The sequence below is a fragment of the Micromesistius poutassou genome (genome assembly GCF_964030765.1).
Source record: "Micromesistius poutassou genome assembly, chromosome: 12".
Classification (NCBI taxonomy): domain Eukaryota; kingdom Metazoa; phylum Chordata; class Actinopteri; order Gadiformes; family Gadidae; genus Micromesistius; species Micromesistius poutassou.
Window position 1 is genome coordinate 6,419,421 of NC_140282.1, and position 72,089 is coordinate 6,491,509.

The following is a 72,089-nucleotide window of genomic DNA, read 5'->3' on the forward strand; positions in this document are numbered from 1 at the left end:
TCTCTCTCTCTATATATATATATATATGTTTGTATATGTATATATATATATATATATATATATATATATATATATATACTGCCTATCTTTCATTCCATTCCACATCAGAGAAATCGCAATATGATATATATATCATATTGTTAGTTCTAAGGTTCAGTTATAGGGTTAAGGTTTATTCTGAGGATAAGGTTTTAGGGTTTTATTTTTTGTCATGAGGTTTGGCATTAGGGCTAGGGTTAACCCTAGTGCTAAACTTTTTCCAAACCCTTACCATATTAGGAAACCCTAACGCGGGTACCAAACCTCATCCTCATCCTCATCGTCGTCCGCTTATCCGGGGTCGGGTCGCGGGGGCAGCAGCTCAAGCAGGGGGCCCCAGACTTCCCTTTCCCGGGCCACATTGACCAGCTCTGACGGGGGGATCCCCAGGCGTTCCCAGGCCAGTGTTGAGATATAATCCCTCCACCTAGTCCTGGGTCTTCCCCGGGGTCTCCTCCCCACTGGTCGTGCCTGGAACACCTCCCAAGGGAGGCGTCCAGTGGGCATCCTTACCAGATGCCCGAACCACCTCAACTGACTCCTTTCAAAGCAAAGGAGCAGCGGCTCTAATCCGAGTTCCTCCCGGATGACTGAACTTCTCACCCTATCCCTAAGGGAGAAGCCAGCCACCCTCCTGAGAAAACTCATCTCGGCCGCTTGTATCCGCAATCTCGTCCTTTCGGTCATCACCCACCCCTCATGACCATAGGTGAGGGTAGGAACGAAGATCGACCGGTAGATCGAGAGCTTTGCCTTGCGGCTCAGCTCTCTTTTCGTCACAACAGTGCGGTAAAGCGAACGCAATACCGCCCCCGCTGCTCCGATTCTCCGGCCAATCTCACGCTCCATCGTACCCTCACTCGCGAACAAGACCCCGAGGTACTTAAACTCCTTCACTTGGGCTAAGGACTCTAAACCTTAACCAAACCTTAACCCTAATACCAAACCTAATATTCCAAAACAAGACTCTAAAATCTCTAAAAGACTCTAAAAGGAAAGCCAAACTCTTGTACTAAACCCTAGAACCAGAAACCACATACATACATATATACATGAATTAATACATACATGTCATGTCAATACAGTCATGAATTAATACATACATACATGCATACATACACATATACATACTTTAGATGCATACAAACATACATATATACATACATGCAAACATTGATATATACATACAACATTCATACACATTGATATATACATACAAGGCATACATTAATACATACATACATACATACAAACATTAATGAATACTTAAATATATACATACATACACATACATATATATATATATATATATATATATATATATATATAAAGTTCTACATACATACATACATACATACATACATACATACATACATACATACATACATACAAACATATAAACATAAAGTTTAATAGTGTATGTGTATGAGTATAGTGGTGTATATACGAGATTATAATAGTGTGTATAAGACCAAGTATGAATTATGTCCCAGGCGGCCCCTCATACATCCATACATACATACATACGTACATACATAAATAAATATATGCATACATACATACATAAATACATTAATATATACATACAGGCATACATGAATACATATATTCATGTATCATATATACATAAATACACATACATGCATGCATACATACATTTATGCTTACGTACATGCAGTAATGCATAAATACATACAATAATAATAATTATAGTAATAATAATACACATATACGGCATACAATCACACCCATACTCACACAAAGGTACCCACAAATGCATGTATGATCACTAAGGAGAGGAGGGGGGTTTAAACAAAAAACTTGAATGCAAATTCAAGGTTGCTGGCCTAAAATTTGCATAGCTAACAGATGACAGATGGTAACGTTCTTGATTCACACACAAACTGCCAGTAAATACCATAATATATAACTGTGGGTGATATAGTTGCAGAACACAACGGATTGCAAATGTATGATAAACAGCTCCGCCGACTGCGAGAGAGCTCACCAATAAACATTGGCTCAAACCTCTTAGTGTACGTCCATTAATAAGCCCTGCTTCCCTCTACAGCTGTGCCTCAGCCACAGCCTGCTATATTCATCACAATAGTGCTCACTATTGCATATAAACCAAACACATCCCAATTATAGGAGATGAGATTAGGGCTGTATAGGCTGGATTTCAACTGGATCTAGACTAATGGATTGGTGATAATGAATGGGAACATGCAGCCGTGGACATTTTGGCTAGGTTAAGTGCAAGCATGAGTGGGTTGGAAGGGTTAAATAAATGGACTACACTACAGTACACTTATCATTTTTAGCCAGAGAAAAAAAGTTTAGAGCTTTTCATAATTTCTAATTTCCTACCATATATCATTCCTTTCCTTTGGTTCAAGGTTGAACAGAGAGATCTGAGTTTGCATCTGACTAGGTTAAGTCAAGTTAAAATGTGTTCATAAACCACCTTTCATAATAGCATATAACAAGGTGCTTCTCAATAGTAATTATAATAATTCAAAGAATATATAAATACAACAAAATACAAGTTAAACACTTTAAGGAATACAATAATTACAACAAAACCAACAGTATATGTGGAATATATGAGGATTGCATCACAAAGGAATGTGTTTTGCAGTAATTAGATATATTTCCGGTATGTCAAGTAAGAACAAGTGATTTACATCAATGAACAGTGTGCTTGACAGACCAATCTAGCAATCTGTACTGTTGCAGGAGCCATCCAACAGGAAATGGCCAGGACAATAGCTTAGCAGCAAGCCAAACATAATCTTTTTGATCCTCGTCTCGGAGATCCTACATACTTGCAGAGCATCCCCCAGACCCCAGTTCCTCATCAGAGGGTCCATTACGAGGCACAGAGAGCCTAACATACAGATTATCTTCTGTCTTCAGTCCCTTGCAGACAAGGCAAGGCATGGCTTCTCTTCTAGTTTGAGCCCCCTGTCGTTGAGTCTGTGGTCTCATCCCAGATTGGAGAGTTACAATCTAGGATAAGATGCCAGTGACTCTAAATACACACTTGTTGTTGTTGTATATGGCAGCGGTGGCCGTCTCCTCCAGTGAAAGAGGAGGAGACGGGTTGCTTTGTCGTTCTTGATGTGTTTGGGATCATGTGTCTGTGATCTCAACCCTTAAGAAAACAGTAGAAAGCAGTAGAAAGTGCAATATGATCTGTATTAATTTAGCAAAGAAGGATACAGATTCAACATTTGAAAGTGAAAATACCTGACTACATTTTGTCTTCCAAATAAAAACATATCACAGTTCAGAATCAGACTCAAAGCACTCCCAACTAAACCTAATAATTTATTGTGCAACCAAGTGTGTAGATGCCCAGGCATGACTTATGCTTACCCTGCTGTCCATGGGTCCTGTTTAATCACTAAGAATAGCAGGTGGTGTCCGCAAAAGTGCCTAATTTGAACTCAGCATTGGCTTGGATGCCAAGAGTCCGGCAGGAGGATTTGGCCCTGACAATCACTATTTCATCCCTAAGTCTTTGTTTACGTCAAAACAAAACAAACTCCCTTCAAACCTAGATTACTCCCTACAGAGAGGATAAAGACAGAGAGAGACACACACACACACACACACACACACACACACACACACACACACACACACATACTAGGAATGGGCCTGGGATAAAGAAATTGAGTTTGAGCAAGACAAGAGGCCTGACTACAAACCATCCATCCTTTGCCACATAGTTTGCTATCAGTTCAATATGTGTGGAGACCGATTGCGCTTATTACAACACCTTGATTTGAATGGAAACTGTTCCATTCAAAGGGATGCAAGAGTTTAGTTTAGTAGAGTTTAGTAAATACAGCCGCATACAACTTGCTACGGTATTAATGCATTTGGCAAGTGCATTTGTTTTTGGGTCCACCCAAGCCCCAAGATGTCAGCAGAAACAAACCGACATAATGTAAGTTGAACTTCTTCATGACATTGAAAGAAGGGAAATAAATGTTTGATACAATCAGTGGACCAGACACCATTCCAAAAGCATGAGCCACTAAATACATTGCCACTAAATAAATGCAAGTTCAAAGTTACCTTGGTTTAGGTATGAAGTTAGTTTAGGTATGAATTTACTCATCAGCTTCGTCCCCATCAAGGAGTGACACACTTGATGGCTGCGGCTTCTCCAGATCCATCTCCCCTGACCTTCTACAATTTGCCCTCTTTCACTTCTTATTAAGCAGAGTAAAGCCAATCTAAGGTGGCCTCCAGTCTAACCCATAATCTGCCTATATAATTACAAATACCTTTCTCTCTCTCTTCAGTTGCCTGGGCAATCTCCTTGAAATGCAGAGCGGGATGGCATGTCGCTGGATTTGATTCAGATTAGAAGGGCTCTTGGATTTGTCAAGTGTTCCCTTAGGGGTTTAAGACAGTTCCATCGTGTGAACGTACATATGCTCAGTGGCATGTAAACCATCCATGCGCAAAAGGAATAGCTAATAGAATATAGCGGAAATTGTTGTCTTATTTTCATCAAAAACTGTGTATATTTGGGTAGGGGCAAGCCATAAACCTCATACTTCAAATCAAGCAAAACTTCCAGTCGAATCAGCCAAATTTCACCCAAGCCTTTCTGCCTTTTTTCTTTCCTACGAAGAGATAAGAGAAGAGGAAGCTTGGATAGTTAAGAAATGACACAGCCCAACGGCGTCCCGATGGCTCTAGATGATTGCGTGCAGCGCTGATTGGGAGATAAGCGTCTGCACATCAGAAACCTTTTGAGGCCTACCTTTTATAGGACGATTTATCCATCCCAACGGGGAGTGGAGGGACCCAATCACTCACCCACCGATGCCTGAAATCTCTGGGGACCAAAAAATAGGGCAGGAGGGACGCCTAAGTAATCTGAAGAGGACAAATAAGCTCAGATGGTTCGACAAACGTCCTCCCTCCATGGCTTGTCTGAATGCCTGCCCCTTTGTTGTAGCCTGAATAGGGGGCTAAGTATCCCTCAACAATCATAGCCACAGCCTCCTCTCTGGCTGCAGCAGCTCTTCCCTCGTGATGCTTGGGCTTTTCATATGCAAATGCAGGCGGGCTTAGCACTGCTGGTGCTACCTCAGAGGTTGCAGTGCCATAATGGACGTCACATCCCGGGTCAAGGGAAGAATAATGGAGCAATATTTGGGCTTCTCTTCTTCAGCTCCAGCTTATTTGTGTGTGATTATCCTGCAGGGGTTGTGTTTTCTTGGGTAAGAAGTCTGTGTTTGAGAGGAGAGTGACCAGATGGTACTGGTCAAAAACTGGTGTTTGGCCTTGCAGGAGGAAGAGCTTGTAGGGCTTTATTGGCTTCCCTGTGTGTGTGTGTGTGTGTGTGTGTGTGTGTGTGTGTGTGTGTGTGTGTGTGTGTGTGTGTGTGGTTGCATGTGTGTATACAAGTATACACAACCTTTAAGAATAACCAATACACTTCATGTTCCCAAAATGGTGCCAAAAAAAAAGAATAGAGAACATCTCAAGGAAAATGCTGCAGAGTGTTTTATAAAAAGATGCAGGTAAGTGCAGAAACCTTTTCTGAATGCCGCAATAAATGATGGGAGGAGCAATTTGCCAATGTTAGGGCACACTTAATGTGGCAAAACTCATAATATCCTCATGTAAGTGGCTGCCGCAGAAAAAAAATACTGTCTGCCATACAATTTGCTGCAGCCTTGAAGAATCCTTTGAGTGCCACTCCACAGTTTAGCCTGAATATTGGCTTTTGTCTGTGGCAGACATGAGTGCAATTACATTTGGCTTTTATGTGACTCACTCCCCACACTTATCTTGCTGGGGAGAAGATGAGGACAAAACATCAATGGTTGCTAAGGTCACTGTTTGAGGCAAGCTTTCTGAATAATTTAATATAACCAGCCGTTATGACTGTCAGTTCTAAGGCCACGTCGATCTTTTGGTTTTTCGCAATTATTTTTCTATCACCGTTATTATGAGCAGGTTTTGACAAAAGAAATTGCTACTGATTTAAGTGTCTGCCATTTTGAAATAATGTGATTGCAAATGGTACTTAAATTAGTCATCTGCCAGGTGCAAGGTTAACTTCTAAACTCCTTTCATCACAAGCTGTTGTCATTTATGTTATTGCCAACATACAGACATCAGGAAGCATTAAAGTATGTGGCAATCAAAATCCTAGCATGAGGTATTGTCCTTTATACATAGTGTATTTAGGTTTAAATTTTAATGGGTCCATAAATGCAAATTTAACTAGTTGTTATCCAATGATAATCCCCTGATTGGATTGCATTTTTTACTTGCTTGCAATCTAGCCTGCTCGTTCTTTACTATGAAATAATATGCCATTTTCATTCCTGTTATTATATTACCACTTTACAGTTTTTCTCTTTCTCTTGCTCTGACTCTATCGTCATACAATAAAGCTCTGATCGGTCCATATAATTTAGCTTGGATCATAGTAAATGTTAATTTACCACACATATGTTTGAGTACATAAGAAGTATATACGGATATACCATATTCTTTTGAACATGGGTGAAAGAAGTCTGGGTGAAAGAAGTTTATGGGTCAATACTGATTTGTAATGATCAGTGCTTACTATTTAAACAGGTTGGTTAGTTGGCTACTGTGCCATGACTCCAGTCTATGCACTCTGGAATGAAGCTATTCTCTACCTTTCTCCCTGGATCCGAGACTGGCCATGTGTAGCATGCTAGGCCATGCTACACATTGTTATCCCCTCTCTCGCTGGAATGGCTGTGTAAACACATATATATATATCGAGCAGCTGTGGACTGTGTATTGTCAATACGTATGTCTGGGCCTTCGCCTCAGTCTACTGCACAATGCACACGGGCATGCTGGTCTTTCAGCTGTAGTCACTTTCTATCAATTAACACAATGCATGCATTTTTCTAAAGGGACTACTGGGGTAGATTGTATCATTCATGTGTTAGGGCACTTCTGCCCCATAGCATCTCAACGCTGTCTCAGCTATCGGCTATTGATTCTCAATTTGCAATTACCCTTCATCTGTAAGTTTGCTGGTTGCAGGTGCATTTTGACTAAACAACTGAGATGTTGTCTGAGATTGTGCAAAAGGCTTCCATTCCTTATTGTTTATGAGATGTTTCCATATTCAGCAGTCTCACTTTTTGGCTCCCCTTGTTCCTAGGGGCTCTCGTCTCAATTTTGGACCCCAAGTGATTGGTTACCAAACAAACAATACAAGAGGGCACAGTTCAACCAGGAACTAAATCAAGTGAGCAGATTTTTGCCTCGGTCCAGGTTTTTGTAATTCAAAGGTGGAAACCCTACATACATGGTCAATCCTTTAAATAATCATTACAAACTCTCAGATGGAAATAAGCTCAAAGTAGACTGTGAAATTATTCCTCAAGTTTCAGTTTTCCTACGTTACCATACAACACTACTTTCAAAGCTATGAGCATCTGCATGCTTAATGCCTCAGCGTTTATTTTCACTATAGGTAAATATAATATCTCTATTGGCAGTCAAAGCAATGGCAAGGAAGATAGCGAGCCATGTTTGTGATGGGTGTTTGCATGATATCGTGATTCAGTGAGTTTTGGATTACTTCATGAAATTCACATAACTTGGCCTGAGGATTATGCTCCATCATGCGGTGCATTTTGGGATTTGGAGTCATTGGAAAGTTAAGTTACCCTTTATTGTCCCTTTTTGGGGGAAATTCTTTCTCTGCTTTTGACCCATCCGGGAGCCGGTGAATACCCGGAGCAGTGGGCAGCCGCAGTGGACAGCCGCAGTGCAGCGCCCGGGGAGCAGGTGGGGGTTTCAGGTGCCTTGCTCAAGGGCACCTCATCCATGGATGAGGACATAGGAGAGTGCTGCACAACCACTCCGCCGTCCATATGGTTGCCTACCGGTCGGGATTCGAACTGGCCACCCTCCGGTTACTGGTCAACTCTTTAACCAGTAGGCCACAGATATCTAGAAGCCTGAATGAGGGTTTACAAAATCTTTAATGATGATGACTAAATGTCACAGAATATTTTAAACTCTTAACTGAACAGTACGTAGGCCTACAATGAAGTTATTGTTGAATATTATATTGAATTATTCCTTTCAATTAAAATAATTAAGATCTGCTACAATGTTCTTCTTTGAGAGAAGTCTCCCTACCATTAATGAACTTCAATGTCCAACAACAACAATAGACTGAAGCTTCCTGCGTGTAGCTTTTGAATTATTTTTTAATTTGTGTGCACCTTTCTTATATTTTCCTAATTTTCTTACTCAGCATTGTTTAGATATAACCTTCCCATGCCAATGGGACACAGTCAGTACATTTACATGCACAGCTTAATCCAATTAAAGCCATAGTTCGACTATGCTCCGCAATTGGATAACTGCAATTGTCCGAGTATACATGGCAGTGAGTAAATCGATTCATTGGCCGAAGCATGTCATTCCCCAGTACGGTTAGGTGGCGCTATACCCATTTGAAATAGTGGTAATAGAGCCACCGGTTTACCTCTTTATGTCACCAGCAACAACAAACTCAGGTGCCTGCATCCGAGATGTTTTCAGTAGACAGCTGTCAGTTCACTTCGGGTCCATATCATTTCTCCGACGCTCCATTGTTCCGACCTCTCGTATGCCGACTCCAGCCGGAGGAGCTGGCTCTATGCGAAGTCAGAACACTGGAGCGTCGGAGAAATTATATGGACCCGAAGTGAACTGACAGCTGTCTACTGAAAACATCGCTTTCTCCTCCATGTCGCGTTTCAAACTGTAGTGTCTGTGTGCTTCCACCTTTAATGAATGCATGCCATTAGTGATGACTCGTTTGCGAATCAGTTCGAACGAACGACTCTTTAACATGAACAAACCGACCTGATTCCCCGTTGCAGTTTGTTTTGTTCGTATCGTTCGTTCTCTGAGACTCAACTCCCAGCTCCACCCACTAGTCGCTGAGTTGCGCTGACTCGCGAGTCGTCGTTCGTTCACTGACTGTGTTTAGCGGTGAAGACTCGAGGACTGAGAAGTCACGAGAGCCAGACGGGCAACAACATCCCAATTCCGAACATGAAGCGCTCCTCAGCTAAAAGGAACTTAGTTAATGTTGTGTTGATTGAGGACCGTTTGCACCATTGCACAATCGTGATTCGTTTGAGAATGAGAACGAGGGAGGAGCTGAGTCTGACTGACTCAGCTGAGAACTGTGCATTCATGATTCGTTTAAATGAGAAAAAGGGAGGAGCTGAGTCTGACCGACTCAGTGACTGAGAACCATGATTCATCACTACCAGAAACGCGAATGAACGAACGATTCGAACGACTATTATTGGCGAACTGACCGACGCAAACTGATTCATTCAAACAAATCATGAAATCCACCATTACTATCGTCTCCTTCTACTTCCGGCTCACGGCCGCGGGAAGCAAATCTTTTTTTCGTAGGATGGTAGGGGCACGTACCGCCTTTTTCGCCTCTGATTGGTTAGAAGGGCTCTCCTCCGGTTATGGCAAAGGACAGGCTGTCGGCTAGTCTACCACTAACAGAAGTAAAACTCAATCCAACAGTGATAAGTGCGTCCTATTAAAGAGTACATAAGCCGACTTATGCATTGAATAAAACGGCACTATTTTGCCCAGCTGTGTGCAGTGTAGGTCACACAATTACACAGAGGGAACAAGGTATGGAAAGCAGCGAGAAATGTAACACGACTATTGTACACTGCAGTGGAGTAACATTGACAAAAACCTCTAACAATTAGGCTCCAAGTTTTCCGAACCAGCAAATAGGCTTATAACAGCAGTACAATTAACAGAACCGTCAACACCATTAAGGCTCCCTGAGGTGACGAGGGATGTGTTGGTCCTAACTTGCATCCTGCCTGCTTAACATAAACTATTTAATGAAACTATTATGTCCAAATTATTACCAAAGTAAAGGCATGATGGTAATTTTTAGTAGGCTACCACAGATGAATGAAGTCGCAGTCAGTCTGGAAGCTGTCTGGGTCCTCTTTTATTTTCTATCTTTACCAATGACCTGCCCTATGCTCTGGAACAGACAAAAGTAGTAATGTATGTTGATAACTCAACTATGTTCTGTGCTGCGTCTACATGCAAGGAACTGACTGATGTATTATGCAAGGAATTACAAACTGTGTCTGATTGGGTAGAGGAAATCAAATTAGTTTTGAACATTTTGAACACATCACTAAGACTAAGTGCATGGTTATTGGTACCAGGAGAAGGATTGCCGGAGACTCCTGTTTAAGTCTATCTATGGGTGGTATTCCAACAGAGAAAGTAAGGAAAATTAAATTACTTGGTATTATAATAGATGATCAATTGTCATGGTCTGACCATATTGATTCAGTTGCTGTAAAAATGGGACAGGGTATTGCTATGACAAGAAAATGCTCTTACTATGTGACACCCTCAGTCAGGAATCAGATGATTCAGGCTCTAGTTCTCTCTCACTTAGGGTACTGTATGGTTGTGTGGTCCAGCGCCGCTAAAAAACTCCAGCTTGCTCAAAATAGAGCTGCAAGATTGGTTCTTCAATGTTCTTTTAGAACTAATGTCATGAAGATGCACAACAGTCTGTCATGGTTGACCGTTGAGGCTAAAGTAACATCTAGTCTTGTAATGTTTACCCAAAATTCCGTTGTTGATAGGAAACCCAATTTTTTTTCAGAACAGCTTGTTCAGACAGGCTCAAGGCACAGTCATATGACTAGACTGGTCAGAAAAGGCTGTTTTGACATCCCACAGCCCAAAACAAATCAACTGAACAAGGCAGTCATTTACAGAGCCGTCAGTCAGTGGAATTCCTTACACATTAGCATAAGAAGCATCAAGGGTAAATATAGACTAAAAAAAAATCACAAAAACAGATGCTGAGGGAATCTACACAACAGGATTGACTCTCTATGCTTGATGTACTTGTAAACTTATTATGTATAAAAATTATTATGTATTGCATATTGTCAGTTTTAAAACTCACTTTTCTCCTGTCAATGGACTTTGTTTTTTTGTGAGAGGTTAATGATGTTTGTACAATGTATTGAAGTGTTGTATATATATATACATTGTTTTTAACTTTTGTGATATTGATAGGATTTTGTACCGTATGTATGTTTATATGTCTGTATTGTTTTTGTGTTTTATGTGGACCCCAGGAAGACGGGGATCTATGGGGATCTGAATAAAAAGAAAATACACCAGTTTATTTCTGTTGGTGGTAGACTAGCTGACAGCCTGCCCTGTGCCATAACCAATCGGAGGAGAGCCCTTCCAACCGATCAGAGGTGATACCTACCAACCTTCGAAAAAAAGATTTGCCCTCAGGAAAAGATCTCGAGCATGCGCAGAATGCAATTCAACGCATAATCCAATCCCATTCCGTACATGTATGCTTAACTCGACTATGAATCGAATTATCTAGGGTTCTTAATTCGACTATGATAAACCCAATTTGATTCAATTTTAGCTTGACTAAGGTGTATACATGCATCTTAGTAATCCAATCATAGTTGGACTTACCCAATAATTCGACTTTCTTGAGTGTCATGTAAACGCACTGTGTGAGATCTTCATTGCTTTTTTAAATAAAATACTTATACTAGATATTATATGATATACTATTATATACTATTTAATATACTATTATATACTATTTAATATGTCTGCCACTTTACAGTGGTGTATTGAGGATGGATACATTTCTGGTAAAATAAGCTTATTTAAGGGTCTTCATGATTACATTTTCATTTTATTATTTAGCTGATCTGATCTGACCGTATCGTGTGTTCACCGGCTCCCGGATGGGTAATAATTTTCCCCAAAAAGGGACAATAAAGGATAACTTAACTTAACTACCATAACATATTCTGCCGAAATTGCTATTCCATTTAAAATCAAATAGGCTAACAACGTCATTACAATCATACATAAATGATGATAATAAAAAAAAAGTACTGTAAATGTCAAATGATATATAAATAAATCAATACTTACGCAACCGTGTTCCAGCGAAGAAAATCTGAACTGATATGATCGTCTCGGCTCTTGGTGTACTTCCAACCGTTATAAGTAAAGGCGCGTCCGCGGATCCGATACAGGTCCGCTCAGGATCTGCTGTTCGACCGGTACAATATCGGAGGCGGAGCGGATCCTCTGGGCGGAGCCAAAACAAATGTGACAGTAACGCGGGTTTGGCGACTTGATGTTACGATTCAAGACGGGGAGGACCCAAGCGCACAAATGACCACAGACGAGAGGTACCAGTTGAACAGTTTATTAATCCACGGATGATTAAGGTTGGTGCTGGTGGTTGCATCCGTTAGAGGTAATCCTGACTCCACGGACCGGGTGGTCCGAACCGGGGTTGGATGAGTCGGCTGGTAGCCGAACCGACAGCCACACCCGACGATTCGGTGATGATGGTAACTCCGGCAGTAGAGCAGGCTGGAAGTGTGGTTGCGATGGTGATGGCTGGTAGAGAGACAGAGGTATTAGGAATGCGCAGACTTGAACACGAGTAAACTAGAACACTAGGAATACAGGGTGTGAAGAATCAGGAAGCTACTCAACAGGGTAAGTACAACTGACGATCTGGCGACGAGTGGTTGGAAGGCTGGGGTAGATATACTGGTGATCCTGATTGGAGACGACTGTCAGGTGCGGGTGATCAACGTGGCTGGATCGGGGAACTGCGCTGGAATGCGCAGGCCACGCCCCCGCACATGAAACACTGAGACAACGACAAACAGGGACAGACAAGACTGACAAAGAGCGATACTAGCGGCAGCTAGGATCTGGTGGGAGAGACCGTGACACTTGAAAGCGGATCCGCCTAGGAGTCTCATGCTGTGTGGGTTATTACACGGCTACTTGACAAAACTAAAAAATAACTTCACAAGGTGTGTCTTTTTACAATTTATTTGTACTACTTGTGGAGTGATACGAAAGACGTGAATCAGAGGCAAAAAATCCACTTTCCTTGACAGTGGTCATTATTTGCTTAGCAACGGTCAATTATATAAGTAAGTCGGGAAGGCCCATGCAAGTGAATGGAGCATTCTACTGCATTAAAGGAGAACTCCAGCGATTTTTAACCGCATTATTGTTTTCCTGATGGTCACCACATGTTGAGGGAAGTAAAAAAACAGAAGAAAATTGATTTGACCTAGCCAGAGATAGGCTGCCAGCGCTTCGGAATAGCTAAAACGCTAACCTATGGGGGCAAGCTCTTCATAGCATAAAATAGCAGAACAGATGTGTGCGGATGCACAGCCAGTGTGGCTAGTGGCTGGGAGCGCATCCGTTCTGCTATCGGCTAGTAATGGCTTTCTGTATATGTCAACGGGGTAATCTGAGGTGAGTGACTCATGCAAAAACACAAAGTTTATACTGTTTCGCCACACTATTTAAGTTAAAAGAGCACGGTGGTGTCTCGTAAGGAACCAACTCGTGTTACATAGGTCTTGGAATGGTTTTCTGAATATGTTTAGAGGCCCCAAAAGCGTATAAAGAGCTTGCCCCAATAGGTTAGCGTTATAGCTATTCCGAAGCATTGGCAGCCAGTGCAGATCTCTAGCTAGGTTGAATCAATTTTCGTCCGTTTTTGCATTAAGAAGTTTCATCAATTTCTTTCATAGTCTTTGGGTGTATATCTGAAATTGCTTGATACATACATTAAACATTTCCTATTTATAAGCACTGATGAATTGTATATCAATGGTTACAAATGGGAGGATTGTTAGTATTTTACGTGTATGGTATCTATACACACAAAGATACACACACACGCATGCTCACGCACGCATGCACGCACACACACACACACACACACACACACACACACACACACACACACACACACACACACACACACACACACAAACACACACAGTGATTGGGAGACCTAATCAAGTCCAGTCACACTCTAACACACAGCAGCCTTTGCCCCACTTCCTGCGGACAATAGCTGGCCAATGATGTGAGACAGCGAGAGGAAGAAGCATTTAGCCTTGTGGCGCAGCGCTGATGATCTGCTCTCTCGTGGCAATCTCTGTCTGCCTGTGTCCTCCCTCTCCCTTCCCACTCTCTCTCTTTCTTCACCTCTCTCCCCCCACCTCTCCCATCCTGACTCCCTCCCTCCCCCCCTCTACTCTCTCTGGTGAGGGGTGGGGGAAGGGGTGTCACATCACACACAGCTCTCTCAGGACACGGGCTGTATGTTCGACATGCGTCTGGTGACATTACCCCTGATCCCAGACCCACTCCAACCCCCCCCCACACACACACACACACACCCCTGAGGCGGGCTGTCTCCTCGTCTTACTGGGGTAATGGGGTGTGAGACAGGTGGAGAGATGGAGAGGGGACAATACTGGTTGGTTGTGTCTGTGTGTGGTGTGTGTGTGTGTGTGTGTGTGTATGGGTGCGTGTGTGTGTGTGTGTGTGTGTGTGTGTGTGTGTGTGTTTGTGAGGACGAGAGAGATGGAGAAGGAAATGGATAATGGATAAGAACAACACTGGTTTGGTATGAAGGAGACACATCCTGGGTAAAATGGGTTTGTTTGCCTGCAGCCAAGCCTGATTTGGCAATTTGTCTACTCGCCATTAAAGCTTGAGAGAGAGTGAGAGGTTGTGTGTTTTCATCTTTTCTAATACCTCAAGGTAACCCTTTCAAACTTAACACCGAAGTTAACCATTTCCCCTTGAAGATGAAATAAAAAAAGATTTGAATTTGGCGGAAAGACATCTTCTGTGTATCTGCAACCACACCTTGGAACAGACAGTAACAAATCTGAATGTCAATGTGTGAATGTGGAGACAACCAACTGTAAACATATTACAGTACGTTCAAAAATGTAAACTCTAAACACACATTTCAGTTGGCACTGAGGGCTGTTTGTCAAATACATTTACATTCATGCAAGAAAACAGTTGAACCATGACACATCTGTCTATCATACATGTCCCAAACTGCCACATTGCTAATTGTTTTTCGGTGCTGTATTTGCATTCGGTTCTCTGGTTATTTCAAGGGCCTTTTGATAGTCGCTGGCCTTTCAATCCAGAAACGGAAACAAAGCAAGGAAAATAAATGTCTTACTGCCGTTTAACTTAATAAAAGTTTTTTTGGTATTGTGTGGTCTTCCTATTTTCCATGGTCCAGTGAAAGCCACGGGAGATGGATTGTCTTCCTGTTCCTCTGGCTTTGCATACATCCCCGTCGACACCTCTGTGACACACTCAGCCTTATTTGCTTGTCTCATTAATCTCCCATTTCCATGCACCGCGCTGACCCAACCATGCAAACAACCTGTTCACAGACAGACTCTCTCTCTCTCTCTCTCTCTCTCTCTCTCTCTCTCTCTCTCTCTCTCTCTCTCTCTCTCTCTCTCTCTCTCTCTCTCTCTCTCTCTCTCTCTCTCTCTCTCTCTCTCTCTCTCTCTCTCTCTCTCTCTCACACACACAGACACACACAGATCAATGTGGTTTGAGGTTTGTACAATTGTAGATTGTTTCACCAACTGGGATGCTTTACATTTTGCTGTCATATGGCAGGAAGGGAAAAAAGTAATAACCTTTCGCCTGCTTGCTGATAATAACCTAGCAGAAATTAAAGTAGAACACACACACACTTCCTCATTTTCCAGTTGCTATTGATTTAGAGAGAAGCTTCTATGTTTGCTTTGTGAATTTGCCTGTGTGTGTGCCTGTGCGTACATGTGTGTGTGTGTGCGTACGGGGAAGCGAGGGGGGGGGCATGCTTACTTACTTGTTTGCTTAGCATGGGGATTTCTGGTGTTGACCTAGCAACAGTCACCAAAGGCCAAGAAAACATAAACACAAGGACATTGGAGTTAAACCCCTGTGTGAAACGGGACATTCGCCACCGCACTAAACACACACACTACTGTTTATGTTGTCTGCAGCTGAACAACAAATAGACAAACAAAGAACACACAGACACACACAAAAAGCTATTCTACCTTTCTGCTCTCTCTCTGAATCACTTTCCGATGTCTTGCACACATACATTCACGTAGTTCCTTCCTCACACAGTGTGATACACTTGGAGTGAGAGGGTCAATAAAGAAGACTATAAGACTATGATCGCCAAGATAATAGAAACTCTGAAATAGTTATGAAGGCCCACCAGACTACTACTATTGGGTTCAATAAATCATCGAAGCTAGTTCCCATCTAGTTAAAAGAAAACCAAAATAAACCTACCTCTATGATAGGGTGACCAGACGTCCCCGGTTTCTTCTTCGGTACAATCTTAGTCCGCAATAATATTCCTTTGCAATTTTGGATAAATAGAGTGAGAGAAACTGCTTTGAGAATGGTAAGGGCAGTGTCCCCGTTTTTGTTTTTCTATGACAAAAACACTACATGTTTGGAGGTTTTTACACCGCTGAACTGAAAATGTCCCCGGATTTTGTCTCAGAAATCTGGTCACCTTACTCTACGACAGTTAGGATCTGATGCTAACTAGCTAACCCTTTGTCCCAAGATTACAACAGAACAAAATTGTCTCTGATTATTTTAATTTCGAAATCAGATCTCTATCAAGTTAATTACATTGGCCAAGGAGGAAAGGGAGAAAAAACTGCAATTAAAAACAATTATGGCTAATATACCAGCAATATATATATGAGTGTTTTCCCCATTTAGTATCTCTTGCTCATTGATCTTCATTAACACTGAGGGCTTAAATGTTACTACTCAGGCTGATGGAGAGGGAAGGAGTTTACAATCATGTTCAATTAGCACTGCTTCACATTCCATCTCAGCCTTTCCAGCGTCTTATTTGTACTAATTATTTGCTTTGCTGAGCTTGTTAACTTTTCCCACTTCACCTCAGCAGTGAAAGTGATTGCTGTCCCGAGTCCCCTCCTGCCTAGTGCTGTATTAGAGCATGGCTCATGTATTATAGCATAGTAGAACTCTTGTAAAATAAGAACAACAATTTTTACAGATAATTTACAGTCATTACCGTGAAATAAACCCATAAAGGGTGATCAGCCTATATCTTACATTAACATGCTTATTACACGGCTACGTACTACAGTAAACAATAACTTGACACAAATTATATTATTGTAATTAATACAATAAATTATTATATTATTTAAAAAAATATTTATTGCTTCTGCTTATATGAAATTGTCGATTGGATTCAATGGATGGAAATAGCATCCATAGCGACGGTCTGTGATTAAGAAAAATAACAGGCTGCTGAATGTTGTGATAACAGGCTGCTGAATGTGCTGTGATTTACCAAGCCGTGTAATGAACTTAAACAATGATCATAAAAAATGTGTCAGTGTATATACTATGTTTGTTACATTTGCAATTCTATTTCAAAGATAAAAATAGAGAATACGTGCTTGATGTCGCAGAACACAGTGCTAGCAGCTATCCACCCACACCCACACGCACATGCACACACACACGCACGCACACACGCACACACACACACACACAAAGCCTTGTCCGCAATTTAAGCCCCTGATCTAGAGGGCCCTTGTGTCCTGACAGGTTCTGATCAAACCCTCTTGTCTAGAGAACGGGTCAGGGGAGATGCACCGGAAGAGGAGAGGGGAGGCAAGGCATCAAAGGCACCCTGATGACCCCTGGGTTAGAGCGCGGGCCGAAGGACCAGAGCCTTCTCCGCCTCTCCACAGGTTCTGCCTTTAATCTCTGGCTGCTCTCCACAGCCACTTAGTTATCCAGAGAGCAAGAGACACTGAAGGTAAGGAAAGAATGAAACTGTGCCCTTAGCCTGCCGTGTTTTGGATGGAGAGACATCGGAGTACAACACACACACACACAATAGTAATAGTAACCTTGACTTTTCTCTCCCCCTTCCCTTATTAATACTCAAGGATGGGGGGTGGAATTATGTGGCCCAAGAGTTCATACAGTAGTAAAAGGAAAAAAATGATAAAGAAGCAACAGGATTAAGCGTTTTTCCAAGTTTGGTTACTTCCCTGGATCAAGTCATCGCCTTTGCAGCAATATGAGTGGACCGAGTCTAAACACAAACGAAAAACTAAAATAAAATGAATGATTCAATGTCTGGCATACAAACCACTTTGTGAGTACATCAACCGCTTGTTCAGTTTTCCAACAGACCACCAATCATTATGACTCCCCCATTAACACATAGCCACAAATTACCAAAGAAGGTTGCCTGCCAGGGCATGTCCCAGTCTAGGTGTGCGTGCGTTTCTGTGTCTAAATTTCTTCTGTGGTTGAATGTCAAGCAGACGGATCAGAATAGTCCTGCTAGTATGCTAGTCTGAACCTGTAGGTCCACCACAATAGTGTTCTTGTCTTGTGAGCGAGCTCGAACTTAAAAAAGGAAACCAAATGGTTCATTGTCACACCACCATTATTCGCTCCGTCATCTCTGAAGCCTCACACGAGAATTCCCAGTGTTAAGGCCTCAGACATAATGACCATATACCACTTCATTATACGTTGTGGCTAGAAAACAATAATTCCATCCAAGGTCCTACATGAAAATTGCCTTAGAAAATGTATTTGAAAGTCTAAAAATATCAGATTCTAGATAAAATGCATGTTTCTGGCTGTTAAACAGAAGCCAAGTACAACACATTTCTAGAGCGTGATGGCTTTGTGTAAATGATAGTCCAATGTAAATCTCGTAATATTCAGTTGATGATTAAAGCAAAGGAACAAAAGGTCTTTACAAATGGAAAACCTCATACATACTCAAGTGGAGTCTTTGAACTCACAGTTAAAATACAAATGACAGAAAATAAATATTCTAAAAAAAAAAGTTTATTAATTTATTAACAAATGTACAATTTCTATTCAGTGCCGACAGTATTTGCTACATACTTTGGTGTAAATCGGAGAGTTCCTCCCCTCGTTTCAACAAGGAACCAAGTGAAAAATCAGATTGTTTACTCTGTCCATTTTTTTCTCCTTCCATGAGTATTGGCGTCTTGCTGTTTACATCCGATATGTACCAAAACCACTCTACAACTTCCTTTCGTCAACATTGATTGTAGAAAACCAACAGTAGGGCTACTCCAAGAGACCTAGAAGCCTACATTCAACACCTGGCCAAAGAATCAACTGCACATCATCTCCACATCCACATGGCAACGTTGCCAGCCAAAACCCCTTGATACGCTCTGCCTGGATTAGAAACATTCCCTCAATCCAACATTGTATGTGAAAAAAGGACTGGGAGACAAGAGGTTAGCACTGACAAAGTAGAACACTTAGAAAAGATTTAATATTAATTAAAATGTACATCCTCTCTCCCAAGCCTGAACCCTGGTCTCCCGGGAAGATCATACAGGGCTGCTGTAGATACCTCCTCCACTGGTCTCTGCGTTGTGAGATTTAAGTCATTTCATAGTAGTTTCTGGACAAAAAGGGTATTTTTTTAGGTATTCCAAATCAAGTTCTGTGCTCCATTTCTCATTGTGAAAGACACACTTGATTACTGGCGGTCAGAGAACCACTTACATGTGTTCCAGAAAAACATCACGCAGGTGGAAAAAGAAAAATAGGGAAACTGCAGAATTTCTGCTCTCTTGCTCATATTTTGCATGAACAAAAAACCACCACAAGTACACCCAGGACATGAAAATATATATACATACATATAAATATCTATATCTATATATCTATATCTATATATATATATATCTATATATATATATATATATATATATATCTATATATCTATATATCTATATATATATATATATATATATATATATATATATATATATATCTATATCTATATATATATATATATAGACACACACACATATATATATATCTATATATATATATACACATACATACATACATACATACATACATACATATATATATATATATATATATATATAAAAAACGTCTTATTTACTCCATTATGTACAATTTTCACAAGCCGTCCAGGAAAGGTTGTCAGAGATGAAGCACGGCTTCATTCAATTACTACTCCGACCCCACCAAAAAATCCCTCAGATTCCAAAGTGTCAAATATCAGAAAAAAACAAAACAAGGGTACTCAAGCAATATTTTCCACCAATTCCCGTTTGAGACTGCCCTATGTCCAAATCTTCGATCCTGGCCATCGTCCAAAGCGTACAACGAAACGTTGATTGTGGATGGAGTGGAAGGTGGGTGGGGTGGGCGTGTCCGTCGAAGGGGAGATGCATGACAGGCCAGTCCGCCCGGGAGAAGTGCTGAAACTCTAGTAGATAACCTCGTAGACCGTGGCCTTCTTGTCTCCAGAGCCCGTCACGATGTATTTATCATCCGCCGAAATGTCACAGCTCAGGACGGACGAAGACTCCTTGGACTGTATAACAACGTGAAAAGAACAAATATTAGAAGTCGTTATTGAATTCAATATTTTACTAGCTTATGACTAGCTTGAGTAACATATACAGAAATGGTTTCTGCAACTGACCTACACTAATAAACTAATCTTAATGGCAGTGTGAAAGAACTCCATCTCTCTTCAGATATAATTGTTAATTTCAGATCTAGACGTTTCAACACCGCTAAAATAAAGGAATATATATTTAAACGTGTCACCTGAAGCAGTCACCTAAAGCAACAGTCACCTAAAGCAAACATTTCATACTAACCCGTTAGAAGCAATGATGTTGGGTTAGCAACATTTTTATTTTGGTAGTTCAAGGCAAATGAGACTAAAGCACATGCAGAAAGTATAGTATTTGTCATTATGAGTTACCTGGAATATGCTCGCCCCATACGGTGTCCTCCAGGCATTGAGCAGGTTGTCCTTCCCCGTGCTGACAAACCACTTCCCTGGGAACACAACAGGAGAATTGAGACAGCCAAGTGGACGCATGAAGCACCCAAACTGAGACCACTAACTAAAGCATCAAAACCGAATGCCTGCTAGCCTCTAGCCGAAATTCTGAGTAGTGGAAAGATTAATCCTAACATTATGATCACAAATGGTATAACCTTTACTTTAATATTAGTTCATAAACACACTCAATTCTCCTTGTATGTAGTTTAGTTTGCATTTATATCACTACTGTAGCCAAGATATCTATTGTCAATACAGGCACCCATTCTAGATCATGAGCATCCCTTTTGGTTAACCCTTTTGCTTCCTTATATCACACCTTACTAGTTTAGACCATGAGGATCCCTCTTAGGTTGTTGTTTCTTTGTATCCTCCTTTTTGTCTACAATGTGAGTATAAGTGATAAGCATTCGTTCATTGAAAATGCTTGGTTAATGCTCCCAGTGTGTCTTTTCATGATCATGCTCCATTAAATCAAATACTTTTCTGTCAAGAAGTGTCCTACAAGGAATGATAATCATCAATGTGTCACAACACATTAAACAGTCTACAGCACAGTGTGTGTTTGTGTGTGTGCGTGTTCTCTCTTTGCACATTAACTAACCGCAGTAGGCGAACTTGAGGGACAGAACACAGCTCTCGTGCAGGTGAAGCTGGTATTTGTCAGGCTTGGTGTGGTGAAGCACCTCCACGTTGCTACTCTCCATGCCCACGGCCAGCCACTCGCCGGTCGGGCAGTAGCCCAGCGAGAAGATCTGCAGCACATACAAAAGAGGGTTAAGGGGTTTCATCATGTACAACGCTGCTTATGATGAGGCCTCCTGACTGCCAATAATACCGTGCTCTTTTGTAAGGAAGACCTGCTTGCGGAGCGGGACACGGGTCACGTTGAGTAAGCTGCCCGTTTAAGACTAAAGTATAGCAGCATTGTGCATCAAAGAATGTTTAAAATATTGATGTATATCAGTATAGCCATTAACCACATAAACAAGGCAGCATAGGACACTATTTATTATAGTTGACACAAAACTGATTTTTCACATTAATTTTAACATTATATTATAATATTTTTGCATTATATTGGTAACATAATATCCTTTATTAGGGCGAGACACATCCCTCAGTCCGAGAACGAATAACCTCATCCTCGTCACGGTAACGGTACAGTTGCCAACATCATAATGGTCTGGCCAAATTATCATTTGTTAGTTTTTGACTGGGATATTAGAACAATATTGGAATACAGTGGTAGCACTTTGACACCCTCATAACTGACTACTCGTCCGTCACATAAGGACAAGGAGGATTAACTTAGGCCAACTTCTCCCAAGACGTTTTAGATCATGCATACAAAAAAATGAGTCTCACGTCAAGCATTCATTGGTTGACGTGATGGGAGTGTGTGTGCGAGTGTGTTCACATGTGTGTGTGCGCATATGTGTGTGTGTGCGCATACCTGGGAGGTGAAGTCGTGCTGCTGGAGCTGCCGGCCCTCCCTCAGGTCCCAGGACCGGACTGTGTTGTCCAAGCCCCCCGTCCACAGCTTGGTCCCGTCGTGGGAGATGTCGATACAGCTGGCTCCGTCCGTGTGGCCCTGGAACTGCCTGGGGTTACAGGGGTACACACACAGGTCAGTCACTAGGGATGTCACGAGAACCGATACTTCGGTACCAAGTCGATACCAAAATTCAAAAAACGTGACGGTACTCGTTTTTCTTAGTACCGTAGGTACCGAGGACGCAATTCCTCTGGACGTCACGTGGGCAACATATACACCTACACGGGAACATGGAAGACGGCAGCTGCAGCGAGTGCGACGGCTCCGCCTCGACTCGTCGATAAAAAGAATAACAAGAGTCGCGTCTGGAAGTACTTTGCGTTTGGAACGCTGCGCCGCGCGACTGTTTCAGACGGGACCCGTTTCACTGTTGCGCTTCTAAACACGCATGGTACGACTGCGTTCGGCATCACTTACATGATGTTGTTTTGATTGAAGATCGGCAGGTTATAGTAGGTGCGGCGGTGAATGTGTGCGTGCGTGTGCGTGTGTGTTGCGAGCGTATGCAGTTTCAAAGTAAACAAACCAACTCAAAGCCGATGCATGCATCCAAAATTATTCGTTCAAAACCAAATAAACAAATCAAAAACAGCGTTGCTTATTCGCTTCAAATACTTTTTCTTTTCAAAACTTGGTTAATTAATACGGCGCGGTACCGAGCAGTTGAAAACAATGTTGGCGTCTCCTGTGGCTGCCTTGCGCACCTAGGTTATATTACTTAATATTAGGTTGGAAGTTATGTTTTAAACCCTGCCATGCACGCAAGTGTAAACGCCAGCCGCATAGCTGCATGACTGCCTGCTTTCAGCGCGTATTATTATTATTTTTTTAATTATTATTACTTGAACGCTACATGCCACTGTTCTTTTTTTGTAATGTTAATAGTGGTTTATTTTTATTCATTACTTGAAGGCTACATGCCAGTGCCACTGTTTTTTGGAATGTTTAAATGTTTTTAATAAATAAAGTAGATGGGATTTATTGTTTTGTTTTTGACCATGGTATCGAATTGGATATCGAGAATTGTGGAATTTCACTGGTATTGGTATCGACTACTAAATTTCTGGTATTGTGACATCCCTAGTTTAAGTACATGGGATTTATTGTTTTATTTTTGTTTTTTGCCGTGGTATCGAAATGGTATCGAGAATCGTGGATTTTCACTGGTATTGGTACCGACTTCTAAATATTTGGTATCGTGACATCCCTATCAGTCACACACGACCACTTCTAAAAGCTCTTCAGGATTTGTTAATTTTTGAACGCGGTGAACGCATGATGTGCGTTCAGCGTCGCCAGCGTCACTAACCCTGTTTTCCTATGGAGTTGAGCCAAACTTAGCGTTGGCCCTACCCTGGGCGTAGCGGACCTCTCGAATTATTCAACATGACGCTCAAAGTTGCTCAAAGTTCAAACAATTTCAACTTTGACCCCGGTTGACATGGAGTCCTCAAAGCGCATCCAATCAGATTACAGCATTTTTTGGTATTCTCAAAACCAATCGAATTCTACAAATGTCAATGGCTTCATTCATTTCTAAACCTTAAACAATGATTTATGAATAAAAAGCATTGGCTGTATACTGAATAGTAATATACATATTCGTTATTCAAATATGCATTTGAATAGGACGTGAAATATCCGTATTCGCATATATGTAATCAAATCGGTTTTTAAAGTGCCATGTTATGTAGCACATTTTTTACAGTCTATGATTAGACCGTTTGGTTTTTATTTTATTGTTTGCCATCTGATCCATTCGCGGGCAGTCTAATCAAGCAAATAATAATATATCCTGTTTCGAAAAAAGGATAATGCACAGAGCAGCCAGCCTGAGCGGAAAACTGCGACCCCAAGTCATCCCTGCTGACAGCAACACGCTGCATTGGTGGAGAGAGACGGGCTGCCACAAATACCCGCTTCTCAACATAGATGCGTGTGCCAGGCACGTCTGTGTGCTCCGAACGCGTGTTCCCCACCGCAGGTAACAACGTGAATAAAAAGAGAAAGGCACTTGATCCAGATCAAGATGATAGACTGTTTCTAGCAAACAACATTAAGAAATTAGTTCTTGCAGATAGGCTGTAGGACTTACTCCTGCTGCTGTCTTCTGTTTAAGTTGTCATGTCAGGTCATTGTTTGCGTTACGGTGTTTCTTTTTTGGGGGGGGGGGGGGGCATTTTTCTCAAAAGTGACAGCCCTATTACTGAATGTCCAACATAACGTGCAAGACTTTTCTGGACACTCATCATGTTTTCAGTTCACTATTGCTAAACAAAGAACCGAAAGAACTCCCTCACGCGACTGGAAATATCCATCCTGTTGGCGAACACACACACACACACACACACACACACACACACACACACACACACACACACACACACACACACACACACACACACACACACACACACACACACACACACACACACACACACACACACACACACACACACCTTTCAGACTACGAGGCGACCAAAACAGAAGGCGGGGCAAAAGGCGCGTGTGCATGTTCTGACCTGACGAGCGTCTGGTTGTGGAGATCCCACACGGCGATGTTCCCGTCGGAGCAGCAGGAGAAGCAGACCTTGGCGTCGGGGCTGATGGCCAGGGCGTAGCAGGCCGGTGCTGACGACGTCAGCTCCGCCTTGATACGCGGCGTTGGGGAAGCCAGGTCCCAGATGGTCAGTGTGCTGGCCTCGCCGCCCACGATCAGGGTGCGGCCGTCAGGCAGCAGCTTGCAGGAGCGGATGTAGTTATCTCTGTTCTGGTGGAGACACGGGCCGATGGGGAAAAGCTCATCATAAAAGGGGCAGTGAGATGAGAAGACAAACCGTGACCACAGTAATGGGCACTTCATTTCAGCTTTCCGCAATTTCCTGGCAGGACGTTATTAAGACAAATCGGACTAATTTTTTTTTCAACCCACTCATTTTTGTGTGATAACTTCGGCTACTTCCCTTTAAGTAGCCGTTACAAAGTACAAAGTGCTGCTACTCATTTTGTTTAATACATTTCCAGGAAACTCCTACACTTCCAGCAAAGGTTAAATGATTAGCTTGACTATGCAATTACTATACATTATGAGGAAATCAAAGAGGGTAGGGAATCCCAATAAACTAAGACATAAACTGAAGATCAGGCTCCACATTAGCACCTTACACCGATGCAAGGTGGAATAGATGAAAGCGCACACCTCAGAGATCCTATAAACTTCGAGTGAATTACAGTGCCGCAGGGGTACAGCATCGTGTGTGTGCATAGTACTTTAGTGCATGTTGAGTGAACTTTACTAACTCCTTCAGCGAAGATAAGTCCCATCCCTACTTAATACACAAGAGCAGCTTTTCGCTGACGAGTGAATTTTGCCTTTCTTTAAATGCAGCTCTTTCTGCACAGCGTAAAAAAAAAAGAAAAAGTAAAGTTGCAGTTGTCAGCTTTAACGAGAGAAAGAGAGAGCCTGTCAGGACGCTGACGAGTGAGTGAGATAGAGTGAGAGCGAGAGATCAGAGAAGCAGAGGTTCCTAGGTGAATTAAAACAGCACCCTGGTGGCTCCATAAGAACCCATCAGATGCTGACCTCACTTTAAATGGGCTGTACGGGTGGAACAGAGTGGAGGCCTCAAACTGAGCAGCCAGGAGTGGGGTAGTTATGAGAATGTAATGGAACGGGTAATGGCGTAATGTTAGACGGGGTCGGCCGATCAGAACGTTATTTATTTTTCACACAAGCAATTTTTTTGCATTATATAATACATAGGATATAATTCCAATATCTTAATTAAAGTCGAGGACAGCAAGTGTGGATAAAATATATCAACCGACTCTGTTGCAATTCATTCATATTAATATATAAGATACTTCAGTATAAATAGTATTAAATATGCTTAACATACACTTGACAAAGAAACACAATTCTAAAAACTAAAATGAGGGTAATGCACCAAACAAAAGAAATATAAATAGATAATGCTCACCAGGCAGTCGAGCTGAGAGACGGGGCTCTTGCTGCCCGGCTGGCTGATGTCCCAGATCTTCACGCAGCCCTTGCCGCCGGTGTAGACATGGCGGGTGGGGTTGCTGATAGTGACGGCGCACACCACCTCACCGTGGCTCAGCGTATTGATCTGCCGTGCGTGCCGCGGGATGCCGGGACCAATCAGCGCGTCCGGAGGGAAGGGCACTGGCTGCATCTGGCCGTCCGCGCTCACGTGAAAAGAATAAGCCCTGGTTGAGGGTGGAGAGGGTCAAGGGGTCAATGCGATGTACAGCCGACGGCTTGAAATAGTATATTAGCTTGTTTTATTTATTAAAGGGCTTTCCAACAGCCGCTTGATTATCAGGATACATTTTTTTTCGATAACCACACTTTGTAAAAGAGCACTTTTCCCTCACAATTCCCATTCCGATGTTTAATGCTGAACACCAAACAGTGAAAACGGGTCTTTTTGTGGAAACATGAAAACAAGATGGCAGATACTCACGGTTTGCCCCCGGAGATGGAAGTGAGGCTGGCAGGGATGCCCGGGGCCCTCATGTGAGAATGGGGATCAAATCCGGCCTACACATCCAGCAGGGGGAGAAGGAGCCCAACATTAGCAAACAATCTATTAGCCTGCTATGCTAAAATGCCGCTAAGCTAACAGTGAAATGTGCAGACATTGCTGGTCTAGTTCTGCAGCAGGCTGTGCCCCAGGGAAGCTCTGTTGCTTATATATGAAGGTTAATTTTTCTTGAAAGGCCTAGATTACGCTGCTAATCACATTTTTGCTTTAGGGGTTGATCAAACAGAACAGCGTTTTTATGCCGCTTTTCCACCGCCAGTACCAGCTCTACTCGACACGCCTTTTTTGCGTTTCCATTGGCAAAAAAAGTACCTGGTACCTAGTACCGGGTACTTTTTTTTAGTACTACCTCCGTCGAGATCCAAGCGAGCGGAGTAGGTACTTTTGTGTGACGTAAACAGGCTGCTGGTAACTGATTGGCCAGCGGCTGTAAATGGGAATAATCACTCAAGTTAAGTTGTGTCCGGCGTGGTTGGAGTCCACGAACCCGCTCCCGAGGGGGACACTGATCAGCGTTTCGCCATGTGTGTCGCTCCTTTCCCGGGGCTAGAGTTAGGCTGCGCGTGGTTGTGTGTGTCCGGCGTGGCTGGAGTCCACGGACCGGCTCCGGAGGATCAGCGTTTCGCTGTTTCATTTTAGTGTCGTTCCTTTCCCAGGGCTCGAGTTTCACCTCCATCAACGTTACCGTATGACAACAATAGACGCGCAGTCATTGCGCTTTTTATTTTATTTTATTTCCCATCATAACCTTTCCCGGGAATCAGGAAATAGTCTTGATCAGATTCAGATTTCCCGGGAATCGCGTCTCCCGTGATTAAAACCTAATGACGACCCGCCCATGTTGGAGAGCTTCTTTTCTATGACCCGCCCACATTGAAGGGGTAGTTTTTTAGATGGAAACGCAACCAAACCGAGTCGAGTCAAGGTGAGTTGAGTCGAGTCGAGCTGATACTGTTGGTGGAAAAGCGGCATTAGAATCGTGACGCCCACGTCACCATTGTTTTCCTGTGGTACGCCACACCTGTGCCTAGCACCTATTTAATGATGCCTCCGGTTTTTCTTAATAGTTAAACATATGTTCAACTTTTTGCGCTAGGCATGGCTTACAAAATGGGCGACGAGAAGCAGATTTTGGCAGTGTTATATAATAGTCTCGATTAGTCCCTCGCTGTTTCGGTTAAAAGAGGACTATGACAGTCAAGCCACCAGCTCCTTTATTCCCCACTCATAAAGGGAAACCGACGAGACGCCATCAAGACAATTGACGACTGACCATCGGTGAGCGTCCATAGGCGGCGGCCGCGGCGGCGCTCATCTGCGGTGAGATGTGAAGGCCGGCGTAGACACCGGGGTTAGTCAGGGCGCCGTTCATCTCGTGGTGGCCCATCATTGCAAAGGGCGTGCCGTAGGAGCCTGCAATGGACAGCGGCGTGCGCAGCGCGGGAGCGGCTGGGGGGGAATCATGAAGACACGACAGGCATCAAATATTTATCGATTTGAGGCGTTTGTTTATCAGTGCGTGTGTATGGCATGCGTGTGTACCGATCGCGTCCATGCCCGGGGGCTTGCCCATGGCGAGGGGCCGCAGTCCAGGTGTTGAGCTGGTGCCGGGCGTGGGGGCCTCGTTCCGGGGCGTCGGGGTGTTGGACTTCAGCCCCGGCGTGGACGACTTGTCGTTCTAGGAGGAGAGAGGAGATTCTCCTTTAGCTCTAGCAATCTTTTTGGATTTTCTTATTTTAACTCCCAAGGATCGAAAGGCAACCGTGTCCTGAAAAACCCTTTGCCCAGGAGGGCTGGAAAACTATCCCCTGAGGAGAGTAAAAAGTGGCCCCCAGTGGATAAAGGAAATCCTGAGAGGGGAGCCGAGCCAAAGGCACTGCTTAATCCAATCTTGCAGAGACACTTTATTACAGGCCGTGTCTTTGCATGCGTGCATGTGTGTGTGCGTTCGTTTGCATGGGCTGGTACGTGTGCATGTGGATTAGGGCCAGATCGGCATACAGTTTAACCCTTTGCTTAGCATTCAGTCTGGAAATAAGCTTGATCGCATTAATTTGTCAACGCCGATCCCGGGAGAAAACGGGAACTTCCTCGGATGACTGGCCCTAATTGAGCCACAGATAATGAGAGCTACAGCATTTCAGGGGAGGCGGAGGCGGCCATTACGCTGCTCTGAGAGCTGGTGTCAGGCTGCCTAGTCATTACATCCCACAGAGCACCGTGGACCACCGGTCGTACAGCTGTTTAATGTGTCTCTGAGATGGAGTGGAGCAATAGATTAAAGGATAAGAAAGATGGGGGGATTACGGAAGAGGGACCAGATTCTACTGCTCCGGTGTTGCTGTGCCTCGGGGGTTACTTATTGCTTGAGGGAGGGGAGGACCTTAGGTAGAAATTGCCATTTATTGGCTAAGCTATTAAAGGAGATCAGGGGTCATCAGGGATCAATCCCCAACCCCGATGATACACTACCCTCTTCACACTCTGCGGGGTAAGCCAGTGCCGTCCACATGGGCACTTGACCAATGCTGCTTTACTCTCCCGCCCAAACCTAGCCATGTGAGCCCACTCCTCTTCTACGTCTACGGCCGCCTCATCGGCAGACTCACGTGGGCGTGGTCCTTGGCTTTGGAGGAGGGCGTGCTCCCCGACGACGTCACCGAGGCGGGGCTGTTGGGCCCGCCGTCCTTCTTCAGCGCCCGCGATTTGTCCAGACCATTCTCTGGTGGTGAGTGGGCGGGGCTAGCCCTAGGCGTGGCCGGGTCCTAGTGCCAGAGAGAGAGCGCGGGACACGGAGTGAAATAACAAAAGATACAATGACTCTGAGCCAACAGACTAGAGGAAAGCCAAAGGCATATTTGGGAGTCAAACAACCGGGAGCCACGTGGGCAAATAATACAAACAAACACACAAAGACTTTCACACACGCCCCAGGTCTCTTTGTCTGTACTAGTTAAGTTTGTCATGACAGGAACAACTAAGCCGTTACATGTAGCTCACATGCACACGATTTACATCAGGTTGTTTTTTTTCTACACATTAGGTGTTAGCATAAGCTGTGTGTGGTTTACCGGATCCTCACCTCATTGGACACATCCACCACCAAATCGTCGCTCTTCTCTCCATCACTGTCCTGTAGGGGAGGATATAACACACTCAGCACTCCTGAGACACAGAAACCTATATCTCCAGTGGACTACGATCAACTCTATCCAAGTATTACAAAGTATGATGGTAAAGATAGGGCTGCAATGATTAGTCAATGAATCGATAAGTGGAACAACAGAAATGTAATCTATTCCGATTTTGATATTCGCTTAATCATTCATGTCCTTCAAGTACAAATAACAAATATTTGCTGCTTAATGTTGCAATTCAAATATTTGGTTCATAGATCATTTTAAAAGGAAAAAAAATGTTTCTTGGCTGCTTGTCAAATAAGCTAGCAGATTTAAGACTTTGAACCCTGGTAACTTGTGGACTAAATGATTAATCAAAAGAAAATATAAGTTTGATTGATTGACAGAAAAATAACCATTTGTTGCAGCCTTAGTGTGTCCACACACACACACCTCAATAATACTATAGTATTTCCTTAAGTGCTAAAAATGCAACATAGTCTTGCAGGTAGTGTTGTTGCGAATTCCACGGCTGCTAAAAGAGAGAGCAAATGGTGAGAGCACTCACGTATCGACTCATGCTGTCCTTGTCGTCCACCTTGCGTTTCTTGTTGTCCAAGCCGTAGTCCGAGGAGCCACGGTGCTTCTCGCTAGCTGCGCGCAGGCTGTCTGACGGCGACACCGAGTTATTCTGCCCGGCAACACAACCACAAGCATCACGTTAGCCACAGTCCATCTGCTTTATTTAAAGCAACCGGCAAGAGGATCTAATGACGTAAAATAACCACAACAGTATATCCACTGCCCACCTACCAAATATCTTTAAGAAAAAGTCTAGATTGATATACATCTCAAAGCCAGCTAATAAACTCAGCTGGCTCATGATGACTGAGTTTGTGATGATTGTAGGGTCGTGGGCTTCAACCCCACATGATTTTCCTCGTCCATCAATTTACATTTATTTAATCAAATGTATTTAATCAGCTATTTTAAAATAAAATAAAAAAATAAAAATAAAATAAAGTATAGACAAAGCTTCGGCATTGCTGCTATGACAAACACACACATGAGAGAACTAGAGAGAGAGCGCTAAGCTAACTGTTATGCATTTGGTTTGGGTCCTTTATATTGATCTGCTTTACATGTGATCGCCAATCAACCCAGGAGAGTAGACCTGGGAGAGACCACCACCTTAAAAAAAACAGCAAACCCTGAATGAAAAGAACTGGCTGTGGATTTCACTTGTGGCTCCAGACTGCACAATAGCGACCATGGAGCAAGCAACCTAATGCTGTCTGAGAGGGGAAGTGGAGGATTGTGGGAAGGCTCTAACCAGCCAACAGCCAAGCCACTGGGGCATGGTGATAGAGGAGGGGAGGGGGACGGGGTGCAGCTGAGCTAACATGTGTGCTTGTTGCTGGTGCACGGTGTAAAAACACAGCCAATGTGATGGGACAAAATAAGCCATTGAGCAAACACACACAAACACACAGGTGTTTACAAGGAGAAGATAGATGATAAAAAAACAGGCTATGTTGCTCAAAGCCATGTGAAGCATGGCTTTTAAACTGGAACTAAGGTATGTGAATATGACACGCATACCTGATGACACACAGCTAATCCGCTCAAAGAGCAACTCAGGCAACAGGCAAACGCCAACCAAAACAGCATGGATAAGAGGAGCCATTGTGTGTGTGCGTGTGTGAGTCAAAGAACAGGAACCTGTGTGTGAGTGGCTTCAAAAGGGCATAGTCGTGAGTGAAAAGCAAGCGATGGACTGAGTGAGAGTCCTTGTGAAATGGGAGGAAGGAAGTAAAGGAAGAGGGAGAATGAGAGACGGGAGAGAAGCCGCCTCTCATCCGCCAACCCGGGGAACTTGATCAAGAGTGGCATGTGAATGGCAACAAAGAGAGCGGACAAAACGGTGCCTCAGAAAAGGGCCAAGAGAGTGACAAAGAGAGAAAAAGAGAAATAAACCGAAGCCAAAAACCAGGCCAAAAACAAAGAATGGACTTGGAAGCCAGGTTGAGTTAGCTCCCTGCTAGTGGGCATGCCCGGCCCGGCTGGCACACGCTCAGAAACTGCAGAGAAGGCTTTTCTTCCCGTCTTTTTTTATAGTCTGGCCACTGATGCAGTGGATCTGCCAACCAGCCAGACAGGCAGAGAGTTTGCGCGCCTGCACGAGTGTGTATGTGCCTGTGTGTGTGTATAGGTGCGTGTGTGTACATGAGTGCAGGTCTGTCTGTCTGTCTGTGTGTCGGGGGGAAAGTGAAAGAGAGCCCTGAAGCCAGTGCAGTTTTATTTACTGTGCCATGCCAATACTGTTCAACATCCTGACAAATCCCAGCCTTCACCGGTTTGAGCAGAGGGCGGACATCAGAATGTAGAAAAGATGAGAGAGACGGAGAGTGAGACAGAGAGCTGATCAGTGTTCTGTGGCATGTTGCCGCGAGACCGCTGTGGGTCCCTCCTGTTACACTCCTGTTACACAAATAAATAAAAAATAACGTCACACAAATAATCTGATACACAAACACACACACAGACCCCTCAATGGCAACCGCTCCAATTACCACCATTCCATCCTTCCTCCAAATACAGACGTCCCAATTGTTTAAAAAAAAAAAAAAAAATCACTCCATCGACTAAAGAATCTCCTGCTGCGATACAAGTGAAGTTCCAGCAACCGAGCGCGTAACATGAGGATGGAAGGTTGTCCCTGTAGACTGACGCCATCCGTCTGCGAAAGGTGTCTCTTGGAGCACAATAACCCAGATGATCCTTGTCCCATGACCCAAAGAGAACTCCCCTCTCCTGTGTGTGAGTGTGCGTCTGTGTGTGACGTTCCTAATCAGCAGTAAGTTGGAGGAGGTAGACGGTTACGGTTTCCCTTTAAAGACATGAGTGGGCCCATTCAGGCCGGACACTCGGTAGCAACTCAATCTGGCCGCGGGAGAGGCGCACTGAGAGAGGGAGAGATTTGGGCCATCTAATAAACAAAGACTTCAGACGTAGAGCAGAGCAGCGAGAGAGAGAGAGCGAGCGAGAGAGAGAGAAATAAATAAAGACAAACAAAGGAGGCCGATGTAGTCCAAAAAAAGTACTGAATGAATGGCACGATCAATAAACAAGCCATGGAGAAGAGAGAGCCGGATGGTGAACCCCGATGCAGACTACAGTAAATCCATGGGGGGCAGATGAGGACATGCAAAGTCCCTTTTAATTGTGCTGAAATTAAAGACCCCGGTGGGGCACTAATCCGCCGCCAGTGATGGGACTCATTTTCCAGATGGATCCGATAGTGCCTTTAGATCTGGCCGCAGTTAAATCATTTTGTTATTTGATTTTGGTGAGCTTAGCAGAGCGACACCCCGCACCAATAGGCTTTTACACAGGGAGCAGGGGTTAACATGTGGTACTCGCATGCCAAAAGGAGCTCAGCACAAGGAACAAAGGAGACTTAGTAAGGACATGTATGACAAAAAAATAGACATGGAAGGAACTTAAAAGGACAGGGAACGTACCGTGCTTGACTCGCGCTCTTTCACCAGGGGAATGGCCAGCGGAGAATGAAAGGATGACGGACCAAGAGGGAGAAAATTAAAACACGAGTTAGTATGGAAGGATTAAAGTGGGCTACTACACAGTAGGGATCTACAAAAGTACACCCGTCCACAACCACAGGCAAGGCTCGCATCCGCGGTTAAACCCCTGCACGATATCGATGTAGTCTTGTTCTCGACACCAAAATGCAGCGTGACAACCTCCCACTCTACAAATATAGCCCATCTACACCGCAATGCATCGCTGCAGCCTCCCACTCTACAAAAATATCTCCACGCCGATAGAAAAATAAATGTAATAAAAACAAATGTCATTCAGCCCAGAAGGAATGTACTCCCACCGTGCGCATTTCTAGTTTGGAACCTGATCCTTATGCATATGTAATGTGCGCCCAGTCCTGGAAGTGTTTCTGTGAACGATGCTGTGTTTCCGTGTGGCCGGCTGTGCTCCTCCTCACCTCTGTGCTCCAGGTCGTGATGGTTCTTCTCATCCTTGACAGGCAGATGGGCCTGGCTGCCCAGGGCCCCCAGGGCCAGCAGGCCGGAGCCGGCTCCGGTCACAGGGGGCAGGCCTGGGGGCTGGAGGCCTTGCGGGTGGGGGGGCAACTGGATTGGGGGGCCGTGGGCAGCGTGAGAGAGGTGCTGGGCTTGGAGCTGCTGCTGCTGTAGTAGAGGGGGGGGGGGGGGGGGGGGGGGACAGAAGACAGGACAAGTGGGTCGGGCTGGGAAGAGAGTCCATGACTGACGTGGTGCAGCTTGGCTGCTCAAGCCGCTACACCTTGTACTGTACCCAGGTTAGGGGGCTAACCTGGGTTCATGTCATTCCCTCTCTCTTTCAACGTGCTTCCTTTCCATGAAGAAACCGAAGAAAAACTATATATCTATAGATTTTATTTTTAAAAGGAGATCACCAGCAATAGGGCATGATTATTCTATGCCCTGGGTGTCGAACAGCCGGCCTACTCTCGTTTCTTCTGCCTTACACCATCTTAAAACCTCCATATTTCTCAAGTACAATATCCCTGGTGAACTCAGCCAACCCTCGTTTTATGATGTTAAGCAGACACCGGAGAACACACACGCACACGCACACACGCACACACACACACACACACACACATGCACACACACACCTTATCGTTTGTGGAGTGGAGACATAGGAGTGAGAAGATGGACAGGAGTTAAAACATCCACTCAACCAACAGGGAAGAGAGTACTTTAAAACCAGGTTAAATATCACTTAGCCCATCCATCAACTGCCTCTGAGAGGCAACAAAGGCAGAGACAACACTGGGAGAAAAACAATCCTAGCTAGCTGGAAGATTTTTAGCTTATCAACAAGCCCAACAGCCATATTTGGGGGGACATTAAGGGAACCAAGGAGACCGGTGTATATCTAAAGTCTTTATGGGGGATTAAGCTTTGTCCCCAAGCAGAAAAACCCCAAAACAAAGCCATTATTCAAAAGGCTCATTATGTTGCGCTGGACCCACAGCGGTAAAATGGATAAGTCACATAGCTGCAGCATTGCCAAATCGATATTGAACCGGTGTGCCAAGCCTATGCCTTGTTGTGATGAAAGCGATAAAAAATTAGAACGAGGAGCGAGGGGAGGAGAAAAAAAATAAAATGAGTGAGAATCAGAAAATAACAAGGGAATGAAAGAGAGCGAGGGATTGAGGCAGCGACATCCCCGTTGAGTGTGCCTAATGAGAAAAGCATGCGGGGATGATCATCAAGAAGCCTCATTAGTAGACCATTGCTGAATAGAGTGAGAGAAAATAAAAAAGGAGGGAAAAAAAAAGTGAAGTACGGCAGCGTTGAAAGTGATGAAAAAAAAAGACGAGGAAAATAAATTGCTTCCATTTCGGTGTTCACGGTTAAGGAGCCTGGCTTCGTCTCACACTTATGTTTTTTTCCCTGTTTCTTTTTTCATTAAGTGCAAAATGCCGTCTGGGCTTACACAACTTCCACGGGAAACATGCAATTAAAAAGGTAACCAGGTGAAGCAGACTCCCTGCAGAACCGGGCAGAATGAGCGGTAAACCCAGACGGGCTGACAGCGGAGCTAACAAGTCTGGAAACCATTGCCAGCTTCCCTTTCCCAACGACCTGCCAGGGGAGGTCAGGCTAGGGAAACATAACAGCCTTTATCTCTGAGAGGCTGCCCTGAAAAACCATTCCTGTTGACTGTGATTTACGATTCCCTCGTCAACCCAGTGCCATTTTTTGCTCTTTTATGGAGGTCATTTTCTAATCTAATCTCTTACCCATCAAACATTTATGTAGTCGTATCATCGGTTTATTGTTTTACCGTCCCTCTTGCTTAAGCGTATAGTGCCGTTATTACATTAACAGTTTCCAAAATAGTTAACTAAGAACAATGCGGCTTGATGCTCAACACACTAGCTCGCTAACCACGTAGGCAATCCGCCTTGAAGAAGGTTAGATTCCCACCTGTGGTCCTATGGTGCAAGTCATTCCCCCTCTTCTTCAACCCACTTTCAGTCTCTCTTCACTGTCCTGTCCATGAAGTCACAAAAAAATGCCTAAAGACTGGAGGAATTCAACAAAAGCATAGGATAAGAATGAACGTTTGTCCTCCCCCTTTCCAATTAGCATGCACACAGTAGAGTCAAATTCATTCCTTCACTCTTTGTTTTATACACGTTTACAATTAAGGCTAAGTAAATCAGAAATGAACTACGCCTGTAGCTGATTCTGACACTGTTCAAACCATGGTTAAAAACAGTGGTAGCAGGTGAAGCTTGGCAGAAGTGCCATTTCAAGTCAGCCCAACAAGCTGCAGCTGACACAGCACTATGTCAACAGAACGGGAACAGTGTTCCCCATTTACGTTAGGGAGAGGCCAAAGTGCTTTGTAGTCTGAAATAGTGACCTGTGCTTATGACTTAACCTCACCGACTAATGTTTAGTCAGGTGTGGCTCACACGTGATCACGTTTGAAGAGCAATGTATGCAAACCAGAAAGACTTGGCTCCTTGCAAACAAAGTGCGAGGTCAAGCAAGAAAAAAAAAAAAGATTAGTGGGTATTGTAAAGGTTGACGTTCTGTCTCCGGCAGATAAGAAATAGACCCAAGGACTGTTGTAGTTGATAGATAAGATTAAATGCCGACAGTTACTGGCTTTCTCACCATTATCAAACAACAATCCAGTCTTAGAGCTGCCGTAAGTATGATTTGAGGGATGCATAATAGAACAGAAGAGAGAATGACTTTTCAAATAAACAACCCCAAAAAAAACACATCCTGATAAGAAAGACAGGCATGCTGGATTCCCCGATTTCCCAATCAGGACAGAAATAATACCATGATTGGCCAGAAATGAGCCGGGAGCAGTCTAAAATCTAAACTGTCTCAAACAAAAGGAGGCGCAATCAACCAGAAAAGATATTCTAGCAGAGCATTTCACTCAATCAATAGCTGAACGGGTGGCTACGGCATTTCTAACAAATGACGAATGATCTGAAATATTACCTAAAGCACATTCTTAGATAAGTTCCAACGCACCTGAGGATACCAAGTACACATACAATTATTTTCCTGTTTTTTAAATTGTTGATGAAAATGTTGTAATGCTGTTGACATGTCAAAACATGCAATAAAATGACAGCCTCCGTTTTGCCACAACAATTACCATTCCTCTACACAAACAAATTACCTAAAAATGCGTTTGTGTTTTAGAGGTCTACATGTTTTTTAATTCCCTCTTCAATGAAGGACACACATAATGGTCTGTGTATGCATGTGTGTGCTTAGAGGGGGCAGGCATCTGCGGTTAGCAGCCGGAAGCGCTAAAGCAATGTATTGTTTATTGGCAAACAGTCACCTTTACTGTGGTGTGGGACAGGGTGAAAGGTCCTGCATTCCCTCACATAACACCGTGACACATAGCACCTGGGGGCCCCTTTCTGGCAGCCATCCAGCAGGGAATTACACCGCACTTATGAGGACTACTGTAGCAGGCTGGCTGGCTGGCTCGCACACACACACACACACACACACACACACACACACACACACACACACACACACACACACACACACACACACACACACACACACACACACACACACACACACACACACACACACACACACAAGATTGATCACCTGCCATGTCTTCCAACTAATTAAACCATTTTTTTTCCTTGCATGTGTTCTCACACACTTTTATAAAGTGCGTGTCTGTTTCTGGCAAGGAGGTGGAGCGGGTGTCTGCATGCCTGTCTTAATGGAGCATGGGGACAGGAAGCAGCCAGCGCTGAGACAGTCATTTGAAAACACCAGAAGTAATTACCTTGGAAACAGGGGTTGGGTGGGGTGTAAGGGTGGGGGGGGTGGGGGGGGTGGGGGGGTGGAGCTCCTGGCTCATTTCCCGTTAATTGAATCTCGATATCTGCCTCCGATTAGACGGGACCTCTAGTACTAGCGCCTAGCCGCTGGCTCACCTCTGTGACCGAGAGGGCCAATCAAAAGGCCCAAGCCGTCCATCTGGGTATTGGAAACCAGCAGGCCCCTTTTAGCTCCTAAACGAGAACAGATGGTTTCGATCTCAGAGAGAGAGAGAGAGAGAGAGAGAGAGTGGGTGGGTGGGGGAAACCCAATCACTGGCTATCCTGTTGACAGCCTAGGGGTGGATGGGTAGGGTCAACCACATGTTCAGATTCAGGGCTAGACCTGTGATTTTGAGTCAGCAGTTGTTTTTCTACCATTCATTAAAAAATGTAATCTCACCATATTTTTACTTTTGTATTATTTTCTTTATTTATAAAAACCGGAACATCATCTATACTACTACTAACACTCATGCAACAACTGAGGTAACATCCAGCCCTCGAGTCTTAGGACTCAGCCCGTGTGTACCACGCAAATCCCTGTTTCAGCCACGATGCTATCTGGTATCTTAGACGCTTTAATTCCCTAATGCTATTGGGTCAGAGGTAGGGGCAAGTCTGCTGGCTGCAACCCCTTATCCAATTAAAGTAGTCCAGGCAAAGTCTGAAATCGGAGACAAACACTGATCTGATCATAGCCTGACAAATGCTTAATCATAAGCGGTAAGCCTGCCTGACCTGCCAAAAATCACACTGTCACTACTGCAGGAGAAGTGATGAAACTTTTATAAACTGGCTTTTGTGTAGTTTAATCTTTTTTGTCTATATATATTCTTATCTACCCATTCCAAGCATTTTATTCAATGATTGAGCACCGTTGCTCAATTATCATGCCTGTTAAAGGTGCTGAGTGTAGAATTTAGTGGCATCTAGCGAAACTGAATATATCCCCCCCTCACTGCTCTCTTTCCAACGCCTGTAATTACATTGTAATTACATTGTTTGTAATTACATTGAAACTTGATTTTTATCAAAAACTAGTTGTCTCCAGAGCTGTTTGTCCATTCAGGGATACTATGGAAACATGGCAGGCCCCGGCAGATGACCTACTACTCCCTTTGTAGATATAAAGTGATCATTCTAAGGTACTGGTAATGAAAAAAAACAACGATTCTTATTTCCATGGGATACTATAACTATAACACTTATGACAAGTCTGTCTTGCCAGATGTCACTTAATTCTCCACACTTCACCCATTATAAAGTTTCATCCTTTTGTTATTATGATTATCATCAACACCATTTCACAGACAATGCAAAATGTAATAAACCAACAGAAACGGGGACCAATCTGCACAACAATAGCAGGTGATTATGCTGCTTTAAGTACAAACTTAGTACTACAACTTTCAAATGTGATGCCCTTCCCGCCATGCAATCTGCTAATCGCTAGCTTATTGTAAATACCCTAATGCTGCCTGAAAAAAAGGCCTCCACTGACTAAGAGCTACCACTCACTATTTGTGTGCAGATTTGCCCCCCTGAATCCGAGGTGAACTGAAGAAAAAAAGAGGAGTATACACACGGTTAGGGGCAGATTGGGAAGTCCACGTACCCCGATGATGGCATTCAGCTCGGTCATAGTCACCTGTTTAGCTCGTTCTACAGCCTGGGCCACCTGCTGCTGGTGCTGACCAAACACAAATACAGACACACACACACACATTAAAACATTACATTGCCCTGTGACAATCTGATAAACAGATCAAAAAGATTAGCAACCCCTGACACAATACCCACACAACATCAGTAGTAAAAAGACAAAGTCAGCTAACTGCTACGTTGTACTATAGTAATATTAATTACAACATTGCCTGACACAATCTAAAGCTATGAACAAATAAAATAAATAATAGGATTCTCTTGGCATTGCTTACCTCTTGTGACAAGAAAGGCATAATCTGAGCCAGGATTGCATTGAGACGCTTGGCAATCTCAGTCTATAGGAGAAGAGAGGAAATACATCATCAGCGACTATAGGTACTCACACAACAAAAGTGACTTTCAGAGATACATCTTCAGAAGCACACAAACACTCAAAACACTTCATAATGTACACAGAAATAAAAAAAATGGTTCTGTCTAAAAATCCATCTGCTCAACCTAATTGTTAACTAAATGCGGGCAGTCCCTGATCGCATTTGGTCCTTCCTCTGTCCTGCCCTCTGGTAGATGGGGCCTTATTTCATTAGGAGGCTCAAATATGCTAATGCCATCTGGCTGGAGAGAGGCTAATCAGGGCCATACTTCACAATTACTGCCCGTGGAGGGAGCCGGGGTCTGGGGCCAGACAAGCTAACTCGCCGGCCTTATCCATCAGCGCTCATGCTGGCTTGCCGAGAGCAAGCCGGGGTAGAAAGAGAGTCTGGAGTGTAAGAGGATACCCGGGTGCCCGAGTGAACGAAAAGCACTTTACGGAGCTCGGGATAGAAAAATAGATACGCAGCACTGCGCGCAGCATCCAAATGTCCAATGGACCCGACACGCCATATCCATTTGCCCTTTTTAAGAAAGCTCCGGTTTCCACCGAGAAGAGATGAGGGAGCGGAGGGGGGGGGGGGGGGGGGGGGGGGGAGCACAAAAGCATAGAACAGGACAAAGGGGGAGATGAATGAAACTGGAGAGGTGGAGAGAAGAGAAATGGGGATGTATTTGAAAGCAGAGTAATGTGGTTTGACCGAAGCGGGAAAGGTGAACTAATTGATTTGAAGGGATTATGGGGTGATGGTCCAGCAGGTGTGTGTGTATGTGCGTGTGCGCGTGCACATATATTAGCACCACTGCATTCTGCTCATTTGCTCCCCTAACCATTTGTTTGACTGTGAAAGTAAGGGAGCGCAGTGGATAGAAGAGATATAGGTGGGAGGGAAATGGGGAGTTGCTATTGGCTTCTGCCACAACTGTATTGTCACTCATTTTAGGTCGGGGGGGGGGGGGTGGGGGCTGTCATGAATTATCTCACAACCCTCCCCCTGTCTGACCTTAAGCCCCCTGCTCCAACCCCCTCCTGTACAACACATTGTACTAATCTCCTCTACAGCCCCTCCCCGCACCTTTCCTCATCCTTCCTCAAAATTCCTCTCCATCTTCTGTTGCTGGGGCAACGCTATCTGCTGCGGCTGATCGTTATGTAAATTGGACTGGGGCCCCTGACCAGAACAGCCTGTAAAATCATATTAGACGCACAGAGGCAGGTCATTAAATTGAATTTTCGGCCCGTCAATCTGATCGGCACGGGAAATTAATGAGGGATAACTGGGGGAGATTGGAGGAGGAGGGTGGGGGAGAGAGATGGAGAGCTTTAGAGGGAGGAGCTAAGATGGTAGAAAAGAACAGGAGTGCTAGACTCTGGGACACAGCCATCATTGCAACAGCATCCCACTGGTAACCTTAAAAGGTTGTGCATTCAGTGAAAAATCATCCATTTGGGTGACTCAAATCGAACCATTTGAAAAAGCACATGCCCCCTTGCTCTATTGGATCTGTTACGTTTATTTTTGTGTTTCCATCTGTTAAAAAGGATAATGAATATGTGTTTATCGGAATACAATATAAATAAACACTCAGACCATGCCATTTGTTTCTTCCATGTGCAGACATTTTTTTGCAAAACACTAGACTATGCTACACACAGACACAAAATACAATTTGACAACCATTTTAGAGGTGGGGGATTTTTTAAATAAATACACAACATCCAGTGACAGCCAGCAATCTTAAACAACTTAGATTTTTCCTTTGAGACACCATTTTTCCCCCAGAGTGCATTTAGATGCTGCAGGGAGAGAAGCTGGAAATAAGCGTCAGTTAAAGCCACTAAAAAACAAGCCCTTGAGCCAGCAAAGGCTTTTCACTGAGACTCCACATTACAGGTACTCGGGGTGGTCTGGGAGTGCCAGTGCTGGGAGAGGGCCTCACTCACAATCGGGGCGTACGATGGAAGCCACGGCCAGGGAATTAACTAGCCTCCAACTCAATGCTGCTGAGGCGGCGTAGCTACCGCGCACTACTAGGCTAGCGCAACGTTCACTATGGATAACCACACGTCGCCCGTGCAATCCATACATCATCTCACAAACCCCGGCCTCTTTCCTGCCGATGCATGCACCAAGTAGAGGTTCAACAACTGATTTTGTCTTGTGTTGTCAACAACTAGCTGACGTAATACAAATACATGTGGCTGCAAAAGAAAAAGCTTTTGCCTGCATTTCACTACACAAAAATAAAAACACTGGTAGACTGAGTAAACACATTCACCGGACTCGTGATAATAATGGCCGCCGTTGCTTCCAGTAACCTCCCCAGTGCCCCTGATAGAATGCGTGCGTCCTATAGTTTGCTTTGAGTCACAGCCAAGTCGGACATCATCACCTCCGCAAATAATTCCAAGAACCAGTATAAATTATTAATTTGCACATACTCTCCTACAACCCCAACTCGCACTCTCTCCCTAGCAGCCAAACACAGCGCAGCATCACTTTCTCTTAGAGAACCACTTTGTGGCCCTGATCACCTACTACCACTTCTCGTTCTCCACAAGTGCTCCGTTGTTTTTAATTAGGATACATTTATGTGGTTGTAAAAAAATACAATAAAAGAGACCTATTTCAGTCAGTGACCGAAGTAGGAGATGAATGGAATACTTGAAAACGTTCTTCAGCACAGCACAAAGCCAAATTCCAATCCTATGACTCGTCAGTCCACCTTTCTAGCTAAATGTCTTTTGTTTCACTGCATTTGCCAAGAAAGGGGAAAATAATACAAGCGTGCAGGTAGTATACTTGAATGGTTTATTGACATTACAGCAGGGATAAATGACTGACACACACACACACACACACACACACACACACACACACACACACACACACACACACACACACACACACACACACACACACACACACACACACACCCTAATGAGCTGCGCTAATTAAAATCACTTATTGACAGCAAAGAGGGCGATTACCTCCGCCCTGCACTCTGCACCATCGTAAGAGACGCTGTCAAAACAAATCACCCCCCCAGCAGCCATACTGAGCCATAGTACTGCTTGCTAGTGCTCCCTCATCAGGAAGGGTAAGGTTCTCGCTTCCAATTACTACCCGCGTGTACGTGTTTATGACCTATATATATATTAACATTTGTTTTATGGTGCTACTTACCAAATCTGTTGGGATTCAACATATACTTTAACGTGTATGCATATATTTGTGGGTGTGCTGCTCACCCTCTTTGCTCTCTGCTTCGTAGCTCTCTGTAGATGACGACGACAAAAACACTGGCTGCTATGGACCCCCTCCCTTCACTACACAATAAATCTTCAACACGAGGGAAGTAATATGCCTGCATCCAATAATCCAGCCCCCCTGCTACCGCCCCTGTCCACACACACACACACACACACACACACACACACACACACACACACACACACACACACACACACACACACACACACACACACACACACACACACACACACACACACACACACACACACACACACAGCCGAGGGCTGTCTGTTTACCTCGCGCTGATGTCATCACAAACACTCGTCCACCGGGGATGAAGGAGTGGGGGGTGGGGTAGATCATGCATAATTCACGCCTGTCTCCGTCAAAGCCGTGGCCTTTTTATTGATAGACGGGGGTGTGGGGGGGATATGTGCATGCTGGAGCGTGGGGGAGGACCAGTCGATTAACCTGTTTACCCTGTGGCACCTCCTGCGGCCCCTCCCCCCCCAGCACACCACCCGACACAACCCCAACCTCGCTGTTGACAACTAGTGACAACCTGCTCCTGAACGGGGGAGGGGAGGCAAGTAGGCAACAGGCATCCCTAATACACAAATGGAGGGCTCCTTTACATACGTCCCATATGCATACATCTACAGGAGCGCACCTGTAAGGACAAGAGTGCGGGTGTGTGCTGCATTCCCCCCCCACGACACACACACACACACACACACGGCTGTCTAACTAGGTCATCTACCCCACAATGCCATTAACCTTCTAGATCTGTGTGATGAAGAGACCCCCACCTCCCCGAGATACATTTTCATACATCATACTACCCAGCTAATGAAACCTGGGCCATCATCGGAGGTAATCCATCAAGGGGGGTGGGGAGCAAGGAAGAAATATATGGATAGATACCGTTGGGGGGGAGGGGTAGGGAGGAGTGTTTAAAGGGCAACGGTGGGGGCGACACACACACACACACACACACACACACACACACACACACACACACACACACACACACACACACACACACACACACACACACACACACACACACACACACACACACACACACACACACACACACACACACAAATGATAAAGCTAAATGGCCCAAGACAGTTAGTCTGCCTGCAGCACTGGGGGCAAGTCCTTCTGCCCAAAAGGGAGACACATGCTACATTGGACCAGTTAACAGCTTTAAAAACTCAAATAAATAAACTAAAAGAAAAAAAACACTTGCCTATGTAGTAGTGGTATAGGAGGCCTCGGTGGATTTGCATGGAAGTGGTTTCCATGGACCAGACCAGCCGGTGTGTTCTGGAGGGATGTTCATTCCTGGGTGGCAGCTGAACTAATGAGCCTTTAGCCTCACTGGCACCGGGCGGGGTGCCCCATTGTGTGCGACCCTGTGCTAACGTGCACAGGCGCACATTCATTGCCAGCTTCCATATATGCAGGAGGACAATCCATAAACACCATGGAAGAATGAAACCCTCCTTCCTTCCCCCTACCTCGTCTGCCAACCTTCCTCGTCTGCCAAACCTTTGCCTTTAATCTCATGGAGGTAAAGCCCATCAGACAGACGGCGCTCCTTTGTCTTGTTTGCTTTTGGAGTGTGCGCGTACCCATGAAGAACCCAAAACAAGCTAGCTAACAAGAACTCAAGCAAGCCAACAGAGCTCGTCACAGTTCAGTTCTCTCACACACACACACTTTCTGACAATGCTTACATACCTGTTTGTGCATCTCAATGTTGAGGCCATAGGACATCTCGTAGTACTGCAAAAAAAAAAGAATGGAAGAAAGTATTACTTGAATGGAAGGGAAAAACAGAATCCTGAATTAGAATTACGCATTATGTACATAATACTGGATCAATACGACACCACAGCATAAAAAATATATATATATACACATAACCATCGTCTACGTTTCATTCATTAAAGAACATGTGTTCAACAGTACAGACAGTGTATAACATAGCAGTTATAAACCCACACAACCGAGTTTATAATAATGGATGACAAAATGCATTAACTGTTGCACTACAAGGACTGAATCTTTGCCAGATTAGAATACTTGTGTCTGATTAGTAATTCAAATCAGAATAAAATATAATATGAGACAAAAAATCACAGCAATATAGTCGTCCTTTAATGTTCTCCAACATGTATTCTGATGCCTTTGAGTGTATTAAAATGTATATGGATCACTGCCATTAGGCTGTGAATCCAATGGTCAGACAACCAGAAGCAAGGCAGGCCTGTGTGTATATCTTACAGACTTTGCACACCTTTCATTTTAACATCGTTTCTCACCCCCTAACCCTGGTTCCTCGAAGCGCAATAATATTTAACAAACGTACTGCAGCACTTGGTTAAAGTCAATCGTTGCGTGTACAAACAAGATAAGCACGCACATTTGCCCTTAGTTGCAAAATTTGCAAGATATGGCATTTACTTTTTCCGAGTGTTTGTCGTTTTTGTACTACTGTGAACCTTTGAATGTGATCAATGTTGCGGTGAAATGGTAAGCACCACTCATTTTTGCTACAGTTGACACACAGAGCACTTTGACCAAAACTCGAGACACTTCCATGGGTTTAATTTTACCCATACATTACAGCCATGGACAGTTCCCACAGTAGAAACCCACCGTCAAGGAAAAACTACAGTCCACAGAAGCATGACTTCACTGAAAACAGTGATCCAAAATATGTATTACAAAAGCTAAAAGCTTAAAGCTTAAAGCTAAGGCTGCATATGGAGGGTGGGGGGAATCCCATGATTCACCTTGGAAGAGTTATAAACCATACAAAAAACCTCCAATAAAACGTTCTGATTATTGTACGCAGCCAGCAGACCGATCATTAGCCCCGTGGGGGAGGAAAGGGTGGGTGTGGGAATGGGGGTCATAAAGAGGACTCCAGAACAAAAGGCTGGTGGAGGCCAGTGGCTGCTCACATCCCATACTGATCGGACGTTTAAACCCCAGCTGGATTTCACCCCCCATCCACCATAGCTCACAGCAGACAGAAACACAACCATGCCCTTCCATCGGATCATACTGCCTGTATATTTCAACAAAATGCTAGCATGCATATACAGCGTTTATGGCAGGCACACCGCTAATTGTTCACTTTGTGCTTATGCTAAAAACAACCGGGACAGCCATGTCTGTTTTTCTTACCATGACATAGTGGCGCTGCATCTCTGTCTTCTCATTGGCCAGTTTATCGTACTCCACTTTGAGGCTGAGAGAGGGAATAAAAAAGGATTGGAAAGTATAAGCATAGGTGAATATTTGTGGGGTTGAAGAAGAATATTATAGGTTATATCTATGTAATATGTCATTTATATATCTTTGTGTAGTTAGAGTATATGTAAAGCACATATATCACACAGATGTAGATTCTATAAACGCTACCAGTGTATGCTATACGCCAGCTCCAAAAAGGCACAAATTAGTAATATAGTTAGTTAGTTAATGCCTTCTATTGTTTGTATAAAGCAAAGCAATTTCTTCATTACCTGTGATACTGGGCTTGCAGAAACTGGAATTCGTCTTTAATTCTGTCACAGGACTCTGCCACTGTAAACTTAAATCCAGGCTGACCTGGCTGGTGAGGTGCCTGCAAACGCATAAATCATACAACTGCTGTAAATGACCCGGCCACACCCTTTTTGCTCTACCAAACCACAAACACATTTTTGTCTATTCGCCAGAGACCAACGACTCAGCGTTGTTTTATGGTCTCATCTTCCCTTTAGCGCGTAACCTGTTTTCCCCCCTCTGGCTGAATGGTGGTTTGTCTGTGCGCACTGTTAGCTGTCCAAGTGTTCCCAAGAGCCCTGCCTGGCGGTTGCTTTTATAATGGTGGGAAGAACTACTATCACTCAACAGCGTGTGCGATGACAGAGGCGGGTCATTGAATGCTCTTCAAAGCACACGGTCGAGGGGTAGGGGTAGGGGTAGGGGTTGTGGTGGTGGGGTCGGAGGCGGCAGGAGAAGATATTTTCATGTGTCTTTGGAATTGTAGTGGATTTTGCGGGGGGAAACAACGTCTGCACATTTAACCAACAATAAATAAACTTGGAGATGAAATTACGCAGGGCGATTGTTGAAATATGGCGATAGTTATTTGACAAACACGTAAACACGGGTGTGTGTGTGTGTGTGTGTGTGTGTGTGTGTGTGTGTGTGTGTGTGTGTGTGTGTGTGTCAACTCGACGTGCTAACCATAAATAGTAAGGTGCAGCTCACGAGCTTGCTATGACAAGCTAATTAGGCTACACTTTGAAGGCGGTGCGCGCGGCGCACACAATTCACAAATGGTGACAAAGAGCGCTACTTACCGGATGCCGGCCTTGTGGATACATGTCGAATCCTCCTCACGAGTAAACAGGGTTTTTTCCCTCCCGCTGTACCACTGAACGTGCGGTAATCACCGCCACCCCTCCCTTCACACGCAGGATGGCGGCGGACAAAGCACCGTCCTCGGTTGACAGGGGTACTCGTCGACCCCAATGACTGGATGTCCCCGGGTCCTCGATTGCCTATGTTTTACTGTATCGACACAGAGAATATAACATAACTTACAATTTAAATCAGAATCCACCTTACGATCGCCACGTTAAATTAGCGCCGACATCGTTTGTTTTGTAAACTAAAATCCGAGCCGATTCGGATGTCCTTATTGTGTAGGCTATTCATTGATTTTACTGCGAAACGGTCGCAACAAATTTGTTATTACAATATATACTACACTCCAAGTTAAAATCCGTGATCCCGAAAAAATGACAGAACCATCGAACATGTGGAATTAAAAAGGCATTTAACAAATAGGAAGTCGTTTACAACCAGAAAACAGACGCAAAGGTAGTTTTAGGTCCGGAAGATCATAAATAGCCTACAAGAAGCTGCACTTTCAAAGTGGGCTGCCATAAAGCCACACCAACACCCGTCTTGTTAGCGGCTCTCTTCATGTCGCCCCCTTTTTTTTTTCTTTTTTACCTTTGTGTCGAATGATTTCCCTCCTCGCATGTAGTTATGTGTCCACAGAAAATGTTCAATATCCTTCGCGTAACCTTCCACGGTGACTGATATGGTAAAAACTCAGTCGGATTTGTATGTAATTCGAGTTGCCCCTCACGAGTCCTTTGAAACCCTATGGTGATCCCGAGGCGCAGCACGACCTGGTGGTGGAGAATGTCTCCGTCCAATCGGACGGCGGAAACCCCTCGAACGAAAAGAGTTGTTGGCCGCATACAACTTTAAAGAATGCTTGTATCGTCTCCTCTGATACTAGACCAAAGTCCCAGTTTGAAAAAAAACGAGAAAAATCGTCAAAAAGAAGGGTGATTTGAGATATCTTCGTCGTTCCGACATCTGCCAATTCCTTGCATTCGTTTTCTCCGTCGCTTGCTGTACCACACACAGACTGTGCACTGACATGAGGACTCGGCTGCCGAGAGGGGGCCTTGAACACACCAATTGGGTTCTCCGAAGGAGTTTAGTCCTATTGACCAATCACAGCTAGTGATCCCCACGTGGGGACACTCACTACGCGGCTCTGACTGGTCGGTGGAACATAACCTTATATGTGCGCCATTTTGGATCAGAGCTAACGTTCAACGATCCTCCCGACAACTTGTTCAAAACAAAAGTAATAACTCAAATTTGTTTACCTTATTACCAATGCTTTAATCGTCTATTAATATGTAAGGATGGCGCATGGTGTGTAATTTCTATCTAATGTACAAGACCGAATACAAATTTAGCAACAACTGTGTAAAGGAAACGAATATGTTATTCCAAATATATGCTTGCATATCTTTTCGAAGAAATGGGCTGAGCTGGTATTTAAAATTCCTGTTTAAGATGTATAATAAATAGTTAGAAAATGCGTTGCATTGAGTTTGATCATATGAAGGACATTTGTTGTGTCTTATAAAGATCCAAAACAAGAACAGAATTAGAAAAAGGGCCAAAACCATTTAATCTGTCGTTGAATGTATTTTGAGTGAATTGATCGGCCTATTTCTAACGAGACCTCAAGCATCCACAAGCTTTCATATCAGCAGCACTAGCTACAACACGTCTGCGCCCGAGGACACCAGCCTATCACGTGTTGCTCACTATGCACGCCCCCACGTGGGGCTTGCGTTCCTTTCACTGCCGTTTATCCAATGGCGACGCAGTTGTCTCGCCATTGGTCAAAAGATAGAAAAGCTGTCAGTCAGTATCCCATGTTGTCAATTAAACCCACGTTGGCCTCGGCGCTGACAAATGCCTCTGCTACTCTCCCTCCTGCCGGCGAATAGTGCCTGGAATGGCTGCTTAATTAGCTTCGAATGGCTTTTCCTTCCAGCTCAAACAATCTGTCACTACCATGTGGTAAAAAGAGCCGTGCATGAAACAAAAGCAGGGGGAAAAAAGCTAGTAGGGGCTAAATATCAGTTTGATTTTCCCCTCCCCCACGAATAAATTTGTAATGCTGCAAAAACAAAGCTTTTACTTCCCTCAAACACTGGTTTGTTGGAGTCGTGTTTCTTCTCTCTTGTTATTAGAAGTAGGATATTTATTTGCTCTTTGTCCTGTTCTGCAAGGGTATTTCCCACAAGCAAGCCCTGCAGTCGATATATATATATATATATATATATATATATATATATATATATATATATATATATATATATATATATATTTATATATATTTATTTATTTATTTATTTATTTATTTATTTATTTATATATATTTATATATATATATATATATATATAGATAGATAGATAGATAGATTTACTTTGTTCTTACAAAATGCATAATGGTCTACTATAGGGCTTGTTCATAAAAATGTTCATAAAAATGCCGAGTTTTTTGTTGATGATACTCCGCCATATTGAGAGGACTCAAGAGAGTTGTAGTATTGTAAATCCCTAAATACATGTTAACATACCATAACCTAGGCTAATTGTCAGCTATTTTGCCAGGTCTCGCATGACAAACCCAGTAGCAGTTTCAAAAACAATGTATTTCCAAAATGACAAATAATTTTACGATAAATTACCAAAACATGACCAAAAAAACCATTACTACAAACACAATGACTAACATTCTAATGCCCTAATGCTTCCAAAATGGAGGCTATTGGTTGGCTATTGGTTATCAACTTCACATGTGTTGAAGTGTTTCTGATGGAATAGAGCAGTGGAAGTAGTGTACTACTATAAGTAGCCTAGTGCTTGGTCAATTAATATGCTGGATTACGCGACTAAGGCCTATTGAAATCAGAGTTCATGGCTAGATCTGCTACTAGCTTGCTGTCTGAACTGGGCATTTGTGGACGAAGTCTGAGGCAGGCGGTTAGTCACATGTTCTTGGCAGCAGAACGAGCAAGTGAATGGCTGTTGGTAAAGAGAAAACATACTTCCTGGGGTGCAAGCTCAGGTAAACCTGACTAACTAAAACTGACTAATGTGCTAACGTGTTGGTTTGGTCAGGGTTAGGGGTAGGGAGGGGTACGATGCAGTAAAGAGAGTATTTGGATGCATTAAATGTGGCAATGTGGTGGCAGCATAGAGGGGGGGTGAATCCAGGATGCTGCTTTCATTGTTAAGCCCGGGAGGAGGTGTCGTGGGCCTAACTTAACGAAACACCTGTGAAAGAGGGTGCCCACTTGATAACCCCAATGACATGCTGCATACTGCATACTGCTGTTAGATGGGCCATTTGTGCCATATGTGTTTTCTTTGGATTTTGGCACAAGGGATTATAACATCTGATCATGTGTATTAATGAAAAACAAAAAGAGTAACCCATTCTGCTACATCCTACATGACGGTCAGTGCGAAAAATAGAAATCCAACTGAAATGTCACAACTTATTCAAGCAAGTGTTCAAACATATAGGAGTTAAACATACAGGAGTGCAGGAGCAATTAAACCAGGACTTGTCTGTTGTTTCGAATTCTCAGAAAGAGTCAAGACAAGATTAGACATATTTGCATAACCCTTGATCAGTTGTCTCGAAAGGGGATTCACAGCTTGTATACATTTAACACTCAAAGAAGCCCTTGCAACAACCACTGACTCTTACATTTGCTTTTGTTTTTTAATATATAATCAATGTAGTTAATATAATGTAGATGACAGACAGGTAGACAGATTTCCAAATATATTGCGACATTACAAATGGGTTAAAAGTCATACAACTATATCTAGTGAGCTGCTATCGGAAGCTGTTGCCTAGCAACAGTTACTTCCCTATTTATGGGATATGGTTGGAAGAGATAGTAGCCATATGTGCAGCCAGTATGTGTGTGTGTGTGTGTGTGTGTGTACACATATAATATACACATATAATAAGTATGCATACATACACACACACACACACACACATATATAAATAGATAGATATGACCACCTTACACATCTTATGATTTTCTATTTTAGCAAAACTGTTTTGTGACATAATGCAAGAAATCCATAGCCAATATAAATTGGTTTTCTTAGAGGTGCAATTGGTCTTTACGATTGACAAGCTGGGTTAAAGTTACACTGTTCAACCAATCAAGACATAGAAAATCTTTACTTGTAAATTGCTATTTGTTAAATCTCCCCCACCCACTGCTAACATGGCATAGTAGCATCATTAATTATAAAGACTGTCGAATGTGTTGTGCATTTAGGTCAAGTAGTAGTTCAGCAATATTGACTCTGAGGTCTCTGTTATCGGTATGTGTAAGTCCAGTGTATGGATCGGTCAGTGGTCTCTCTAGGACCCTGCAAAACACACAGCTACAGTAGTTTATGTTTAGACAGGTCAGAGACGGCCAACAGTACCACATACATACGTAAATTATTAAATATGGCTTTGTCATCTCACACTTGTTGGTGTTCTTCAGAAGTGTCACTCACGCATGCACACACACACACACACACACACACCGCAAGCAAGCATGCACAAAAGGCACACATTCAAACAGAAACAGAAAGCTGGGGCGAAACACTTTTACCCCCACTCAATAGAGAAGTGGCCTAGATTAGGCAGCAACAAAGTAGTGGGCTTCACCACTGGGAAAAGGGCGGGGAAGTGGTGGGATGGGGGTCTTCCACCCTTGTAGACCTCTGCACTGTTTATTTACACTGGAACCCCAGACGCTGCGAAGCTCTGCACCCTAAGGCACTATGCAAACATTGAGGCTATTTGTGGAGGTGGTTTTAATTCTACGCAGCGCTACGATTGGCTGCTTTCTCCCCTCATCTCTGGGCTTGGACCTCTAGATTCCTGCAGCCCCCGCCCCCATCCCTTCCCCTTTGTAACCCCTTCCTCCAACACCACCACCGACTCACACGGGCCTCAAAGTAAATATAACAGCTGTATATTTTCAATGGTTTTAGTGGCTGTTAAAGACTGAAATCCCATTTGTTCTGCCTATGCGGTATCGCGTTCTCTGTGCAAAACCAATCTCCAGTACCAAGACCACAGCCTCTGTGGCCAACCAACACTGCCTCCTTCCAGCTCTCCCTCGCTCGCTACAACGCCTTGATGCTTACCCAGATGGGGAAGCCGTTATACACACTTATCAAGAGGTCTTTGCCGTAATAACAAGGAGAAGAAAGGTTCCGGTATACAAAGCTAACACACTTTGCAGCAGGTGTGAACGTTATTAACCATGGTATGTTGAGTCACTTCTTCAGAGTGTTAACGCAGTTAAGTGCCTTTTCCTGTTTGGTCTTCTCACCTTCATGGGTCTTGTCTGATATTAGCATCCATCCATCATTTAAACGCCACGCTAGTGTAATATAGTCAGTCGGGGCTTCTTTCCTAAGTGGAGCAGAAAATGAGGGCCTATTTCCATGGTGGTCTGGTCGGCGGAATGGTCTGGTCGGCGGAATGGTCGCGGCGCTTTTGTAGCTCACCCGCTGTCTTTGGATTATTGACATGCTTTTCGTAGACGAGTTGAGGCCATGAAAGGGGACACATTCCTCTCCACAATGGGCCCAGTAAGTGGCGTGGGTAGCCTGCAGGCGTGGACGGGGTCCCTCGACGAAACCCTGCAGCTCGTCAGCCATGATCAATACATACAAGATGAAAGGCCTCTTATCAAAAGAAACAAATGCAGACACGAGTAGAGTACAAATTATAATACAGAGGCCGTTGTTTCTGCTTTTATGACTGGGAGTGATATAGCCGATAAAGTATGTCCATTTGTACTTTTTGTGTGTGTGAAGAGGTAAATATAGTGAAATATAAAAGCAGATTATAGATTCCGAGACACATGAATGTATCTTCAATTGTTGGAGTAAATACAAATCTCAACGTAATGTAGCATTTTACAGTTCAATTAAAACTGTTCAGTTTTAATGTTTTCAATGTTTCATTTGATATTAATGAGTTTGAAACTGATCTGCCACCTGGTTTGGCTTGTGATGTCAACGGTGGCTCCCATTGTGAGTGAGTGTGAAGCGAACCTGCAGGCGCGAGGCTCTTCAGAGGGCTGGTGTTATTTTTGGTGATTACAGTCCAAGTGGCGGCTCTCCATCGCAGGTCAACAGAGTGACCCCTTCCTGTTCTTCAGCTGGAGTGTGAAAGAGGAGCAGGGGTAGGAGGTTGGCCAGACTATAATTGTGCCTCTTCCCATGTAAATGATAACGCAACAAGAGCAGTAATGACAATCGTGTTGGAACCAGCTTGTCTACACAGTGGTGCTGAAGAACATATTATCTGAATGAATAAACCGGAGATATGCATTTCTGTTTTACATATGTACATCCCTGAACACATCCTAATTGCTCCTGGAGTGTAATGTATGTCCATGGGATATACAGAAGATACAGATTAGCAGATGCTTTAAATCCAATATGACTTACAAGCAAGGATGAGGAACAGTCCAGTCCATACAATCAATATTGGAGAGGACAAGCACATTATTGAAAAGACTGGATACAGTGTATACTATATATATAGTGTACACTATAGGAACCAGAACATAAGGTTAGTAGATTTAAAGCATTTTGTTTTTGGGTACCCAGTAGGCCCAAGTTCTTACAACACCAACAAATAAATGGACCAAAATGGTATCCAAAAACATATTTTCAGATTTATTTCATGACAATGTGTAGAGGGAACCACCTTTTGACGACTCACACATTGAAATACAACAGCGTGCTGGCAGCCGAGTGTTCATTTCTTGAAGCAAAACACAGCACAACAGCTCCATTTTCCAGGCCAGCTGTCTACTAAGCCTGTTCAGAAGCCCCCGGTTTGCAAGAACAAATGTTCTCTGTGATGAAGATAAGCAAATCATCTTGCAGTTCTGTCCTGACAGATTAACACGTTCCTTCCATACTAAATGTCACCGCAGCTCCGCGCTTAACAGCTTGGTTTGATCAACCTTGATTAAGAAGGAAAATGTGCCAAGCATCTACGAGAAAGGTCGGTAGGCAATGGTTAAGGGCCTGTGCTGGCTCAATACAACAAGGCTAGCACTGCATTTAACCAAAGCCGCATCATGTTCTGGAATCTACATCTTAATGTGTTTTATTTAGCTGAATGTTAGCAAGAGATTGGATTGTTAAATGACTCCCAATTCTTCCCAAAAAAACCTCTGTTTTCAAGTAAGGTATTTGTGGGTTTGTGAGTTACACATACATAAAAGGGTTCCACATAAATGGAAGATGAGGAGTCATAAGTGCAGTGGGAAACCCATTGTGTAGAGAAGGCAGGGTACTTTTCCTCAAATCCAAGACGGGCAAAGGTAGAATTCTCTCGATTGCCAAGAGAAGAATAAGAGCTTTGTATTCCTGAGGGAATGCTCGTCGAGGTCCAAGGGCAAACATCTCTGGCTGTGCATCACATCACTATGAAAGCCACAACTCCCATCAGATCTCCAAGCTACTGAACCCCAGCCCAGCTTATCCAGAGAATGATAGGGGAGATGGTAGGCATGGTTGAGGGATAATTGAGCCGTCATGCAGTGGGTGCTCTTCTCCAGTGGACCTTGGGAGAACAGAGCAGTAAACTAAGATGTTGTGATGAACCCTGGAGACCACCCTATATTCAAAAAGCCAATTTGTTTCCAGTTTCTTTCAGTGGTCCATCAACATAAATTGATATAGAGTTACAACAAGGTATGGTTTTAACCACCACACCAGCCAACTTTCATTATAAAAACTCACTCAATCGGAAGGCCGAAGTCCGTCCTCATGCAATCAGTGTTTAATTATGATAATCATTACAATCCGCCATATAGAATATGGATTATTTAAAAAAAAGAAAGAATACATACACAAGTATACATTCTCTGAATTATTTTGAGATGATGGACAAATGCCAGAAACACTGCAATGGTCATGTTTTACAGCCTTAGATAAGTATAGTGTATGGAGAACGGGCACTTTTAGAGATGTATTCACATGTACATACGTACATTCCAGGTTGAAATCTCAGTTGGCTTCAAAACAAAAGGAAACCTACTATCCAACACCTCACCCCCATCCAAACACGCTGTAGCGCCGGCTGAGGGACAACATCTGGGCTTTGTCATCAGGGCGGTGTTGTCAGACCACATGTAAAGAAGGTGGAAGAAAAAAGGAGCAATACGTCCTTGGGCCATTTGGTTGTTCCAAAACGTTTTTCCACCTCAAGCGATCCACCCCAGCAGCTGTCCTGTCAGAGCTGGAACAGTTCCAACAGGATCAACCTAACCTCACCATGACTGCAGGCATTCGATGACCTGAGAGATTGCCGGTGCAAGGATCCTGTTCTGCAAGTGCAACAAATTCAGTGTGCCTTTCTGATGTGCAGACCCATGCCCCAGATGTGTGGGTTAGAGATTGAGTGACTAGGTCTCGGATGACCACTTCATTGTGTGTTATTATCTGTCGGGAGGAGACTTAACATTTGGAACAAACAGACAGAGATTTGCAGTTGAACAATATGTATTAAGGTGGAACCATTGTAACTGGCACTTATTCTACCGGATCGGTCAGGTACAGTGCTTGGTTGTAAAATGGTCACTTAGAAATCATATCTTTAATCACCAACCATTGCCATTACAATATGTCATAAAGAACCAGTACAGACCCATTACGTAGTATCAATGAATGACTCAAACAGGCCATTCTTTGGCTAAGGGGTTTCTTTATAACCAGATAATAATCTGTAAATGCAGATTATAGGATTGAAATGGTATCCTCTGTAAACTGTTTGAGTGCATATTGCACAGGTGTATTGTCAGTTGGGATGGGCTAGATGAAGGGGAAGCCTTCTATTCAGAAAGAGTCTGCCTTGAGGCTAGGCTGTGATATTCTCTTTGGGGCTCCTATGTTTAAATTTAGGTTTTCAGTTTCTATGTGTTTTTGGTCTCATTAAATTTGTCAACTGTTGCGATAACGTATAATCAATTGTATTTATGCTGCTTAAGTTTGTTTCCGAAAACCAACACAGATATATGTATCCATGCACAGACACACTAGCTCTAGATGTACATGAATAACAAGCAGAGAACAAGTATCCATTCAACCCATTTAAATCACCGGTTTGTTTGGGCAACCCAAAGATCTTCATCTGTGTGCTATAAAATCTTCTTAATTTAGCTATCAGAGAGCAGTATGACCCAAAACAGAAAATGGTTTCCAAGGGAACAAACCACCCCACACTAACCATGTAACCTAGATGGGTCTGTGACATCCGGGAGTAGAGTATGAGATCTTGTGTTGCCTTGCACTAAAATATGCATTCTCACGTGCACTATACTGTTTTATTTTCCTCTTCTTTTTTTCTGGGTGGGCGGGTTCACTCTTGTGGGATGAATGTGAGAGGTAAATCACCTGGGAGATTGCAGCCGGCCCATTGATTTCATGGGCCATCAGATAGCGTCCGGACTTGCTGAGCACATGCCCTTCAGCCCTGAGAGAAGGCTATCATTTAGCCAGATCAATAGCCGTTATTACCCCACTCCACCCATGGCAATAAATTCTGAACCCACCATATTGTCTCCAAGGAGCTGTGATGGGAAGCATCTTTGCAGTGTGCAGTGTAATTACAGTATTCTCATGTGGGATGGAACACCAGGGCACAACTTAACAAGCCCCAGCAAATCATCCCAAATGCCCTCCATGCACCATGATGGAGCTATTGCGAGGGAGTTAGCTGAACTCCCGGTTAGCTAACTGTGGACCATCCTTGCAGTCTACAAAGGTAGGTTAATACTGTATATGTTTGCCATGTGCAACACATAAATATGTTGTGTCAGCTTCATGTCAAATTATTCTTGTAATGATGATTATTTTTGTATTTGTTAACTTTTTTTTAAAACATATAATTCTTAAAAAAAATTAATATAGTGTTCATATCATATGGGACTGCTGTTCTTTGGACAGTGGAGTGCAGTCTACTTATAAAGCCAAATATGAAACTAGCGTAGTGCAGAATCAAGACCAGACTTCATATCTATATGAGTATGTGTGAATGATACATTCACACTGGAAAGCTATCTGTTTTTTTCTTTTCATACACTCTGGTGCTCAGTATCCCACACACACACACACACACACACACACACACACACACACACACACACACACACACACACACACACACACACACACACACACACACACACACTCACACACACACACACACACGCACTCACTCATGCACACACGCAAACACGAACATACACACACACACACACACACACACACACACACACACACACACACAGGGGGAACTTTTATTCTTACCACACTTCTAAGGGTATTTCTACCTCTATCTTTCTACCTCTATTCACATATGCAAGTCTTGTGCTAATACCTGCAAAATGTAATTCTGTTGTCAATGTTTTCCGCCCCCCTTCTCCCTCTCACTCCCTCTCTTTCTTCTCTTCTCTCTGTGTTTCTCTGTCCCTCACCTCCACCATGTTGAGTGCTATTATGTTTCCTCTCACTCGCAGCTTTGCAGTGCCCCACTTATCACTGGGCTGGCAAGTAGCCCAATGTCCATCACTTTCTTCTTTTTTTTTTCTCTCTCTCTCTCTCTATCTATACAGCGTCCTCTCAGCTCAAGCACCCAGCTCCTTCTGTTATGAGGTGGCAGCTCACTTAATATGCTCAACAGCATGGGCTTAATAGGGAACAGAGGAGTGTGTGTGTGTGTGTGTGTGTGTGAGTGTGTGCATGTGTGCGTGTGTGCGTGTGTGTGTGTGTGTGTGTGTGTGTGTATGTGTGTACGTGTGTGTGTGTGTGTGTGTGTGTGTGTGTGTGTGTCTGTGCATGTGAGTGTGTACATGTGGGTGTGTGTGGGTGTGTATGTAGCAGCACCTGAGTCAGTCATGGCTCTCAAAATTGTCATCAATCAGTATCTGTCACGTGACACACCGCTAACGCCTTATGTAGATTAATCACTGCATAATTAACTTTGTGTGTGAGGTATGAGTGTGTGACTTTGCTTTTGTTTGTGGGGAGGGGTTGTTTTTGTGTATTTGTGTTTGTTTTTCTGTGAGCGCTTATCTTTGTGAAAACCAATTATCTATGACCCCCCCCCCCCCCGCAACTACAATAACACACCAAACTGTACGTGCACTGCATTGTGTGCATAACCAGATTCAGACATGACTAGCATCTGAGCACCCCCCTGGAGCAGTAAGGCCCGTCAAAGTGAGTGTTTAGAATACTGGCGGTGTGATCTGAGCCCGGAGATGTCTGTTGACAAGGGGGCATACGTGAGGTAAGGTGAGTCAGGCCACTGGGACTCGATGATGGCAGGAGGGGGTGGGCGGGGGCTGAGCCCTTGGTTTGCTTTTAACACCATGGCATCCAAAAAGTTGATAACTCTGTCCAGGGCCAGGAGGGGTTGGCCCAGCCCCCTGTGAGGGGGACACTGAAGTCTTAATCCTAGGGATCCTGGTGGGGGTCTGGCCTGGGTAGTTATAAATGGGAACGGTGGTGTCAACCCTCTGTAAGGGCAACAACATAGATATGCTGCTGTTATGTTGTGCACTGCAGCCAATATTTAAAATGGGTGACATGCTGTTGAGTGTTTATTAATTTCATGAATTCTGCAGCTAAAATTAATTCATGAGAGAGTTACCGTTTTACTTTATCGCAATGCCACATCTTGGAAGTTTTCAATGTTTACAATGCCAGCTTTTGTCTTATGATTGTAAATAATGAAAGTAAAACAAATGTAAAAACGTAATAGGAAAAAACAACATTGGATCCCTCTCAACACGAAAATGTTAATAGAAATCATCAGGCTGATGGAGATTACGAGTCTCATAGAATTTATAATAGATTGAAAATCTTTGAATGTTGATGTTTGAATGTTTTGTTTTATCGTTTTTATCCTTTTATCATTTTGTTTGTTGGGATCACACTCGTGTTTTGAGTTAAAAAGTAATACAACCTGAGATGTTTCGGCTTTAAAGTAGCATTGTGTAGAACTAAGTGACTATATGAAGTATAACATTTATTTATATTTTATATATTTATAAGTATCATTTGATTAGTGTATAATCCCATGGAAATAAGAATTGTTGTTCTTGTGACCTTAGAATGAGCCCTTTATATCTACAGCTCTATATCTACAATGTCCGCCATGTTGCACCACCGTGTCTCTACAGTATCCAAGAACGGACAAACGGCTCTAGAGAGGACACGTTTCATTTTATTAATCATAATCAGTATTTTTCTTGTAAACTATGATCTACAGTTTCACAAACTAAATAACTAAATAAAATGTATAAATCAATCAAGAAACCTCATCACTTGAAGCTTACCTACTCAATGCTGGCATGGATAATGAAATCATCTTGGTGGTACCTACTGGCACCTGACAGGCCAGTACTGGGCTTTCTATGTCATTAGAAAAGGAAGGGTGAGGGGAGGTGGGGGGTAATTTGGTTGGTTGCAAGATGCAACCTCTCTAGATCACCTCACACGCTTCACCTTTAAAATCAATTCAAATAAATATAATAATACAGTTTGACGTATTGAACCACTCTTCAAAGCTTTCCACATCGGGATTGCACTTAATACGGTTTCCTCACCAAACGTACAGACTATATATACCACCAAATACATGTGAAGAATTTGATCAGGAACATTTCCCACGGAAGCATCCACCGAATTGCACTCTGCCACAGAATGCTTCTAAGGCCACAGTGGGTTAGGGTTGTGGTGGGGACTGCACCTCAATATGAAACAAAAATACATATATGCAAGACCATTACTCTGTTTTTACATTATTCATGCAGAAAATGCATTTAGTTCTTTGCCCTTTTTTTCTTTTTCTTTTAAAGGCAATATTATGTTAATAAGAGAATGGAATCAGGTGGCCCATGGGACACTTGACACACAGGAAGAATGAGTGTGTGTCTTTAATGAAGAGATTACTGCTAATGCACCCTGCTGTCACTTCTGCTCCTGTGCTACATTGTGTTGGACGTTAATGGTGGAGCCTCTTTGCTGGCTTACTGCCATCAATGTTGTGTCAGAAGCCATGGCACTTTATAATTTGAACTACACCGAGGCGTTCATCATACGACAGCAATGCAGAGCAAGGAGAATACCTTGCTCGAGCTTGAGAATACAAAAATTGTTTTGGTAAAAATTATGATGTATCAGTGCAACAGTAATGAATTAGAACAAAGTTAATTAAAACAACGAGCAGCCGTTATTATAATTTGTCGGAATTATGAAATTAGAATTGTCGGACAAATCGTTATAGGTTCAACCTTTGTTGAGCCATTTATGGCTGCATAATGTAGAACATTCTAATATACCTAAAAATGACTAAACTACCAAGATTGCACAAGCTCTCATTTTGGAATTTGGCATCCCTTACCACTTGTATGCCTCTCTGAAGAGTATAACCTTATTTACCTCTGCAGGTAACTAGGTTAACCAGCATAACCTTCGGATGCTAAGAGATGAACATCCACCAGCGAAAGGTCGATGTGCTTCCCAATGTCGCACAGAGTAAGAATATTCAATAAGTTGTGCACAATATGTTTCTGGCATTTAACAAGCCATAAATATTTCCCGATAAGGTCATACCTCCGGGGAACTATTTGGGGTGTCAATTATATCACCACTGCTGCTGGGTTTTTTCTTTTTTTCATATGACTCACATAGCAGACATTCTCGGTTGACACGTCACTTTGCCGCACTGCAATGTGTTGCAGCTAAAGTGAATATGCAAAGGAGGTGTTTCTCTGCACTCACTTACGAGCACAGAGCTGTCGAGTGGTGGTGGCGGAGGCTGTCGACAGAGGGGCCTCGCTCAGATCACAATTAAGCCGTCAGTGGCCGTTGTCAAGGACACCCTCTTCAGACCTTTCCCTCATTCATTGGGATTTTGGGGAGTGAACCTGGCGCTCCTTGGTAGCCGGGTTCAAGTGGTTGTCAGTGGACAACAGACCCTCCAGGGGGATTAATCTACCAGGAGAAGAGGAGGAGGAAAGAGAGGTGGTGGAGGAGGAGAAGATGAAGAAGTGGAGGAGGTGGCGGATAAGAAGAAGAGTAGGAGTAGAAAGGGGAGGTGGATGACAGAAGGATGTGTTGAACAGGAGAAGAGGACAAGGAGGCGTAGAGGTGGTTGGTAAAAAAAGGAGGTAACATTAGAAAACCGGATTGTCTGTGCTTTGGTATTGTTTTGTATGCACACACACACACACACACACACACACACACACACACACACACACACACACACACACAGAAAGACACACACTTCCAAACACACTACAGGAAAAAACATGAAAATGTCATTTTCTTGGTTGGAACAAAGGAAATTATTTAAATGTGTCTGTTGAAAGGCAGGTTGTAAATGTATCCAAAGCCGCAGGCTTTTAAAGATGATCAAATAAACTCAGTTAAACATTGAATGAATGTTTCGAGTTGCAGAGGTTGTTCTTAAAGAGTGAGTCTACATTTTGCTGCAGAGCTTAATGTGGCCTTATACTTGAAAATGATCGCTGCAACCGATAGGACCGGTAGCCGATAGCCGACCGGTAGGACCACAGAAGGTGAATTGCATTGAATTGTATCCCTATGCCCAAGCCTCAGCAGGCTTAGATTGGATCCCTTGGGGTAAGAGACATCCAACAAGAAGACAAAATGAGGCTGCCAATGCCTTTAGAAGAATGTGGCACTGCCTACTGCATGTAGACAAGTTATTCAAGAAATTAATGTTAATTAAGAACATTTGCTGAGAATAAACATACACCTTGCCATACAATAGACATGAAATGTGTGTCGTTATTTGAGGATGGACTAAAATGAATAAAACAATATAATAAAAAATGTTTCCTTTATTACCATAACCTACTCCTATATATGAATTGGTATTTCCACATGTGACTCCTCTTAGACCCTAAGTCTACTTTATAAAGTAAATCACAAGATAACAAACTGCTTGCGCAAAATATGCCTCTCCTGATACATCACCCTGCTACCTATAACACAAAACACAAAGGCTACCTGTCTCTGGAGGCAGCGCCGGGAAACATCTTTAAATGTAAATTCCACGACCTTGCAGAAAGAAAGGTACATGAATCCTCTGCTTGTCACCTCCTTTCTTCCTCACCCCTTCACAGAGAGACAAGCCAACACCCTTATGGGGGGCGAGCAGCATTCACATGAAACCTCCCAAACTGCCACTGTTTGACTGACAGCGAGACATGTCGAAAATACACTTGTGTTTTCTCAATCACTTAAGAACAGCGGCTTCTGTCAGCCCCAACACAGAGGACCAGAGGGAGACAGAGCAGAGGTTAAAGAAAAGAGGTAAGAGTAGAAGCAAAGCACAAAAATAAAATTAAAAAAACAACATGCACATCTATAACGCACCATACACATAGTTGAGTACGGCAATCTATGTCTCTAGGGTTAGGCACATCAAGTGCCGATTGCTCATTTAACAACAAAGAAGTAAGGTTGAAGAGTGGCGTGCTGATTGCACTGCTGTCGCGTAGGGAGCTGAACAAGCAGCTCCCAGCACTGATTATGAGGCTTGGCATATCTGTTTGCAGAACACTAGTGACAGAAATATCTTGTTGTAATCACTTCTAAGAATGATTGGGGAAAACAAGTGAAAGTACATAAATAAACAAAACCACGAAAATGTTTGCTTCACAATTTTTTGGCCAATTTTGTTATATTTTGTTATAGAATTCTCTAATGATCTACTTTTGCCGCGTGCATTCTTTTACTGTAACATACATTGCTTCACACTCCAAATATAAAGGATGAAACAATGATGCTCAGATAGAAACAAAAGGTTTCCTTTGATCCCCTGTCTGACAGGATTAGGTCACATGAAACTGGATTCCCATGTTCAAAGCCGTCACGTGTTCGGAGGCATGTTTTTAAATCATACAACTCCATTTAGATTAGGGTTGGACACACAGGTTGAAAAAACCAAGGGTAAAGAAGTTTTTTTCCCTCTCTTCTCCTGTGCTTTGAGCCGCCAACACTTAAAAGACTAGATGATATTTAGCAGGCACAATCTGGATACTTTTCACAAGATAGCTTGATTAAAACCAGCAGCTGAGAAGGCAGACACGTAAAGGAAGTCCTGACTTTTTCAATTCACCGCAGTGCTCCTTCCTGACCCAGAGGAGCAAAGCAGGGGGCTGCATGAGGCTTGGACAAGTACTTGATTACCTTCACAGCTGACCGACAAAATTCCAAAAAAGGAAATGATGTAATCAGAGTTTACTCTTTGCGGTTGAGTAAATCGTTACTCTGAAACTGGCCCAAAGTCACTCTGACTTGAATGGTGCAAAATTGTCCTGGCCAAACATTGCATTGGGGATACATTAACTTGAATCGCAAAAACATGTAATTCATATGAGCCTGCACGATGGCGCTTAGTGCAGTTTATAGGCAACTTATGAGACAAAACAAGGATTCTAGGCCACGAAGACAACAATATCAGTATGACAGAAGGGCCTAAAGCATAAGCACTCCCCGGTGAATTAGCAAAGTGTGGATTGTTAACTTGAATCAGTTGTCCTCAGCCTGAGCTACAATTTAGCCTCAGCGGAGAGTCACTTAGCACCGTTGCCATGGCGCGGCTGCACTGTTCCCCTGGCTGAAATCTTAATGAGACCGCCGCAGTCGTAAGCATCAAAGCAACACCTCATCTGGTGGTGGACGCAGGATCAACAAAAGAAAGACAACAACACAAATAGGAGGAACGAGGCATTACGTTTAAATATTTCAGCAGACACTGAACTACAGTGATAACATGGGGCATCACCTGCAGTCTCCTTTGGTTTTGCATCTCGTGTGTCAAAGTATAATAATGGTTTTTGCATGCACTGAACATTCATGGATGCTTTGTGAAAGCACAGGGGCAATAAATTACAAAGTATTTTCACCGGAAGAGCAGAACCATGCAGAACCAAAGCCAATGTTTAAGAATTTTTCTTTTGGATTTTCAGTGCACTAGCCTTTATTGGAATCGTAACATTTCAAGGAAATTAGAAAATCCATAATTTTGTGGAACCAAATCGAAGAGAGGCATTAACAGAAAGTCTTGCATAGGTATGGAAAGATGTGTATAAAGGAATTGAGATCTAAAGCTTCTCTGTTGAGGGGGAAGTGCACAACACAAGTACAGAAATAGCATCTACCAAATTTGATCCATGGCATAATGAAAACGACTTGTTATGTAGTATTACTACTACCTGGAGGTCGCTTTGAATATAAGCCATTGCTAAATGACACGAAATGAGTATAAATGTAATAAATAATAGGGCTAGTTAATAAAATGGAAAATAATCTGAATTCAAAGGTTTTATAAGTAAAATTTTGGCTATAGATGGGATGTTCAATATAATTTTGTAATAAGTTGGCCTTTGCAGAGTGTGGCAATGCACGCATAATTCTAATATGCTTCAAAGTTTGTGGTGCCATTTGATGGCCACCATTTAGGAAACCAATAGCTTTAATCTAAAAACATATTCAGCATATCACAGCGTATCATATCAAGTCTTTCAAAAAGCCATATTGAGTTGCTGCATAAATGGCAATATGAAATGACACGTTACATTAACGAAATGAACCATGCTGTAGAGAATTTCCTGGGACATTGATTCCAAAATAGATTTGGCTGTAGGAGCTGTCTGCCTGTGGGTTACTGTGGGTTGGAGGTCCTCATCTCTTGCATGAACAAGTACATTTCCTGCTTGTTGTCAATCTGAAAACCTCCAGATATCGAAGCGGTGCACTGTTTACCTTAGAGGAAATCCACAGAACGAGGCCGTCCAATTACCCCGATGTTATTGGATCAGACGGAGGCTGACTCGCCTCGGTTTGTTTTGCTTCAACGCTCACGCTCACCCTTGCTCTGTCTCTCTCTCTGTCTGTCTCTCTCTATCTGTGTCTCACTCTTTCGCTTTCTCCTTGCACCAGAGTGCATCTCACAGCACTTTCTTCGTGACGAGTGTGGCCTGGTATGTTGCTCTCTCTCTCTCGCTCTCTCTCTCTCTCTCTCTCTCTCTCTCGCGCTCTCTCGCTCTCTCGCTCTCTCTCTCTCTCTCACCCTTTCTCTCTCTTTCCTCTTGCAATCGTTCGTCCGTCAGTTGTCCAGGTCAGAGAACGCCGTGACAGTGATTCAACAGCACTACATGCACTGTCAAGATAGACCACTGCCCCGGGGGAGGACACACACACACACACATACGTGAATGAGGATACACATACAGTAATCTTGCCACACAAACATGCAGAACAAAAAACCCACGCAAACAAATGCACTTCCCATCCCACACACACACACAACACATACACACAATGATGGACGTGTGACACACAATTGTACAGACCAAGTCATACATGCATGCATTCAGCCATATTTTCACACACAATCGCACACCCATGCATGACTTTCAGGCCAATACCACACACACACACACACACACACACACACACACACACACACACACACACACACACACACACACACACACACACAGCTAAATCCAATGTCCCAGGCCTGTCAGCCACAGGTCAGTCAATCTGACAGTGTTCCATAAGACAACAGGTCCTGAGAGACCAATGAGGCTTCACTCTTTTCTCTCTCTCTCTCTCTCTCTCTCTCTCTCTCGCTCTCTCTCATAAACACATGACACATGCATGACACCTTCACAGACACATGAATACTGATATATACACTACACAACACACACACACACACACACACACACACATACACACACACACACACACACACACACACACACACACAAACACACACACACACACACAATTTCCCCCCCACATTTTAAATAAGTCTTTGTTTGGATCCCTGAATAGCAGAAATGAGTACTAACTGATGGAACAGACGATAACACACTGAACTGTAATCCTCCTACTGCATTTGTTTTTGTCAATATTATACCCAATACCACGCCAATGCTATTGCATCCATTGAAATAGATAACAATGTAAAGGTTACCCATATGCGTATAATATATGTTACACATACTTTGTGTGTGTGTGTGTGTGTGTGTGTGTGTGTGTGTGTGTGTGTGTGTGTGTGTGTGTGTGTGTGTGTGTCGATCTGTGGGAGTTCCCTATGGCCTTGTTTGGCCAACCAAACATCTGCAAGCGCCCTGCTCAGCCGTGGATGATCGCTATGAACACTGTCACTCAGCTACCCCTGTTTATCCCTGCATATCTAAAACAGCCACACGCACACACTCACACACACACACACTTAAATGAGCAAAACATTAGCAGCATGCATACACTTGCACTAATGCACGTGCACACACTAACATAAAAAAAAACAGAACAAATACACACTAGCAGACATGTTTGCACACAAACACACATACACACACTTACACACACTTACACACACACACACACACACACACACACACACACACACACACACACACACACACACGCACATACATATACACACACACACACACACACACACACACACACACACACACACACACACACACATACAGGCTGGACCCCACAGGATAGCATGTCAGACAGAGATCTGAGAACACATTTTCAGCTCGGTTGAGCAATCGACCTGCCCTGGGGTCCGCCCGGGTGCCTATCTGGCCTGCCTAACCCCACCTCCGCCTCCCCAACACCCGGCAACAGCACGCAGCCTCACGGGTCCAGCCAGACAGCCATGAATCCGGGCTCCTCATTCCATAGCAGAAATGAAACGCTCAATTCCTCTCGTTCTCTCTCTTAAAGAGAAATCTTTATGCTGTTTGTGCTGCAGCCTTATCCAGGGGCCCGACTCATTCTGCTGACCTCTAAGGGATGCCTTGCCCAAGGGATATTCTAAAGTGCTGCTGCAGATATGCCACAGGGGACCAGGATGTGCCCCACACATTGACCCTGGACCAGGTCCAGAGTCTGTGGAGTCTCCGGTTGTCACACACACACACACACACACACACCCTATGTATACACGGGTGTCACCCATCATTTTTTGCTGCTTGCCAGGTTGCTGCGTATTGAAAAAGCATTTAGAGCATGCAATGTGGTCAAACACATAATGAACATCTGAACAGACTTGCACAGTGACATAGCTTAAACACGCAGGGGCCATTAGCCAGACAAACAGATGACCACAGACGGATTAGATGTCGCTGGAGAATACAGATACGGGCACTAGAAAACTTGTGACAAAAACAGCTAATTCACCAGCAGTGTGTCGAATGCAGCATATCCCTCGAAGAAGAAAATAAACTGTGCCGTAAATTGTGATTATATGGGTGATCAAGTTACCAGAGTGTGACATAATTAGGAATTGTGTTACTCAGAATCACGCGTGCAGTTCTGTGTCATCAATGATTTATAGGATTACCACGGCATTAGCATATCATTAGGCCATCATTAGCATCGCGTTATTAAAGCTTTCCTTTTCAGCTGGAGGGTCAAACATGATACATTTCACATGAGCAAATGTTTATATCAGCCTTTGCAATTATTTATTTATGCAAGAATGAAAATGTGGGTTAAGTGTAAGACAAATTAGAACAGACGAGCTGAACAGAAAAAAAAAGAGAAAAAGAGAAAACAAACCATGAAACCTCTTTAACATTTATGAAAGATGAATTTAGCATTAGCCATCCATTACTCAAAGGCTAATTGAGCCCTCAGAGCTTACACACTGGTATAAGCGCTTGGTGCTCGTGGCGGAAGAACAGACTGTTATCGCTATAGCGCTAGTTACAGACACAGCGAAAGAGCTAGCCCAGGAGTCAGGTGTCTTCGGTGAGCAACAGACGTAACTCTGTCAACAGCCCTGATCACTCTGAATTCCCATGTTTGCTCCTCTGTGTTCCACTTAGGCCCAGATGTCTGAAAGCCGCAGGGGTGAGATGCATCGCAGAGGCGCAGGGGATGCGGTGGGCGAGGTCACGGCAGCACACAGGCCGTTTATGGTGCAACGCCGACTGCATCACAGATGAGGCTGTGTCAAAACACAGACTCGAAATACCTCAGAAACCACACACACACACACACACACACACACACACACACACACACACAAGAGTTCTCTGTGCCTCGTGTGTGTGTGTGTGTGTGTGTGTGTGTGTTGGGGAGCGGGTGTGTGGGTGTATGTAGTATGCAGGCTTGTGCATCAAGTTGCGTGAGAAAAGAAGCCGCTAGCTTGCAGTTCCTTGTCGTTATTTTTAACCAGCATCACCGTGGTTGAATGGGGAAGTTTGTCTGTCTGGTAGTACATCTCTCTCTCGCTCTCCCCCCCCCTCTCTCTCTCTTTCTCTCTCTCTCTCTGTCTCCCTGTCTCTATCGCTCATTATTTGTTAGAGAAGGGTAAAATAAATCGGAAGGACAAGTGGAACAAATTAAAATAAATAAACAGACCCTGCCATCTTTTGCATCTTTGTGCTTTTGATTCAGAAGCATGTAGCGTTGTCACTGACAGTGCTGTTACTATGGAAGTGTGGCACAGAGCGACCTGGCTGGGGAGGGGAGCAGAAGGTCTGCTAATGAGCAGTGTGCGAGTTTGCTGTGCTGACAGCAACTAACCCCGTCACACACACACGCATACACATGCACACAAACACAGACTACCTAAGGAGAGTTACGAAAGCAGTGCCAGTGTGAGCGCAGTAATTAGACTCCTATCCATTTACACAAACCTCTGAGGAGCGGCAGGAGCAGCAGGTTTGTGTGTGTGTGTGTGTGTGTGTGTGTGTGTGTGTGTGTGTGTACCTCTGCTTATTTTTATCTGTATGTCGACTGCACTGTGTGTATTTGCACAGATATGCTTTGTGTGTAAGTACATTACAGCTCAGAGCTATTGTGCACTTAATTGAGAGTGTGACTTCCTGTGTACGTGTGTGTGTGTGTGTGTGTGTGTGTGTGTGTGTGTGTGTGTGTGTGTGTGTGTGTGTGTGTGTGTGTGTGTGTGTGTGTGTGCGTGCGTGCGTGCGCGTGTGTGTGTGTGTGTGTGTGTGTCAGTATGTAAGTGTGTGTGTGTGTGTGTGTGTGTGTGTGTGTGTGGGCGTCCTCTTGCATCAACATGAAGTGCACACGTTCGAAAGTTTGACAGTATCTGTCACAGGAACTCGCCAGGCAGGTGTAACTGTGGGACTAGGCATCTGTAAAGACACATCCTGTCTGGGCCGCATGACCAAAAAAAAAAAGCTGACAACACACTGTGTGTGTGTGTGTGTGTGTGTGTGTGTGTGTGTGTGTGTGTGTGTGTGTGTGTGTGTGTGTGTGTGTGTGTGTGTGTGTGAGACAGTATGAGACAGTTTGATATGTATGAGTAGCTAAATGGGATCCAGACTCGAAACTCCATATTTGACCCTACAGCGAATGGTTTGCCCCGTCTCAATCATTAAATCATTCTAAACCATTACCATTACTTCTAACAAGGAATAAGATATGATACCATGTGATCCAGTTTCTAATAGTTCATGTCTCATGATCTGCCCACAGTCTAAAGTACACAGTTATGTTATATACAGCAAATGTCTTGGGGACACACTGGTTACATAAGAGAAGATCCAGTTCCACTAGTTGTGTGCAGTGATATGCATGGTGAATAGCAAATAAGAGTGACATAGAAGATTCAGGGGGAGGTATAAAGACTTTCTATATTGATTAAATTACAATCTATTCATTTGATCATAATGAGTCTGATTGTGGTGAAGCAGGTCTCAAACAGTGTGGAATAACCAAACAGTTGCTCTCTGTCCAATGAGAGCTGCAAACACAGGCAACAATGTAACCCAACAAGATGTGCTTTCTGTTGAGTATAATGAGCTCCCATTAGTTCACAGGCTCCCGTAGGATTGGGAACCAATCATTCAAGAGATGACAAGCCCCTGGGTTTTCACAGGTTTAGGGCTTAGACTCTCACTAGGGCGGTTCACTAATTGCTACATCTGCTTTACACCTTTGGAAAGCATTGAGGAACCCACCATGTCAATGTGTGTGTGTGTGTGTGTGTGTGTGTGTGTGTGTGTGTGTGGGTGGGTGAATTCATGAGTTCAAGTCTTTGTTAAAGAAAGAGAATAAACTCAACGTGCCACACAAGTGTGTGACTTTAAGCCAAGCGCTTTCGTCAAGTACTTGGAGAGAGAGAATGCTTTCGGTAGAGCGAGCATGCATGTTTGTGAGAGAAGAGAAGTGAAAGGCAAAACCAGAGTGTGTGTGTGTGTGTGTGTGTGTGTGTGTGTGTGTGTGTGTGTGTGTGTGTGTGTGTGTGGATGTGTGTGTGCGCGCGCTGTGTACAAACCACAGCTTTGCTCCACGTTGTAATTTGCCTCGCCGCCAAAACCACCGCTGCTTCTGCTGCTGCTGCCTAGCCTAGCACTGTGGCAGAGCTTAACTTGGCTTGGCCGGCGGACTGGCGGACTGACTGACTGACTGGCTGGCTTGCTGGCTGGCTGGCTGGCGGAGGCTGGGCCCCGGCACAGGCTTATGCGCTCAGCCTGGCTGGCTTGGGCTCGCAGACGGGGTTACGCTAACCCCTGTGACTGTTTGTTTATCTTCGCTGCCCGAACCGACCATTAAAAGTGGGCCCAGAGTCAAAAGCACAGAAACAGTCACTTGTCATGTTCGAGGGCTGTAATTGTAGCTCTCGCGTGATGTTTTTATTTTCCCTCCGACCTCACTGGATAAACTCGAGAAGCCACTTAACATTGGGCTTGGCTCGCCAGATCCCAGAGAGGGAGAATTAGGCAACACACAGTCAAAGGAGCCATACTCTGCCTCCCCATTTAATTCGTGGCTAGGGTGCGCCTGTGCCTCATCGCTCTACACTGCGGCCCTGTCCGGCTCCAACCCAGCCAATCACTTGTGACTCTTCCTCTATTACAGCGTCTCCATCTGCTCCATTTTAATCTCAGCTGTTATTACTGGCGTCGACAAACCGCTGCGTCGCCAACTTGTTGTATGCTACCGCACACGTCGTAAATGCTTTGTTTACCGACGCACGCGACGATCTTAGTAGTTAGCTCCTGCAGGTAGTTTGAATGTATCACACACGCACACACACACAAACGTGACTCAGGCAGTGGCTCTTCATTTTAACGTAACCTAACGCCAATCTTTATGAGATCCCATTTGGTTTTTATTGAAGACGAGGAATAAAATGATTCATAAAAACGCGACTGTGATGGCCTTATGTCAAGGGCCTCTGTGAATCACTCTTGGTTTTCGTCGTAAGA

At 43.7% G+C, this 72,089-nt stretch overlaps 1 protein-coding gene across 5 annotated transcripts; it reads right to left on the reverse strand.

Moving 5' to 3' along the window:
• Positions 1-19,984: 19,984 nt before the first annotated feature.
• tle3b (TLE family member 3, transcriptional corepressor b) lies at positions 19,985-48,804 on the reverse strand. 5 transcript variants are annotated; one of them, XM_084475973.1, is made up of 21 exons: positions 48,397-48,804; positions 47,739-47,949; positions 46,914-47,014; positions 46,573-46,636; positions 45,118-45,162; positions 40,012-40,074; positions 39,723-39,764; positions 34,175-34,376; positions 33,678-33,694; positions 30,722-30,844; positions 30,117-30,167; positions 29,644-29,799; positions 28,577-28,712; positions 28,308-28,483; positions 26,954-27,030; positions 26,447-26,696; positions 24,989-25,236; positions 22,365-22,512; positions 21,513-21,663; positions 20,825-20,901; positions 19,985-20,425 (listed from the first exon to the last, which is right to left on the reverse strand). In XM_084475973.1, exons 2-21 carry the CDS (start codon positions 47,760-47,762, stop codon positions 20,318-20,320), a joined length of 2,259 nt encoding a protein of 752 aa, XP_084332099.1. In that variant the 5' UTR covers positions 47,763-47,949; positions 48,397-48,804; the 3' UTR covers positions 19,985-20,317. The 5 variants fall into 5 exon arrangements, with proteins under 5 accessions (XP_084332099.1, XP_084332098.1, XP_084332097.1 ...); XM_084475972.1 differs by having other exon boundaries at positions 34,175-34,379; XM_084475971.1 differs by having other exon boundaries at positions 34,175-34,379; positions 39,690-39,764.
• Positions 48,805-72,089: the final 23,285 nt, after the last annotated feature.

Excerpts from the sequence above, each read along its gene's own strand:
- tle3b (XM_084475969.1), bottom strand. The coding sequence starts at position 47,762 with ATGTATCCACAAGGCCGGCATCCG. Across the intron at positions 28,484-28,576 it reads CCCGGGCATGGACGCGATCG|CCGCTCCCGCGCTGCGCACG; the intron begins GTACACACGCAT and ends ATTCCCCCCCAG. Across the intron at positions 21,664-22,364 it reads AGCACGACTTCACCTCCCAG|ATCTTCTCGCTGGGCTACTG; the intron begins GTATGCGCACAC and ends TATGTGCTGCAG.